The sequence below is a fragment of the Mustela lutreola genome, chromosome 8 (genome assembly GCF_030435805.1).
Source record: "Mustela lutreola isolate mMusLut2 chromosome 8, mMusLut2.pri, whole genome shotgun sequence".
In the NCBI taxonomy this organism is placed as follows: Eukaryota; Metazoa; Chordata; class Mammalia; order Carnivora; family Mustelidae; genus Mustela; species Mustela lutreola.
Genome location: NC_081297.1, coordinates 75,643,221 through 75,715,309, shown reverse-complemented (window position 1 = coordinate 75,715,309; position 72,089 = coordinate 75,643,221). Strand labels below are relative to the sequence as shown.

Sequence of the window (72,089 nt, the reverse complement as noted above, 5' to 3'; positions counted from 1 at the left end):
GGCTTATTACCTTCTGGAATATAGGGACTAAACAGATGCAACAGAATCACTTGTAAGATTTCTTTCCTTTTTCCTTTCCTTTTCTTCCCTTCCCTTCCCTTCTCTTCTCTCCTCTCCTTTTTCTTTCTTTCTTTCATTCTGCCATGGTGTAGGGAAGTGCAGAGGGAGAGGGACAGAGAATCTTAAGCAGGCCCCATGCCCAGCACAGAGCATGATGCACAGTTCCATCTCATGACCCTGAGACCATGACCTCGGCCAAAACCAAGAGTCAGCTACATAACTGACTGAGTCACCCAGGCACCCCTACTTATAAGATTTCTTACGAAAAATTTAGTCTCCATGTTGCCACAAACCCTAGTCATGTATCCAACTGGAGTCTTCCTAAACATTAGTTCTCTTCTTCCTTTCTTTTCTTTTTCCTTTCTCTATAATTAGAAAGCAGCAAATGCCCTCAGCCCTGTCCTCTGCAGCTATGTCCTCAGCCCTGGAACTGGTACTAAGATTTCAAAAGTTTAGTTCTTCAAAACCTGTGAGGATCAGAAATAAACTCATATTATGTGCCTACTATGGGTCCTGTACTCTAAATGCATAAAGTATAAAGAAGTACTTTGCAAATTTTCATATGCTTACAAATCACTTTTGGTGATCTGTGTTGAGGCTGAGATGGGATTTTTCTGTGAGTTCTCAAATGATATTATTGATGCTGGTCCACAAAGTGCAATTTGTGTAGCAGGAGTCTGGTCTATTACAACACATTTCCTGATGGATGTGACATAGTGTTCTAAATTCCCACAATTATTTTTCCTCTGTGAATATCCTGTACAAGATTTAGTCTGTAGCTGATGACATAGTATGTCATGTTTAGAGGTGAATCACTTACATGTTCAAGCACTGAGTAAGGATGGGAGCAGCCATTAATGAGGTATGCACGTTTTGATTGGTGGGAAAAAGGTGATAGGACAGCAAAACCTCTTCCGAGCAGGAGGCTTGGCAAGGAGCACCAAAGGCGAACATCTTCACAGTCATCATGACTATCACTTCATGAACATTGTCACGTGCCCATGTAGTCACTTTACATGCAGTTAATAATGCACACAGTGTTTTACAAAGTAACTACATTGTCTATTTTGCAATGGCCCAAGATGGGCTTTTCCTAAATCATGTATGAATTGTTTCCCTTTTTTGCTTCTATTTGGCACAGAAAACATTTACAATGTTTCATCTATATAAAAAATGGGGGTGCCTGGATGCTCAGTCAGTTAAGCATCTGACTCTTGACTTTGGCTCAGGTCATAATCTTGGGGTCCTGAGATCGAGTCCCACATGGGTCTCTGTGCCCCGAAGGGAGTCTTCTTGAGATTCTCTTTCTCCCTCTGCCCTACCCCTGCTTGCTCGCACTCAATCTCTCTCTCTCTAAAATAAATAAATACAATCTTTAAAAAAACAAAACAGAACAATTTTTGTCTACTGAGGCTAAGCCATAGGCATAGGATACCATTTTGCTTCAAGAATGACTTTCATCCACTGACCTGGGTTGAAGTCTGACACACCGTTTCTCTGATTTTCTGGTTTAGGCCTCCGCAGAGCAGATGTGTTGGTTATTTTTGCCCAAGGTCTAACACGCTCTGATCCCAAGGAAACATATTATACTTCGACCACATTTCCTCTGTATTCAGAGTGGCCTGAGGCTGAGCTTTTTCTTCCAATGTCACTCTGAACTCCTCATTTTCAGTGAAACACATAGGCCACAATGTCTGCTCCAGTCGAACAAAGATCACTATAGAGATGAATATGTTCTAGTTCCTAATATATTTTTTAAAAAGCATATGTACACATGCCAAAAATCTTTGTTAAGAGTTTCCAGAAAGCTTGCTGGAAAATCAAAAGACTACTGGCATGTACAGGACCTGGGGGAAAAGCAATAAGCTAACCTAGTAGCCAGAGTGTCTTCTAGATGTATTTCCTGTCCTTTCAGCTACTCAAAAAAATATTTATGAAGATCTTAAGGCGGTGTAAGACACTGAATCTTTATCTGCATATTCACTTGTATGCATAGATAGATAGATCGTCATAAAGTCTACATTTATAAAAATGCATGAGCTTCTGTGTAGCATGTTTTTTATTGTAAGGCATAATGCCCACTAAAAGTTAATTATCTGAAAATGACAAGATGAAAACCAGTATTTTTAGTTCATAAGGCTCTTTGCCATCTAACTTGGTTGACCGAACAGAATTTATCTTGTGCATGCTAACAATATTGAACTATCTGTTGTTCCTTGTGTGTTCCAAGCATTTTTGCACCTCTGTCCTTTTTTGTCCAACCCATTTTCTTTGCCCGGAATATCTTACTCTACAGTTTTCTTCCCATGAATTCCTATTTACCCTTCAAAGTCCAGTTCAAATATCACTTTGTCTCGGTACCCACTTCTCAGAATTAATCACTTCATATTTGATCATAATGTTATACTTTGTATGAGTTTGTCTTATCATACTTATCATACATTACAATATAGTTATTTGTTCACATGTCTGTAAGCACCTTGGATAGCTATTTCAAAGCCAGATTTGTCTTAAGTTACTAACCTACAGTTTTAACTATTATGCTATTCTAATTCCACAACTTTGTGATTTACTAAAACTCTGCGATCAACCTGAATGTATACTGTGGGTGATATAGCAGAGATAACTCATAAGCACTCTTCTGGGGAGGTAGTTACCCTCCAGTCGGCACCATAGGTTTATACAAATAACAACAGGCAAATGCGCTAAGTGCCATGCAGGCATATATGCAGCCCACAGCTTCATGCCACAGCACCTGACTACACCTCTATTTCTAGCAGAAAATCATGTACTGTGCAAATGCATTCTTCAAATGTTTGTTTAACCACTAGTAAATCTCAATTTTATTCCAGAAACCAAGACAATCTACATTGTTCTACTTCATTACAAAGAGGGAAGAGTAAGCCAAATGTGAATAATCTCATGCCATCCCCATCCATAACAGGCCATTGAGGCAGTAGCGACAGAAGCATGCTAGCAGTCATTGAGATAAAGCTTTAGGGGGAAAAAAGGGTACAACCAGAAATAAACTTGAGTTTTTGGTGTTTATATAAGAACTAGTTTCTGCTTCTTTTGTAGAAATCTCCTTTAACCAATTTATAGATGTTGTTCAGTTATGTTATAAATAAAAAGGAAGGGTTAAAACAAACAAACAAAAGCCAACAAAAACAAACAAACAAAAACCCCAAACCATGAGAGACTGTGGACTCTAGAAAAAAAACGAGGGTTTTGGGGTGGAGGGGGATGAGCCTGGTGGTGGGTATTATGGAGGGCATGTATTGCATGGAGTACTGGGAGTGGTGCATAAATAATGAATTTTGGAACACTGAAATAAAATAAAATAAAATAAAATTTTTTAAAAACCCTCAAAACTTGAATTGAAAACAGAATCATTTTCTCTATTTTTTTTAAGTTGTTTTTATTTTAAAGATTTTATTTATTTATTTGACAGAGAGAGCCATCACAAGTAGGCAGAGAGACAGGCAGAGAGAGAAGGCAGGCCCCCTGCTGAGCAGAGAGCCCCATGTGGGGCTCAATCCCAGGACCCTGAGATCATGACCTTAGCCAAAGGCAGATGCTTAACCATCTGAGCCACCCAGCTGCCCCTATTTTCTCTATTTTTGCCTAGATTTCTGGATTCTGTGTGACTTTGGTTAAACAATGTCCTTTCTCTGGATCTAATTTTTTTTCCTTAAGATTTATTTACTTATTTGAAAGAGAGAGAATGGGGGCAGGGGCAGAGGGAGAGAATCTTCAAGAAGACTCCCTATTGAGCACAGAGCCTGACATAGGGTTTGATACCATGACCCATGAGATCATGACCTGAGCAGAAACCAAGAGTTGGACTCTTAACTGATTGAGCCACCTTGATGTTCCTGGACCTCATTTTTATTTACAAAGTGAGGATATTAGACTAGATTATTTCTACAGCATTTTAGATTTGTTCTAAAAGTAGCTGCTATGTTCATGTGTTAAACAAATGTACTGCTATGTTTGGGATACTGGAGGTTGCTTGCATATAGGGAGATATTCATTCATTCATTCAACAAGTGCTCATTGGGAGACTAAAATGTGCCCAAACTATTCTATATGATCAGAATCCATCAGAGAACAAAACTGACAACGTATGCTTCACTTTGTGTGACTGTGACCTTTACTTTCAAGCCGTGCACAGAAACAAGAATCCATATAGGTTACTTTCAGGGAATCAAAATGTAAATTTTGATTTAAAATAAAGGTAAATAAAATGCCTTCCAAAGTATCATTCTGTCTCAGGAAACTTTCTTCAACCACACTGCTCCTCGATCTTCTGCCAATTCTGTGTGAAGAGTCATGTTGTAATGTGTTCCCTCTTCCAGGGCAAAGCTCCCCTATGTCAGTAGTGCTTGAGCTGGTCTTATTTGTAGTGGCTTCCTTGTTCATTGGTTGGCTCTGTGGTCATCTCTACTGGGGTCACATTCAGTCCTTCTTTTGTCCACAGATAGGATGTTGGTTAAAGGTTTCCCTGGAACTCTGGCAGTTCTTTAAAATGCTCTTCTGTTCCCTCTTATTCTTACCACATGGAGAGATCATTCACATCCGTCACTAGCCATCACTTAGGAAAGGAACATTTTATAGAAAAGAAACAATTCATGCCCTCTCCAGGGACCTTCTTTTACTTGACTTGCAGGGATCTGTCATCAAAAATCAATAACTCACTTCAAATTTAGTGGTAGACAATATTATGGTGGAAAGAAAGGCTGTGAGGTGGCCAAGAGCTTGTTGCAGAAGTTGTACAGGGTTTTCAATCTTCGAGCCTCAGATTGTAGGCAAAAAATATTATGTAACTCAGAGTGTTGTTATGAAGACTGTATCAGATAATGTGCAAATGCAGCTATTACCAAGTATTACATAGCTGATATATCCATCAACAATTGCAAGGAAGGACACCATAACATGCAAGTGAATGGCCAGTTACAAGTTATATACAATGTTCAAATATGAGAAATTTTTCAATGATGAAGATAAAACCTAAGAAAGGTGAATTAATCAAGTTGCTAACTTTTTGAAATTTCTAAGTTCCAACACAACAACTGCTAGTTCTTTCACTAATATCCTATCTTAAGTTCTATAATGAAATCAACTGTTTCTCCAGATGGAAAATTCTAATTTTCCAGATGTCAGGAGGCCGTGTCTCATTTTACTGACTGGCTCACCAATGAGCCAAAAAAGCCATCTTGCTGAAGGAAGTGCCAAGAACTGGGCTTAAGTCACAGATTTAGCACTTTATCATCTGCATGACTTTTAGTATGTTGACATATCTAGACACAACTTTTCTCAGCAGTAAAATGGTCATCTCTAGCTGTTTTACCAGTCTGGCAGGTTTTATGTAAACATAAAAAATTCACCAGCTTTGTAAATCTGGGAATTTTATCAACATCAGTGATTTTGTTATTCCCCTATTACAAATAGAGTTATTTGAATACATTTAAATAAAGTTAAAATAGTTTTTGATTGTATATATTTATAATGAATAAATCCAGATATCCTTTCTATTTTTAAAAACTATACTTCAGAGAGAAATTAAAACTTGAATGTGAAAAAACAGGAAATAGCACCATCATGAGACTAACAGGGTGATTACACCATTTACTGAACTAAGTGTATGTGGTGGGAAAAAGATACCGCTCTCTCCCCATTAAAACATGGATCAGCAAATTTGATGTACAGAATATTATGGGGGGGGGGAATTAAATGGTATTTTATATTATTTTGTCAACCATTTTATATATATAATAAGTCATTTTCTGTGATATTTATATGAACATTAAAATTATCCAGCACCTATGGGAAAAGTATGTGTATTCTTTTTATATATTTTATGATGCACAGTGTGATGTTTTTATACACATATATAATATGTGAAATGATCAACACAATCAAGCTAATTGATACATCCATAACCTCATAGGGTATGATTGTATGTGGTGAGAATATTTAAGATCAATTCTTATTTTTTAAAGATGTATTTATTTATTTAAATGCATGGTGAGAGGGACAGAGGGAGAGAGAGAATCTCAGGCAGACTTCCCGCTGAGTACAGAGCCTGGCAGGGTTTGATCCCAAGACCCTGAGATCATGACCTGAGACGAAATCAAGAGTCAGACACTTATCCATCTGAGCCACCCAGGAGCCCCTTAGATCAATTCTTTAGCAGATTTCAAGTATAAAATACATTATTGTTAACTGTAGTTGCCATTCTATACATATTAGATCTCCTGAATTTATTCATCCTGTGTAACTGAACCTTTGATTCATGTGACCACCATCTTCTCATTTTTCCCACCCCTTATCCTGTAGCACCAACATTCTACACTCTACTTTCATGAATTCATTTTTTTTTTTTTTAGATTCCACATATAGGTGAGATCATGCATATTTGTTTTTCTGTGTCTGCTTCATTTCATTTAGCATAATGTCCTTCAGGTTCATTCATGTTCACAAATGTCAGGAATTTTTCTTCATAAAGTCTGCAAAATAGTTTTTGTATATATACACACACACAATGTTTTCTTTATCCACTCTTCTGTCAGTGGACACATAGGTTGTATCCATATCTTGGCTATTGCGAATAATGCTGCAATGAGTAGAGATATCTCCTTAAGATACTAATTATGTTTCCTGTCGATAAATAATACCTGGAAGTGGGATTCCTGGATGATATTTCCATTTTTAACTTTTTGAGAACATTCAATACTGTTTTCCATAGCAATTGCAAAATTTCACATTTCTCCCAATACAAGGGTGCCTTTTTCTCCACATCCTTACTAACATTTATCTTTTCTCTTTTTTAATAATAACCAATCTAACAAGTGTGAGGTGATAATCTCATTGTGGTTTTGATATGCTTTTCCCAGATGATTAGTGATATCAAGCACCTTTCATACACCTGTTGGCTGTTTGTACAACATCTTTGCAACATCCTAAGTTTTCCAGCTTCTTTTCTAGACCAAAATGTGTCTACTTAATTTTGTTCTGTTTTCTGATAAAAATTTAAGTGGATGTGAAGTCAGATTGTGAAAGCTAAGTGCTTTCAAAGATATATCCAATCTATAATTAATTAGCTACTAACCACCACTGGAAATATGATAGGGAGAAGAATGCGTTTATCAGAAATTCTCCATGAGAGTCTCCTGTTACTGAATGAGATTCCCCCTTATTGCCACTAAAGCTGGAAGGAAGGGGTTGGGCTGAGGGATATGAAAATGGACCTTAAACAACCTTATAAGGATGCTATTATCTGCAGGCATTGTTTGAATAAGCTTGTTGTTTTTGTTTCCTTATGCTGCTGGAACAAATTACTAGAAACTCAACTGCTTAACAACAACAACAACAAAATGCATTATCCTACAGTTTTGAATGTCAGAAGTCTGAAATGGGCTTCAGTGGACTAAAATCAAGGTGTTAGTCGAAATCCATTCTTCTCGGAGACTTCAGGAAGAATCTACTTCCTTGACCTTTCTGGTTTCTAGTGCCCATCTGCATTCTTTTGCTTGGGGTTTCTTTCTCACATCACTCTGACCTCTGCTTCCAGTGTCATATTCCCTTCTCTAACTCTGACCTTCTGCCTCCACCTAAAAGGACCCTTGTGATTGCATCCAGGGTGCCATATAATCTAGCATAAGCTTCTTGTCTTAAAATCCCTAATGTAATCACGTTTGCAAGTTACCCTTTTCATTAGAAGGTAGCATACTCACAGGTTTCAGGGGTTAGGAAGTGGATAAATCATTTATCAATTATTGGATTTCATATAAATTGCCTAAGTTGCAAGCTTCATAGATACATAAAACCAGTTGGATAATGACTGACATATAATTTGTTACTCTAGTGCTCCTAAACTTTGAGGGATTAATGATACCTTCTCAAAGAAAAAGAATGGTCTTTTCAGTATTGATAAATTGTTTAAAGTACATTGTTGTTTAAATAGGTGAATCACAAAATTAGCAAACCCTTTTGGTTTACAGATCTTATACAAATACACAAAGTAGGGGGGCCTGGGTGCTGATGGTTACGTGTCCAGCTCTTGGTTTCTCTCCTTTCATGATCTCGTGGGTCCTGCCTCTGATTCTGTGGTCAGCAGGGTGTCTGCTTAGGGCTTCTCTCCCTCTACCCCTTTCCCTGTGTGTGTGTGTGTGTGCGCGCGCGCGCGCCACACACACATGTGCTCACTCTCTCTCTCTAAAATAAATAAATCTTTCTTCACAAAGTAAATTTACAAATTAAATAATGAATTTCAAAAGTTCGTGTTTCAATTTGCTGATACTAATTTAATTTGGGAGGTAATGCTCTTTTAATGGACATAAATCACTACTTAAAGCCTGAATTGCATACTTGCTACTAGGCATTGGATCTTTTCAGTAAGGCATTCTTATTTACCAGTTTGTGATGCCTGAAAACTCCCACTATCTTTCAATATTTAAACTCTTTGGAAACCTTCATTAATAGGATGGGAGGCCATGATATCATTTGGACTTCACATAGTTAAGCCTGATTATGAACAAACAAACAAATAAAACAAACAAACCAACAACAACAAAAAAAAACCCAGCCCTGAACTGCTTAGTTCAAATGGCACTGTTCAACTCCGAGAACACCTGGAACTACACAGTCCAGCACGGTCTTTGCTAGGCACATGTGAATATTTAGATTTTAGTTTAAATTATTTTAAGTGAAGTAAAACTTAAAGTCTCGGTTCATTCATCACACTAGTCCCATTTCAATACTTAATAGCCGCACATGCTAGTAGCTACAATGTTGAACAGCATAAAACTAAACATTTTCATTGCCATAGACAGTCCTGGACAGCACTTATTTAGAATAGACTTACATTTATGTATTTATCCTTTTAAATTTAAATTAAAAATTTAAAATTCTTATGAGGAATTCTATACCTTTAGTAGATATCCATTGAAAGACACTATGCTAGATGACAGACCATAAGTAAAGGAATCATTCCTATCTTAACTGCTTTACCCTTAATCTTCGTGCTCAACAAATACTTGTTGAAAGATAGAATTCTTTATTTTAAAAGAAAGCTGGGTATATATGTTATGTCTCAAAACTATAAGTTTCCTTTTTTAAAAATTTATTTATTTGACAGAGAGGAAAAGAGTAAGCAGGCAGAGTGACAGGCAAAGGGAGAAGCAGAGGGAGAGGCAGAAGCAGGCTGCCCAATGTGGGGCTCCATCCTAGGACCTTGGGATCATGACTTGAGCCAAAGGCAGATGCCTAACTGACCAACCTTTAACTGACTGAGCCTCCCAGATGCCCCAAAACTAAGAAGCTTTATGATGGAGTAGACACCTTGGAAATAGGATTTTGGGTATGTATACCTTTTCTTTAATTTTTAAAAAATATTTTATTTATTTATTTGACACAGAGAGAGAGAGATCAAAGGAGGCAAAGAGTTGGGCGGGGTGGGGCGCAGGGGGCAGAAGCAGGTTCCTCACTGAGCAGAGAGCCTGATGAGGTGCTTGATCCCAGGACCCTGAGATCATGATCCGAGCCAAAGGCAGAGGCTTAACCCACTGAGCCACCCACGTTCTCCATGTATACCATTTCTTTATTAAGCATTATAGTTTCAGTAAATACTTCTCACATAGCTTCTTATTCTCCCATCATGTTCATTATAAATAATGATAAACTTGAAGTTAGAAGGTCTACCCTCTTGCATAATTAAGTTAACTTCTTCAAACCTTCTTATTTATGACATTACACCCCACATTATGGCTAAAAGAGACTACAGAAGAAATCACTGTGTAAATTTGAAAGCAAATCAAATTAGAATTATTGGTATGCTGTGTATAACCAAGTTTTAGGTTAAGATTACTTTTTTTATTCTTACTGAGTGGGCACTGTCACAATAAAAAAAACTTTATAGAATTTAGTACTGTATCAAGTCTTCCAAGCATGTTTGTTTTTAATGTTGATGTCTTTACATTTCTTCTGGCTTCACTGAATAAATTTGTTTCTGCAAGTTATATACAAATTGATATTTTAAAAGTTGAATCCTTCTTTAATTAAGCTAGGTTATTTGATTATAAAGGAACTCTCTTTTTTGTTATTGTATCTGTTTTCACGCAATTTCAATTATTACATAATTGAAAAATTATCCATATTGTTTTGTTGTAAATTTGTAGCTTAAAAAAAAAAACTTGGGGCGCCTGGGTGGCTCAGTGGGTTAAAGCCTCTGCCTTCGGCTCAGGTCATGATCCCAGGGTTCTGGGATCGAGCCCTGCATCGGGATCTCTGCTTCTCAGGGAGCCTGCTTCCTCCTCTTTCTCTGCCTGCCTCTCTGTCTGCTTGTGATCTCTGTCTGTCAAATGAATAAAATCTTAAAAAAAAAAAAAAAAAAAAAAAAAACCACAAACTTTTATTCCCAAGACTATATTGACAAGAATCTAAACATTGCATCTGTATCCTAGTGTATACAACATTCACATGTTGACATTTAAGAATCTTCCTGTAATAGAAACATCTCTTCTAGATTATTGATGTCCTTCTGGAAAAGTGAGATAAACTTATCAATGATGAAACAGATGCATGCATCCTACTTTATGAAAAGTAAGATATTTTGTTACTTGGCTGCTTGATTTATAAATATTGCAGGTTTTATCAGAAGTTCCATAAATGTGTTTGGTGAAATATAATGGACTACTTATATTTCTCTCAAGAATAATCTGGTATAATATATTTGTGTTTCTCTGAATTTGAAGGGAACAGTCTAAAACTGTATGTTATCAAAATGCAAATGTAACTTCATATTGCCAGGAACCTACTCTCTCCAGCAGGAAATATAGAGCACAATAATTTAATTCATGCTGGAAAATGATGTTTTCCATTAGCACAGATTTACTTTCAAAAACAGATAAAATGTTGACTTAGAGGTAATCTCAGTCCTCATCTTTTAAAAGATTCCATTTTCCTTAGAGTGCAAGTTCTTATAAAAAAGTATATAAGAAATAGCTATACTTCTCTTAACCACATGAATTTTGGCCCAAGTTTGATCTGATTTATCTTCAAAGATCAGTAAAGTGAGCATGTCTGTGGACAATAAAGCGTGGAAAATACAAATACTTTTGGGGCGCCTGGGTGATTCAGTTGGTTAAGTGTCTGGCTCTTGATTTTGGCTCAGGTCATGATCTCAGGGTTAAGAACTACAGCCCCATGTTGAGCTTAAGTTTCTCTGTTTCGCTTCCTTTGCCCTTCCCTGCTTGCACTTTCTCTTTCTTTCTAAAACAAAACAAAACAAAAACAAAAACAAAAAACAAACCAAATACTTTTGAGGACCAATAACTCTTAAAGAGCTGTTATCCTGTCATTTATCCTTCAGCTTAGAATAATGTCGAGATCCTCTCATGAAGTGAAATATTAACACACATGATGGGGTTCAAATAGTCTTTGTTTAAAGTGTGTGTATTTCTCTATAGTTTCCTCCTGAAAGGAAAATTTGAATGAACTTCTTCAAAACTTTCATGTTTCGATATATCTTTACCTTTTCACATGTTGCTCTCTCCCAATAGCTCTTCCTCTCCCTTTTGATATCTGATTAAATTTTATTGTTCCTTATTATAAGCCTGAGCATCTTCGGGAAGGTTTCTCTAATCCTAGGAATAAATGAATCTGATTTATGAGTATTTTTACAGGTGCATTGGTTTTCTCAGAAATTTGTCAGACAAATATTTTTATCTGCTATAGTTAATTTATTAATCACCTGCTTTATTGAATGACTATGTATCAAAGTCTCTCAGATTCACATGAAGCTTTTTTTCCCCCCTTAACCAAATTCTACAAATGAACTTTAATAAATAAATGGTTAAAGCTCAAATTCTGTTTTATACTCGCAGTACTTCATTGATTTATTAAGCAAATACTGCTTATTAAATTCTAAAATTTTTAAATTAGCAGTGTAAAACTTAAGAAACATAAAAAAGACCAACATACAGTTATAAGTTCTCCTTGGAGTAACAATAACTGGTCCAGTTTGGCAGAGTCAAAGCTGACAGAGTCTTCTGGGATTGGAACAACTACGGTATTGTAGGAAAACCTTGTAAGACTCAAATAAAAGATGTTGTGCTATATTTTACTATTTTTACAAAATGTCAGGTGTGAAATAAATGACATATCACCTCCCTGCAATGCCAAGAAAGGAAAAAATGGTAGTAGTCCTAAGGAGGTGGATTTTACATCAACTTTTACTCTTCTGGATAAAAGTGATTCATCATGTACATGTAATGCTTAAAGTTGCTCAAAGAGGGGTACCTGGGTGGCTCAGTAGGTTAAGCATTGACCTTTGGCTCAGATCATGCTCCTGTGATTCTGGGCCCCACACTGGGCACATTGCTCAACAAGGAGTCTGCTTCTCCCTCTGCCCCTCCCCCTGCTCATGCTCTCTCTCATTCTCTCTCTCAAATAAATAAATAAAATCTTTTAAAAAAAATAAAGTTTCTCAAACAGAAAGGTAGTGACTTGGACTAAGCTATTAGTGTTCTCATTTTCATACCATGCTTTCAGATTTATCCTGACACATTAATAATATCAATATCTTCCAAAGCAGAGATTTAATTATACTTTCCAAGCAAGGCAATACATTTGGGAGCATGCTTAAAACTGTCATAAATATTTAAAGCTAAAATGAATTCTTCAAAATAAATGAAGAAAGTAAAATTGTGTTGCTGTGGCCTTGATTTAGTAACATGGAATTTTTTAATCACTCATTTGCTCATCAAAGAAATATAATCATGATGAGGTATGCCTGGGTTCTAGTTATTTCCTTATTTTAATGAGTCAGGATGCATTTTTCATGAAATGTTATTTAAAATGACATTATGATCAACAGATATTTATTAAATATTTACTGGAAGCACATCAAGCACAAGACTCATCACTCACTCAAGCTTCACCAAACTCTTTTCTAGGCTAAATTAGTACCAGATCCTTGAGCAAATGGTATTGCACAGAGTTGGACAAATAGCTTTATGATGATTCCAGGACCCAATCTATTCCCATGTCCTCAAGTAATACCCAAAGACCTTGTTTGTTTGTTTGTTTATGACTGGGTGCAATGTACTTTACTGATGGTACAGGACAAGGTAGGGCTTCTTGGGTCTGGGGTGGAGACTGTGCAGGCATCAGAAGACTCAGTGTGTTGGGGGATGAATAAGAGCAAGAACTCCTCAGCAGCTGAGGGCTTGTCTCTTCCTTTCTTGTTCTTGCTGGGGCTGGTGGTCCTGGGGCTTTCGGAAGACATGTGGACCATAAGGTCCACCACCCTGTTGCTGTAGCCAAATTTATTGTCATATCAGGAAATAAGTTTTACAAAGTGGTCATTGACAGCAATATCAGTCCCTACATCAAAGGTAGAAGAGACGGTGTCACTGTAAAAGTTGCAGGAGATAATCTAGTTCTCAATGTAGCCCTGGATGTCCTTCAGGTAAACTTACAATGTTTGCTTCATTGCATTCTTTTTTTTTATATATATAATTTTATTATTTTTTATAAACATATATTTTTATCCCCAGGGGTACAGGTCTGTGAATCACCAGGTTTACACACTTCACAGCACTCACCAAAGCACATACCCTCCCCAATGTCCATAATCCCACCCCCTTCTCCCAAACCCCCTCCCCCCAGCAACCCTCAGTTTGTTTTGTGAGATTAAGAGTCACTTATGGTTTGTCTCCCTCCCAATCCCATTTTCTTTCATTTATTCTTCTCGTACCCACTTAAGCCCCCATGTTGCATCACCACTTCCTCATATCAGGGAGATCATATGATAGTTGTCTTTCTCCGCTTGACTTATTTTGCTAAGCATGATACGCTCTAGTTCCATCCATGTTGTCGCAAATGGCAAGATTTCATTTCTTTTGATGGCTGCATGGTATTCCATTGTGTATATATACCACATCTTCTTGATCCATTCATCTGTTGATGGACATCTAGGTTCTTTCCATAGTTTGGCTATTGTGGACATTGCTGCTATAAACATTCGGGTACACGTGCCCCTTTGGATCACTACCTTTGTATCTTTAGGGTAAATACCCAATAGTGCAATTGCTGGGTCATAGGGCAGTTCTATTTTCAACATTTTGAGGAACCTCCATGCTGTTTTCCAGAGAGGTTGCACCAGCTTGCATTCCCACCAACAGTGTAGGAGGGTTCTCCTTTCTCCGCATCCTCGCCAGCATCTGTCATTTCCTGACTTGTTGATTTTAGCCATTCTGACTGGTGTGAGGTGATATCGCATTGTGGTTTTGATTTGTATTTCCCTGATGCCGAGTGATATGGAGCACTTTTTCATGTGTCTGTTGGCCATCTGGATGTCTTCTTTGCAGAAATGTCTGTTCATGTCCTCTGCCCATTTCTTGATTGGATTATTTGTTCTTTGGGTGTTGAGTTTGCTAAGTTCTTTATAGATTCTGGACACTAGTCCTTTATCTGATATGTCGTTTGCAAATATCTTCTCCTATTCTGTCAGTTGTCTTTTGATTTTGTTAACTGTTTCCTTTGCTGTGCAAAAGCTTTTGATCTTGATGAAATCCCAATAGTTCATTTTTGCCCTTGCTTCCCTGCCTTTGGCGATGTTCCTAGGAAGAAGTTGCTGTGGCTGAGGTCGAAGAGGTTGCTGCCTGTGTTCTCCTCAAGGATTTTGATGGATTCCTTTTGCACATTGAGGTCCTTCATCCATTTTGAGTCTATTTTTGTGTGTGGTGTAAGGAAATGGTCCAATTTCATTTTTCTGCATGTGGCTGTCCAATTTTCCCAGCACCATTTATTGAAGAGGCTGTCTTTTTTCCATTGGACATTCTTTCCTGCTTTGTCGAAGATTAGTTGACCATAGAGTTGAGGGTCTATTTCCAAAAAATAGAAATGGAAGGAAAACTTCCAAACTCATTTTATGAGGCCAGCATCACCTTGATCCCAAAACCAGACAAGGATCCCACCAAAGAAGAGAGCTATAGACCAATATCCTTGATGAACACAGATGCGAAAATACTCAACAAAATACTAGCCAATAGGATTCAACAGTACATTAAAAAGATTATTCACCATGACCAAGTGGGATTTATTCCAGGGCTGCAAGGTTGGTTCAAAATCTGCAAATCAGTCAATGTGATACAACACATCAATAAAAGAAAGAACAAGAACCATATGATACTCTCAATAGATGCTGAAAAAGCATTTGACAAAGTACAGCATCCCTTCCTGATCAAAACTCTTCAAAGTGTAGGGATAGAGGGCACATACCTCAATATCATCAAAGCCATCTATGAAAAACCCACCGCAAATATCATTCTCAATGGAGAAAAACTGAAAGCTTTTCCACTAAGGTCAGGAACACGGCAGGGATGTCCATTATCACCACTGCTATTCAACATAGTACTAGAGGTCCTAGCCTCAGCAATCAGACAACAAAAGGAAATTAAAGGCATCCAAATCGGCAAAGAAGAAGTCAAATTATCACTCTTCGCAGATGATATGATACTATATGTGGAAAACCCAAAAGACTCCACTCCAAAACTGCTAGAACTTATACAGGAATTCAGTAAAGTGTCAGGATATAAAATCAATGCACAGAAATCAGTTGCATTTCTCTACACCAACAGCAAGACAGAAGAAAGAGAAATTAAGGAGTCAATCCCATTTACAATTGCACCCCAAACCATAAGATACCTAGGAATAAACCTAACCAAAGAGACACAGAATCTATACTCAGAAAACTATAAAGTACTCATGAAAGAAATTGAGGAAGACACAAAGAAATGGAAAAAATGTTCCATGCTCCTGGATTGGAAGAATAAATATTGTGAAAATGTCTATGCTACCTAAAGCAATCTACACATTTAATGCAATTCCTATCAAAGTACCATCCATCTTTTTCAAAGAAATGGAACAAATAATTCTAAAATTTATATGGAACCAGAAAAGACCTCGAATAGCCAAAGGGATATTAAAAAAGAAAGCCAACGTTGGTGGCATCACAATTCCGGACTTCGAGCTCTATTACAAAGCTGTCATCATCAAGACAGCATGGTACTGGCACAAAAACAGACACATAGATCAATGGAACAGAATAGAGAGCTTCATTGCATTCTTGATGTCATCATATTTGGCAGCATTCTCCAGACTGCAGAGCAAATCCACAACTGACATTTTGGGGATGGGGACATAGAAAGCAATGTCAGTGAGCTTCTATTTAGCTCAGGGATGACTGTGCCCACAATCTTCACAGTGCCAGTAGAAACAGGGATGTTTTGAGCAGTTTCCTGGCCATGAAGCCACAGCTTCTCAGAGGGACCATTAGGGGCCACCCAGTGATGGCATGGATTGTGGTTGAATCCTTATGCCATGTCAAAGTTGTCATGGATGACTTTGGCCAAAAAGGCCAAGCACTTGGTAGTGCAGAGGAAATTTCTGACAATCTTGAGATAGTTGTCATATTTCTCATGGTTCATGCCCATTCCAAATGTGGGGTATCAGCAGAAGGGGCAGAAATGATGACCATTTTTCTTCCATAAGGGAGACCTGTCTTCTCCAAGTTGGTAAAGACACCAGTGGACTCAACAGCATATTCACCACCAGGATCACCCCATTTGATGTTGGCAGGATATTGCTCCTAGAAGATGGAGATGAGCTTTCCGTTAATGACAAGCTTCCATGCATCAGCCTGCACCGAGCCATTGAACTTGCCATGGGTGGAATCATACTGGACCATGAAGTTGCAATCAGTTTAAGGGGTCACTAATAGAGGCAATATCCACTCTGCCAGGGTCAAAAGCAGCTCTAATGACCAAGAGGCTGATGTAGTCAAATCAGTTAGTACCAGTCTTCCCCATCATGTCTTAGGAATGTGTCCTGCACAAGAAGGTATGGATGCCTGCATAATGGGGAGGAACAAAGAACCCCAGTCACTGTACCTACTTTTATCCTTCCCAAACAAATGTGGGTGATATTATATCCCATGACATCTCCTAATTCTTTAATTTATTTCATCCATTTATTCATTCATTCATTCAATAATTCATTCAAGTATTTTTTAAATACTTGAAAAACAGTAATACAATTATTTTGCTATATATTAAATATCTTCCTATGATCTCAATCACTTCTGTTCGATCTCTCCCCGAATCCTGCCTGAAGGTCACTATGACGGTTTTTGGCATCTTGAAGGCTTTATCCCAGAGAAGCATTAGAGATTTGAGAAAGAGAAGCCTGTGGCAAGAACTGATTTGATGTCTTAGGCTCCTATTTACGAGGCTTCTCTGCAGGGTTATATGCTGTCTAACTGGGCCACGTTGGAATCTCTCTCCCCAGTATGTCCTCAGGAGGGGGAATTAGGGAAACAAATCCCTTCTTGCCCTGAACCGGTAATGTTGACTCAACACCACCATCTCGTGGCCGACGCGTATGAAAGCACCCATTATGGAGGACTACTGTGTGTTTGACACTGTATAAGACATAGAACATGTTACTTGTTATCAAGTGTTCACATAAGTCATTTTTCACTGGTAAATAATTTTGGCAAGATGATAAGTGCATTATATTAGGTAGCTTTACAGCATTAACAACCTCAGGCAACATTTATTTCTCATTCACATTGCACATAGATAGCTGGAGGTTGGCTACTATGACTCTACTTTTTGTGCATTCCCATTTCAGAACTCAGGCTTAAGAAACAGTCCCTATATTGGTCCTGATATTCTCATGGCAGAGGGAATAAAACAAGAAGCTAAATGGCAGTGGCTTTGAATATTTCTGCTTAAAGTGATACACAGTTGATTCTCATTCCTGGTATGTTCTACAAAGTCATCACAAACACTAAATTAGCAAATACTGACCTGCAAGTCTCTGGCCATAGTATTTTTGTCAAAGAAAATCCATCCCATTTGAGTCATATAAGTGTGTTTGCTAAAATCCTTGTAATATAAGCCAGTGTCATCATCATTGAAAACCTGCTCTTCCCTATAACCTTCTCCTGTATAACAGTTAGCAGGTATTTAAAAAAAAAAAAAAAAAATTCATGCACATCTTTCCGAACTGCAGAAATTGCCTCACTTGCAAGGTCATTTTTCATGCTATTTCCCTTTTGAAATATACCATTCAGACAGCACCAGCTGCTAAGTGTTCAATATTTTCCTGACCCTAGTTAAAGTGCCTTTCAACAAGGAATTCTCAGTAAGGAAGTATTCCTACAGACCAACAAGCCAGGAGGGGTCCCCAAAATCTCTTTCTTAGAAGCAATAGCCCTCTCCTTCTCAATGAGAAATACCCAGAAATTCGATGATCTAGATAAGTTCTTCTCTAATGCAGAAGTATAGTTGAAGATTTAATGAATTGATGACTTATTGGTGGCCTTATTAAACTATTTCCCAAAAGATTCACTGTCCCAAGGTAGCACATTTATAGAGCTGGGGCTGGGATGGAAGAAAGAGCATGTGTTTATGTTAACTCAGGTTGTAAATAGTAGCTAGTCTTAGTTGAAATAATACTGTTGGCGTTCACAGGACATATAGGCTTTTGAATGCTGCCTTGATTATTTATTGCTTATATCACCATTACAAAATGGTTTTGAGATTTTAATCTTAATAAATAAGTTGGAAACTATTAGGTTTACTGGGGGCCTTGGCAAGCTATAATCAGGAAGTCAAATCCTGCCTGTTACTTGTTTATGTAAATAAATTTTTATTGGAATACAGCCATGCTTTTGTGTTTATGTACTGTCTATGGCTGTTTTCACACTACAGCAGCAGAGTTAAGTAGTTGCAGCAGAGACCATATCGCCATAACACTGAAAACAGTTACTATCTGGATCTTTACAGAAAATGTCTGTCAACCTTGGCCTTAAACCTACAGTAGATGTGTCAGATAAAAGACATTAATAGTGAAATCATGACAAAACATGTTGAAAAAAGAATATCCTTCCACAGAAATGTTATTTCCAGGGCTTCTTGCCTAGATCAGTGGCACTGAATGTGAGTTGATTACAAACTTGTGCAAGCAGTTAGTGCATAACCATTTATGATACCTTCTACATAAAGGAAAGCATATAATATTTTAGGAAAGCTATTCTATTTATATCAGAATAATAATATGTATGTGAATTGGTTAAGTTGAATCAAAATATTTCACCAATTATTAATATGTTAATAATAATTAACATATTGATTATCATTGATTTAACTATTTGATTTTGGCTAATTAGCACACAAAGACACTCTCTGGGAGGTGTATTGGTGGCTATGAAGGATTAGGCATAGAACTATTCCCATAAAAGGGTGAATTTTATTGTGTATAAGTTATATCTCAATAAAACCAATATATTTATTTTTTCAGGTTATTTTAAAAAGATCCTATATCTGCATATTTTAAGTTGCAGCCATTAATGTGAGTTTTATAGAAGAACTCTTCGACTGACAGCATCATTGCTATTTAAGTGATAGTAGGACCCATGGCATTCGAGGTCCAGAAGGAACACTTCAGTTTCTCTCCACTTAAAAACAACATTCTGGGGGCACCTGGGTGGCTCAGTGGATTAAGCCTCTACCTTTGGCTCAGGTCATGATCTCAGGGTCCTGGGATTGAGTCCTGCGTCGGGCTTTCTGCTCAGCGAGGAGCTTCCTTCCCCCTCATTCTCTACCTGCCTCTCTGCCTACTTGTGATCTTTCTCTCTCAGTCAAATAAATTAATAAAATATTTAAAAACAAAACAAAACAAAAACAACATTCTGCCGAAGAGCAGAACTGTACTGTAAGAATATCACCACATCTGCTCCAGAACAAGACAAACATGACGTGCTGGCCACGAGATGTACCAAACGGCAGAGAAAGAGCTCTTCGCGCCTACAAACAGATTTTATGGCTGCTCCTGCCTCTTTTTGGAGCTGGCACACTTCTACTTCCTGAGGAATTTGGTCAGGTTTTGCTTTTGTTACAATAAAACATCTGACCAAGAGACTGCAGAGGTGGAAAAACTTAACTGTCACCAGCCTCTCTCTACAGCCACAGTGTACCCACGTTCGGGAGAGAAAACACAAAATTTGCCATTTACCCAGAAGCCACCTTTGTTTAGGCTAGCTTGATAAATAATCTTTCACTCACAGAGCACTGAATTCTCAAAAAGAAAAGAAAGGGCAAATTTCAGATTGAGAGTTGAAGAGTGTATTAAATGATGGTGGTAAAATGGAAACATTGTGCTTAGATATTTACTACATTGTATTTCTTAAGTTACCAAGTTAAAAATAAGTCCCATTATACACCTGGACAGACCACAAAGGTTTTTTAAAATCTTTTTAATTGTGGGTTTTTTTTTTAAAGTTAAATTTGTACTTACCACAAGGTGTCTCTCAAATTACATATGTAAAATGAACCTCAATATAAACAAATAATGCCAATGAACTGTTAATACGGAAAATAACAAGCTTTAAAAACTATAAACAGCCAAACTGGGTGGCTGTCCTGTTAGGCAGATTTTAAGTGCTGACCTTTAGATAAACACAGCTAAAATGCTACTGGAATCAGTCTGGGAAAGGTAGAAGATGGTTCTGATTCTACTGAAGCTATCAGCACCTTCTAGTGGAAATAAGTTTTTTGAAAAACCACTTCTTTAATACATGGATATATTTCAACCATTTTTGCATAGATATGTCATTGGTCATCAAAACCTGGCAGTTACAGAAACTAGAGCTTTGAGACAGGAATAAACAATGTCTTATTTCATTTTATTGTATTAAATAATTGTAATTCTTTTCATATGATTTGTTGGCTCATTTGGAAAAGCAATACAAAACAAAACAAAACAAAACAAAACAAACAAACAAAAAACAAGACTAAAAGGAAACTGAAAAGAAGGCAGACCAGGGACCAGGAACTTTCCTACATCTCTCCTTTGTGCAGTGAAAATAAGGCTTAAGTGAAGGTTTCTGCCTTTACATTTCATTAATGAAAATTCAGGTTATTTCTGTTCTCACTACACTAATACCATACAAATAATTATAGAACAATATTTTCAATGTATGCCAAACTTTCTTTCAATTGGTGCAGGGCACCAAATGATCAGTGTTAAGAGTGCTCCCATGTCTTCTAGCTCTGCCTCTAAAACCAAAAGGGAAACCCACAAACTGAAACCCTTTTATAATTTTTTTTAATTTCCTTTTTAAAAAAATGCTCCAAGATCTCCCCTTTATTTTTCTCATTTTTTTAAGATTTTATTTTTAGGGGTGTGTGGGTGGTTCAATAGTTAAGTAGATGCCTTTTGCTCCAGTCATGATCCTGGAATCCCAGGATAGAGTCCAGCATCCAGTCCAGCATCAGGCTTCCGGCTCAGCAGGGAGTCTGCTTCTCCCTCTGACCCTTCCCCCCATGCCCTCTCTTTCATTCTTTTCTCTTCCTCTCAAATAAATAAAACCTTTAAAATTTTTTTTTTTTTATTTTTAAGCTATCTCCATACCCAATGTGGGGCTCGAACATAACTCTGAGATCAAGAGTCACATGCTCCACCAACAGAGCCAGCCTGGTGCCCCAGAAACCCTCTTCAATATTTCACATTAACTTGGATGCGTTTATTCTCAGTAATAACATCTGTATTATAAATCTCAGCCCAAACTCTGAAATTTTTAAATTAGTAAGGTCCTATGACTGTGTTTATTAAAAATGTAAAATTTTAAATTGTTATTGTCTTCCTTTAAACTTTCTCACTTTGGTTGATTTAGTGGTACTGTGATTTCATCACTATAATAGCTTAATCCATTTAATAATCAATTTATGGTTTCTTTAACGTTTGTATAGTTTAAGGGCAAAAGTCTTTGTGAAATTTTTTTTCCCTGGAATGTTTCTCATTTAACTGGCAGCAATAGCTACAGGACTATTCAGCTACTCATTGTTCCAAAAAGAACAGTTCCTCTTTACATAGAGATTTTTAAAAAAGAAAAGTTATATTGTATTTGAGCATGACTTTATGTAATAGAAAAATATTCAATTGTAACCATTTAAATTCTCTTCTCCATCTGCTGAGGAAGAAGAAATCTCTATGTTGTTTGGGGATCAACTTCGTGTTTTTCAGTAGGGTAAAACCTGGAGATGAAGAATTGGATAAGCTAAATTCCTCTCCTTGAGGAAAAAAGATGAAAAAAATACAAAGAAAAGGTCCTAGAGAGGTGACAAAGCAGCACAAGTGACCAGAAGAGCAAAGGTGATGTAGAGGACTACAGTGTCAAACTTAGACATACATCAGGTTGACCTGAAAAATTTAAGAAAATAATAATTGGTTTTTAAAAGAAAGTTTAAGGCACAGATTCCTTGGCTAGACCCCCACAGTTTCTCTTTCAATAAGTCTCCAGCATTGCTTAATAACTTGCATTTCTTACAGGTTCCTGGGTGATCCACACTTCCAGAACCACTATTATGCAGGATATGTAGGAAGTTTTGCTTTGGTTTGTACAGTATAACTTTCCATCTGACCAACAATCTCTGCTTGTCTGGAACTGAAAGATTTCTTAGAACTTGCAACGCTACAGCTGGAAAGTCTTCAACACACCAAGATTGGTCACCCTACCTCATACCGTCGAGATATGTTCAGTAGAGAGTTACAGTACTGGCTAATAACCATTTGCAACAACATGGATGGAACTGGAGGGTATTATGCCAAGTGAAATAAGTCAGAGAAAGACAATTAACATACGGTGTCATCACTTATGTGTAGAATTTAAGAAATGAAACAAAGGATCGTAGGGGAATGGAGGGAAAAATAAAATAAGACAAAATCAGAGAGGGAGACAAACCCTAAGAGACTCTTAATGACAGGAAACAAACTGAGGGCTGCTGGAGAGCAAGTGGGTTGGGGGATGGGGTAACTGGGTGATGGGCATTAAGGAGGGCACATTGTGTAAAAAGCATGGGATGTTTATAGCAACTGATGAAGAACTAAACTCTACCTCTGAAACTAATGATACACTATATGTTAATTAATTCAATTTAAATAAAATAAGATAATAAAAAAGAAAGCTCAAGTTGCTTTTTGAATGTCATCATCTATAATCTTGGCCCAAGGTCCAGTATCCTGCTATAGCTAGAACCGTCACCTGGAACTGAGTAAGCTGTCTCATGAATAATAATGACTATCAAGTGGTCAGTGTTTCCATTCAGCAGCAAGTGAAAAGCATTCAGTAAAAAGAAGAAAGGTATTTGGACTATCACTTCAAAGTAAGACAGTCCTTAAACAAATTTCTCAATTATTAGAATTACAATCTTTAGGGAAACTCACTATTTGGGAATGAGCATTCCACAGAGTTCATACATGCAGTTCTAAGTGAGTTCATCAAATTAAGAATGTCAGAATTGATCAGGATGGGCTAAGTTTTATGACAGTAATAAATGCAAAATCTGAATGGCTAAAATCAACAAATGTTTATTTCTTGTGCACACTATCTATCCTTAGAACTCCAACAGAAAATTGCCCATTTTTTGCCTTTTTAAAAAAAGATTTTAATTATTTATTTGAGAGAGAGAGAGAAAGATTGCACCATCATAGGGGAAGGGCAGAGGGAGAGGAAGAGGTACAAATAGACTCCCCTGTAAGCAGGGAGCCCAACTCAGGACTAGATCCCAGGACCCTGGGATTTTGACCTAAGCTGAAGGCAGAGCTTAACTGACTGAGCCAACCAGGTGCCCTTTGCCTAACTTTGCAACTATGCTCAAGGCAAAATTATAAGATATAAATTATTTTAAGCATGCTTCAAAAACTCTCTCCCACCTCCTGCCCCTAAATCCTAATACAAGAAATATGTGAAATCTACACAACCTGTAACAGCTCACCAATTTAGGCCCACCAATTTTAATTTAATTTGCAGTGTTACAGGATTTTTGTCCCCTTAGTGCCCAGGTTCTTGGTCATGCCTCTTCAAAGAATGAAGAGGTAGGCCAGTGGAAAAGTGGTGGGCAGCAATGTAAAGTTTAGTGATCGAAAGTACAAAGCTCCAGGAGAGGAAGGGGGTACTGAGAGAGTTGCCTTCAGGGTTTCTATGTTTAGGTTTTTTTTTTTTTTTCTTTTTTTAAAGATTTTATTTATTTATTTTTCAGAGGGAGAGCGAGCACAGGCAGACAGAGTGGAAGGCAGAGTCAGAGGGAGAAGCAGACTCCCCGTGGAGCAAGGAGCCCGATGTGGGACTCGATCCCAGGTCGCTGGGATCATGACCTGAGCGGAAGGCAGCTGCTTAACCAACTGAGCCACCCAGGCGTCCCATGTTTAGGGGTTTTTAATGAGTTCTTTTGCTGAACTATCTTAAGCAATCAGTGTGTGCTGGTTGTGCCAATCAGAGCTTTGGTCACATATCTGTCTACCTATTAGGTTAATGTCTCTGTGCTGATGGTCTTTTTTTTCTTTCTTTTCCTTTCTTTTTTTATTTTCTGACATCAGGAGGCTTATATGTCTTAACTGCTCCTTGCCTGTGATATCGACAAATGCTTTGTGGTTGTCTTTTTTTTTTTTTTTTTAAGATTTTATTTATTTATTTGACAGAGAGAGAGAGAGAGATCACAAGTAGAGAGGAGAGGTAGGCAGAGAGAGAAGGGAAAGCAGGCTCCCTGCTCAGGCGAGAGCCCCATGTGGGGCTCCATCCCAGGGCCCTGAGATCATGACCTGAGGCAAAGGCAGAGGCTTAACCCACCCAGCCACCCAGGCGCCCTAATTGTCTTATTTTAGCATGTTTTGCAGAAGTCATTTCTGCAAAGGCTGCAAAGCAAAATGTTCGTGCAGTCTTGTCCAAACTGCAAAACAGGATGTCAGTGCTGTTTTATTTTAGCTGTCCTGACTCCGTATTTTCTTATTGGGAATCATGGCCTTGACTACCTATCCAACTAACTCCTAACAGTGGAACCTCACATATAAGCTGCCTCACATACAAACTGCCAACGCTTGTTATTTAGTAATAAAAATAAAATACTGCACTAGAGATATTAACAGGAACAATCAAACTTGCGGGCACAGGAAAGGCTTATCTAAAACACCTCCAAATCCTAAAATAATTGCTTTCCTCAACTCCTAATAGAGGACTGCAATCTGGTTATCAGCGTACACTATGATTGGCCGATTTAACTAAATCCCCTTCGAGAGAACCCACATTCTGAAAGAGTACTTTTTTAACCCCCCCAAATCCTCTAATTGATTAAGTTCATTCCACAGCGAAGGGTCTCTGGGACCTCGAATTTTTAATCTGAAAGCCTTAATTTTAGCTTCCATAATCAACCCTCCCCTCCCACCCTCCACAGGTGATGAAATCACAGGTTTCAATTCAGATCACATGATAGAAAAATGGGGGGGGGGGCGTGCAAATTTTCAGGGTTTGGGGATTGCAAACGTAGGGGAGCGACGCCATCTCCTGGTAAGAGATGGGAATGAGCAAGAAAAAAGCCAAATGCAATTTAGGGGCTAAATCGCGGCAGCTTTCGTTTCAAAGCGTCAAGCCGCGAATCTGCGGGGCCCGTGCACTCCGAGATCCGCCCCTTCTGGTGGCTCTGACCACTCCAGGGAGTCCTGCGCAGCGTGATTGACAGGCCAACGGCCCGGTCCGTTACCCAAACTCGCCACTCCGGAAACAGTGACCGGATCTCTCCGGAAGCTCAGGGTCCGCGCTCTCCCAGCATCCTTTGCTTTCCGGCTGTGCTCAGTCCTGTCCGGCCAGTCCCGCCTTGCGCGCCCATTTCGAGCCCGAGTTTCCCAGCTCGAGTTCCCACGCTCGGGAACCCGGAACAGATTTTCCAGGACTCGGTTCTTGGGCCGTGGCTATGGGGGCAGGAATGGCGCAGCTCGAGGGTTACTACTTTTCGGCTGCCCTGAGCTGCACCTTTTTAGTGTCCTGTCTCCTCTTTTCCGCCTTCAGCCGGGCGCTGCGAGAGCCCTACATGGACGAGATCTTCCACCTACCGCAGGCGCAGCGCTACTGTGAGGGCCATTTCTCCCTCTCGCAGGTGGGGTCCCCAACCTGTCCCCCCACCCTCGGAGAGGCCGGAGAGGGCCCACCCCCACCCCCACTACTTTCTTCCACCCTTATCCCTTTGGTATCTCCATCTACCCTTCCAGCTTCGGAATATGAAAGGAACTGGGTAATAATCTCTTGTTCCTGTCCCTGAGGTCTGTGAAGAATCTGTTTAATCAATCAGCAGAAGAAGATCTGTGTCCCAGGAAGTGGTGTTTTGGGGGATGAACTGATGTGTCTGCTTTACCGCAGGGTACAACCCAGACGCGACACACGTTTCCCTCTTAGCAGCTCTCCCAATCTCCAGATCAGAGGCAATGGGCTGCCCCTTGGAAATGACAGAAAACGTCACGGTAGTTCACTTGAGGGCTTCGCTCTGTGGTACCATAGGGAGTGGGTACTATGGGATACTGTGGGGGGGTGGGCGGGACCTTCAGCCACCAAGAAGTGTCAAGTTCCGTTCATTCCATCCTGGGTGTTTCTAGAACCTTCTGTTAACTGGGTAAAGTGGCACCCAGCGAAGCGGCATCATGTTGGAATACATGCTTGGCCTCGTAAATTTGAAGAGAAATAAAGTAGTGTATTATCCTTCCTTTTCTGGGAAAGCAATATAGAATAATGGCTAAAAATATAAAGTCTGTGGTTAAAGACCTGATTTTAGATCTTTGTGCTGTAATTTACTAGTTACCTGACCTTGGACATTTTTTAAGTTTCAGGTTACTCGTCTGAGAAAGTTCTTGCAGGATCTACTGTAGGGCATTTTGCAGGATTAAATACAGAGGATTTGGCCCAATTCTTGGCTCAGTACATGTTAGCTATCATTATAGAGCGTGTGGTGTGATCTCTTTGGATGCTTCTTTTTCTCCAAAACCTTAAGAGTTCCAGCCAATGTTTCCTCATTTCAAAACTGGAACACTTGGAAGTCACCAGAACACTCTTCAGGGTGTCTGCAGGGTAGGTCTTGGACATGGAAACTGATTTTAAGTTATTGCTGCTTACTGATGACAGATACCTCCGCACAAAACAGGTACAGAGGCAAAATGTAAGCACAGCTTTTCTTTAGAGGAGACACTTGACCTGCTGAGGTCTTATCTAACCACTGGGTCACAGAACAACTTCTCACAATGTCTGATTGTCGGTAGAGACGGTTTTGAGCTTGACCTCCTTGTGTTGGTCCTGTCAGTGTTTCATCTTGCTCTTGCTTCATTGTTGGCTTTCCTTTTTTAAGTGGGATCCCATGATTACTACGTTACCTGGCTTATACCTGCTGTCAGTTGGAGTGGTCAAACCTGCCAGCTGGATCTTTGGATGGTCAGAACATGTCGTCTGCTCCATTGGAATGCTCAGATTTGTTAATCTTCTGTTCAGTGTCGGCAACTTCTATTTGCTGTATTTGCTTTTCCGCAAGGTCCAACCCAGACACAAGGTATGTTTCCAAAATAATTTATTACAAGTTTAGGTGTAGTCAGGTGCACCATTTTGATAAATTGGTTTTATGAGATTTGGTGAAAAGTATCTTCTACTCATTGTGTTAATATTTTGTTAAGCTAAAAAGCAATCCCTCTACCCCTGTTTTGGAAGAAATCTGTATTTAAATATTTGAATAACTTATTTATTTATAAGACCTGAAGTAAATGTGAATCAGATGAGTTCAGTAAATGTTTATTGTGCTTGTTATGTGTGCTAGGCACTAAGACCACAGAAATAAATAAGGTTTTGTTGTTGTTGTTTTTACCAAACTTGTATCTTCACTAGGAAAAACAGGAATACCTACATTTACCTCAGAAATTTTGAGGTGGATTGCCTGACTTTGAATTCTGTCCATTTACAAGTTGTGTTACTTTCAGCAGGTTACCCCTAGTGATGCCTTGTCTTCATCTGTTAAATGGGAATAATATAGAATCCGCATCACAGGATTGTAAGGTCTACAGGAGCTTAATAAGTGGAAGGTGTTTAGAACAATGCCTGATAGAATAGTAAGGACTCAATAATTATAATAATTATTTTTAGCTTAAATGATACCAATAGTATAAATTGGGAGAGGGAGATAGGTAAAAGATGCTATGAGGACACAGAAGGAGTAGAGGAGTAAAGGAGCACTTACTTTGCAGGCTGACTGGCAGGAAGATGTATGGGTGGCATTGGGTAAGACTTCACAGAAAAGATGCTACCTGAGCTGAATCTTGGTGAACAGACAGGACTGTAGGATGGGGAATGAAATCTGACAGTAGAAAAAGCACAAGCAAAGGTAGAGAGGAGTTGAGCAACAAGATGCAGAGAGGATTGCTTTTTGGAATAACTAGATTATAACATGTAAGGACGTGAGGCTGGACAAGTAAATAGGGGTGAAGTCATGAACGTCTTTATATGTCACAGAAAGGATTTGAATGTTATCTAGTAAGTGGTGAACAGCCTTTATTTTTAACCCAGAAAATGGCATGGTCTGATTGGTGATTTAAAGTAAGTGGAGAATAAAATTTCGGGAGATAAGAATGCTTTCAAAATGGGAAATAGTCTGTGAAAAACACCAAAATTTTTTTTTAATTAAAAAGTTTAAAAGTGTTTAGCTTTCGACTGGGCCCACTATTTTCAGGAAAAACCCTGAAAGTTCATCATGAAACAATAAGATCGTTGGGTATAGTAGTATAAATGATAATGTGTATTTACATTCTCGCTACTGTAGAGTTTAGAAGGGGGTATCTTTAAAAGAAATTGATGATGATGGCTAAGCGAATGCTCACTGGAAGCACTACGAATTAAAGTTCAGGGAAGTGAAACCATTGCCCCATGTCCCATTCATCAGCATGTTCCTTATAGTATTTATTTAGTTCAGTGTCTTCCATACAGTAACTCCTTAACTATTTGCTGAATGACTCAAAGTATTTCAGGACATAGAAGCTTTGCCATACACGTGTATTGTCTTCATGGCTTCCAAACCTATTGCTATAACTAAAAGTTACCAGAAAGCATCCTTACAAATGTATATTTGTGTATATATATATACAAATATATACAAATATATATTTGTTTTTGCAAAACTAGAAATAAGATTAACATTAAATAATTTTACTCAAGATTCAGATAGATTTTTAAAAAATTAATCTCTGTGTTAGCTTAGCAGAAATGGCATATTTATTGTGAAAATAATTTTACATGTGTTTTCTCTTCCCCTTAGGCTGCCTCAAGTGTCCAGAGAATCTTGTCAACATTAACATTAGCAGTATTTCCCACACTCTATTTTTTTAACTTTCTTTATTATACAGAAGCAGGATCCATGTTTTTTACTCTTTTTGCTTATTTGATGTGTCTTTATGGAAATCATAAAACTTCAGCTTTGCTTGGATTTTGTGGCTTCATGTTTCGTCAAACTAATATCATCTGGGCTGTCTTCTGCGCGGGAAACATCATTGCACAAAAATTAACTGAAGCTTGGAAAACTGAGCTACAAAAGAAAAAGGAGGAGAGGCTTCCCCCTATTAAAGGACCATTTTCAGAATTCAGGAAAATTTTTCAGTTTCTTTTGGCTTATTCCATGTCCTTTAAGAACTTGAGTATGCTTTTCCTTTTGACTTGGCCCTACATCCTTCTAATGTTTCTGTTTTGTGTTTTTGTAGTTGTTAATGGTGGGATCGTTATTGGTGATCGAAGTAGTCATGAAGCCTGTCTACATTTTCCTCAACTCTTTTACTTTTTCTCTTTTACTCTCTTTTTTTCGTTTCCTCACCTATTGTCTCCTAGCAAAATTAGGGCTTTTCTTAGCTTAGTTTGGAAACGTAGAATTCAGTTTTTTGTGATTACTTTAGTCTCTCTATTTTTAGTTTGGAAATTCACTTATGCTCATAAATACTTGCTTGCAGATAATAGACATTATACATTCTATGTGTGGAAAAGAGTTTTTCAAAGATACGAGATTGTGAAATACTTGTTAGTTCCAATATATATATTTGCTGGTTGGAGTATAGCTGACTCATTGAAATCAAAGTCAATTTTCTGGAATTTAATGTTTTTCATATGCTTGTTTACTGTTACAGTACCTCAGAAACTGCTAGAATTTCGTTACTTCATTTTACCTTATATTATTTATAGGCTTAACATACCTCTGCCACCTATATCTAGGCTTGTTTGTGAACTGGGTTGCTATGCAGTTGTTAATTTCCTAACTTTTTACATCTTCCTGAACAAGACTTTCCAGTGGCCAAATAGTCAGGACATTCAGAGGTTTATGTGGTAACATCGGAGATATATATTGAATTCTAAAAATAGACTTATTTAGACTATCTCCACAATGAACAACTGAACAGGTAAAAATAATGAACTTTCTTTTGGGGACAATAGTGGTCCACAGATCACATCAGATTTTTTGTGTTTTAAACATCAGATATATGTGTTTTAAACATATATAATAAATCCAAGGAAGTGGTAAAGAACTGAGAAGAGTTTAAGACTTGCTCCATAAGCCTAAATAATGCAAAATGAAATTGTTTACAGTTACTTCATGATATCCCTTTGGTACTGCTGGCCACTCAAAAAGTTTGAAAAAAATTTGTAAGTATTAGTTTAAGAAAACTGAGCTTTATAGTACTGAAACTTATTTATTAATTCTCTTCAGAAAGCAATAGCAGGCAAAGTATTTGAAAAAATTTGCAAATGATCAGGTAATATTCTTGATTGAAAGGTTACTTAACATTTCAGTAAATATAATTTTAATCATAAGGCAAAATAGACTCACAAAGATAATGTTATAAATTAGAAGCTCATCTAGTTTATCTTGTAATTAAGTTGTTGATTTTTGTTAAAAGTCTAGAAATGATCAACCCCTTTCACTAACTCTTTACTTTTGTTTTATTTATTTATTTTTTTAGAGAGAGAGAGAGTGCATGCACATGTGAGTGGCTGGAGGAGGGATGCAGGGAAGGGAAGGCAGAAAGAGAAGGAGAGAGAATCTTAAGCAGACTCCATGCCCAGTGCAGAGCTCGATGTGGGGCTCAGTCTCACAGCCCTGAGACCTGAACTGAAATCAAGAATTGGGTGCTTACCCCACTGAGCATCCCAAGCACCCCACTAATTATTTTTTTAAGTATTTATTTAAGTAATCTCTACACCCAGTGTGGGGCTTGAACTCATGACCCCAAGATCAAGAGTGGCACACTATTGACTGAGACAACCATGCCTCCCTTTCGCTAATTCTTAGTATGAAATGTATGATGGACGAAGGTAAAATGTGTTGATGATAATACCTTTTAAAAGGGATTTTCATTCTAAAATACATTACTGTATAGTTTCTTATGGCTGCCGTAACAAATAACAACAAACTTGGTAGCTTAAAAGTATCTGTCATAGCTCTCGAGGCTGGAAGTCTAAAATTAAGGTGTTGGCAGGGCTGGTTACTTCTGGAGGCTCTGAGGGAGAATCTAGCATGCAGTTCTTGCTGTTCCTTGGTTTACAGATGCAGCACTCCAATCTCTGCCTCTGTCTTCACATGGTCTTTCTCTTATAAAGATAATGTCATTGGTTAGGGTTTACCCTAATCCAGGATGGTCTCATGTTGAGATCTTTAATTAAGTCTACAAAGACCCTTTTACCAAACAAGGGCACATTTACAGGTTCCAAGTAAACATCTTTTTTGTGGGATACTTTTCACCCACTGAAGTTACCAAAGTATATTTTAGGATAAATAAAATTAGTAGGAAATAATTCCTTTGCTGAGATATTTTAAATTATGTCTTTACTGAAAGGTAATTCTGAGATAACGTAATTACAAAAGAAAAGGTAATTGGTATTTGATTCCATTATCCAAAATAGAATTGAAAGGAACTTTAGAAATCATTTGATCTAATCTTATTTTGTAGGTTAGGGAGCTACCTCTTAGATAGGATTTTTTGTGTGAGTCTTTGGATTCTGTGTCTACTATTTCTTGTACATTCATTGTGTTGTCATTCCGTTACAGAAAAGTATTATTCAGACATGTTAATTTTGACATGAAAACAGAACTGTGAATACAATTTATTTTTTAATTTCACTTTACATTTGTAAACTTAAAAATAACTGTGAAAAAATTACTTTGTCTTTAATGTTGGATTGTGCTTTGGGTTTTAAACGGTGGGTAGATGTGGAAAGGATTCTGCATTTGCAAATATAAAATTGTACAGGTGAAAATTACAGATACAGTCTTAAGTAATAAGTACAGGGCAATCTTGTATTCTGTTCAGTACTTAGAAAGTAGATTGACTCTGGTTGTAACAGTGATTGTTGACAGATGTCTTTACTCATTTTATTTTTTGGTAATTAGGTAAGAAAACACAAAGAAATTATTATATTATAATGATCTGAGTTCCAGGATATCAAAATAAATAACTTCCTTATCTGTTATTATTAATGCAAGGCTTTTGTGATTAAGAATATTTCTGAGTTGCATTCTAACAAACATGAGAAGACCATTCCACTCCATAGATTAGGGGAATCACTGTTCCAGTTTATTTGTAAGTGTTAAATTCCTGCTATTTTAAGAGATTGTTTGGAGGAAATCCACACTCAGAGAGAAACAGGTTAACCTTCCTTGTTTTCTATAAAGTATATAAAATACAGTACTTAACATTTTAAAAAAGAATACTGTGAATTAAAAGGTGCTGTGGAGTGTAGCTTTTAGAAATATCCTAAGTTGCATTTGTGTTTTGAATATTTTTCAAGAATTATTGAGTACATATTTTTGACATGAATTTTTAAGAAGTTAAATGTAATTGAATTTCTTGATTAAAAGATGATTATTTTAAGAAAAGTACTGATATGTTGGACAGGCTGTGGAGCCTTGCAATTATTACTGAAATCTTTAAGTAGGATTATTTTAAAGAATGTCATAGAAAGATTTAGTCCATACATTTTTAAGCCTTGTAATAAATCTTTTTGAACTTTTTCTATCTTACATGAAATTCCATAGATAAAAAGTATTTCTGTTCTATGGTGTCAGTAAGCTTGCAGTGTGCTGTGTGTTTCCTCACATATTTATGTTTTCTTTTAGTGGATACCTAGGGATCTTTTTAATGTATCTTATGTTTTAAAATTATTTGGAAATACAATGTTCCTGAGCTTACTAAACATAGAATGTCATTTTGGTAAGATAAATTGTGTTAGCTGTCTGACCTCTTCCTCCTCCTCTTAAAGTTATTTCTGGAACATGCTTAGTCTGTCATGAAGTACATTAATTTAAGTAGCTTTAATATAGTTTATTTCTAATAGATAAATATCTAAATGTAGTATATTTCTAGTTTGAATTTAACGGCCACTATGCTTGACATTTTTATTTTTTTCTTGATAATTGCTGAAGACAGGAGAGGAAAAGAAAAGAGAGCCTCATTATTAGTGGACAGTTATTTTAGTTATTTTAGTATTTAAGTAAAATACTGATAGGAAAAATGAATTCATGTTGATTAGGTTGAGAGCATTTATTATCTTTGAGGCAATTAGAATTTTTTTAAGTGAAACAAGAAAAAAGTATCATGAAAAAGCTTTTTTGAATGGAAATTTAAATATGACTTAGAAACCATGGGCTTGTAGAAAAAGCATTTAACATGAAAGTTAGGATTTCTGTATTTGTGGCTTTAGATTTAATAAACTAAGTGATTTAGTCTTTTGTCCTCATTTCAAATGAGAACAGTATTTGTCATGACTCTGGTTATTCTAGCCTGACATATGTCTAGTCGTATTTCAGAAATAATTCAGCCCCCGCCATATATCCATAAAGTTCATAAATATATAGTAAATGTCAAATAAATGTATACTGAATGAAGTTTTTAGTATAGGATGAAGTGAATGTCTTAGAAAAATCATACTATATAACCATAAGCTAATTTTAGGAAATAAATCACATGCTTCTTAATGAAAGCCATCCTAAACTTTTTTCTGCCTAAATTTTCTGACGTAGTTTTAACTTTTTTTATTTACTGTAGTGTTTAAAACTTACACATGTATTTACTTGTAAATATGTTATAATGTTATTATAATAGGATGTGATTTCAAAATTGTTGCTGTTTATTTAAAATAAGAAAGTAACTTTCAACCATTAAAATATAATAGCAGTAAAACTTTGATGCTTATTAAACTCTTAAGGGAAAAGAGATTTCAACCATTTATGAATAATTTGTGTTATTTTAGTTAAGCTGCATTTTAGTATATTAGGGATAACTGTCACTTTTTATTTAGGGTATTTTTTGATGTATTTAAATGTGGACAATATGACAAACATTTCCAATATAAAACAGTATAGCTGAGAAAATGATAATAAAAATGGATAGATGATATATTTTTTAACACTTACCCATGAATCTAACACTAAATTCTTTAACATTTGGAAATTATTTCTAGGGTAAGAAGTGTTGCCACGGTAAAGAAATCCAATAATATCATATTTTCTTGTTAAAAATTGGGCATTTGATGAATTCAATGTTAATTAAATTTGAGCCCAGTGCTTCACCATCAGACAAAAAGAGATATGGTATTTTTCTGAGGAGATAAATATTAAGCTTTGTATTGATATTTTTTCACACAGACTGGAACTTTACCATGATTCAGTTCAGTTGAACCATTGGGGTTGAGGGGTCATAAAAAATTAGGAAGAGAGGGAAGAAAACTAATGGTAACTAATAATTGCTGTCATTTATTGAGTACCTACAGTGTTCTAGGCATTGTACTAGCTGTTTTGTAAACATTGTCTCATTTGATCCAACTTATATTTATATGAAGCAGATACTCATTTGTCTTTCACTGCTGGAGAAACTAAAGTTAAGGCAGATCAGGCAAGTCCCCAAAGTCAGCGCTGTCACTGAACATAGATTGGCTTGACTCCCAAGCCTGTGAGGGTTTTTTTTTTGTTTTTTTGTTTTTTTGTTTTTAAGATTTTGTTTATTTGATTTGTTTATTTGCTGAGAGACTCAGCAAGAGAGGGAACACAAGCATGGGGAATGGGAGAGGGAGAAGCAAGCCTCCCTCCAAGCAGGGAGCCCAGATGCTGGGCTCAATCCCAGGACCCTGGGATCATGACCTGAGCTGAAGGCAGCCGATTCATGACTGAGCCACCCAGGTGCTCCCCCCGCCCCCCACTGCCACCAAGCCTTTTAACTGAGAATCTGCCTCAGAAAATTTTTCATTAGGAGAAGTAAAATATGGAGAGAGAGGTGATAATCTGTCTTGACTCTGCATTAGCCAGAAAATTCATGACCTATTGTTTTTTGTACCTAGTCATTTTTTTAAATGCTAGCAGCTGTTTAAAGGAGCATGAACAGATAGTTATATGAGAAAGGACTTTTAAAACTATATTTAGGATGTTTAGCTTGGAGAAATATAGATCCTACAATTTGATAAGCTCTTATAATTGAGTAAGTATTTGGAAGAAGGATTGGACTGTTCTTTATTCCCTGAAGTTTATATCAAGGGCCAACAGATTTCAGCTGATTAAATTTAAAAAAAAAAGTACATTCTGTAATTTTTTAGTCTCTCTCTGGGAATAGATCCAGAAAAAAGTAAGTTTCTCCACTCATTGACAAGATTTCTGTTTAGCAGGAATGCTTCAGAAGAGATTCAGATCGTAAGTAGAGTTAAAATGTTTTTTTAAGGTGTCTCACAACCCAGTGATTTGAAATTCATTAAGTTTGTTACAACTAATATTTTTTGCATTAATGAATAAGTCATGGTGAAGTATTTCTGGTGGATTGCATGCTGTATTTAATATATTTTAAATTTCTGAACAAAAACTGTACTTTTAACTCTACTTGTTTAGAAATAAATTTGAGATATACAACTTAGTAGGACATATTTTTAGCTGTAGTGTTTAAGCGTACTGCTAATGTAGTTTAAATTTGTTTTCTATTTTTTAAAATCCCCTTTACATTAGTGAAGAGAATGTGCTTCTATTTGAAAAGGATTTTCCTCAAGATAAATAGGGCAAGCACTATCTATAAAATGTTTTTAAATGCAGTATCCACTAGGTGGTGATATTATACTATATTTCTGAGTGTTCTGGTACTAAAACTTTCTTAATCTGTGTTAACTTTTTTTATAGTTTTAGTTTTGAACTACAAAGTAATTTATAGTCATCCATGTCTATTTATTATAATGTTATTCACAATATTTTCTAAATTATATGAAGCTAAGGTAAATGTAAAAAAACAATCATTTTTGTGTTGTGTAATCCTTTTAGGTGATATAACCTAATATATCTTCTCATATGGCTTTCTTTATTTCATATGGTGTAGATGAGATCTTTTCCCACAGTCAGTGAATGATGATGGTAAAAACTTGGAAACTCCTTTATCATTAAATTAGCCACTATTTTAAGTGCTTTACCCATATTTATGAATCATAACAAACCTGTGGGATCAGTACCATTTTTAATATTTTCACTCTGCACAGGAAGAAACTGCATATAGGAAGATTAAATATTTTGCCCAAGATCACAAAATAACTGGCTGAGCTGGGGTTTACATCTAAAGCAGGCTGACTCCAGAATCCATATTAACTTATCAGTTGATGGAGAAAAGGGTGAAGGGCATCAAGTCTACCTTCCAATAATAGCGTTTTAGAAAGAAAAGCATGAGGAATGTGGTTATACTCCCTATTTTTATAAGTCAGGACAATGAGGCCCACACTAATTTTGAGTATTCCAGAGGCAGATCTTCCATCTGCCATGTTATCCTCCAGTTCTGTTTTGGTGATAGTATCTCAGAGTGAAATGTGTATGTACTTAAGAATTTAAGGGAGGGGAAAAAACAAAACCCTCAGGACTGGAGTCTTAGTCATATTTACATTGAAATAAAGACCTTTGTTTTAATTAGATGATTCCAGCTACCAAATGGAGGAGCATAGTTGTTTGAAAATTATTACTTAGTTTCTCCAAAGAGACTCCCATTTGGAAGCAAATTGTCAAACATGACATACTTTGGAATTTTTTAAAAATTTTGACTGGAAAAGCTTAATCTTTTTTAAAAAACCTATAAGTACATGTTGTAGATGCTTTTAAGTTTTATATTTTGTTAGATAACCATGCCGTAAAATGGAAATGTTTATTTGACTTCTACAATTATATTGTGGTTTTTTGTCATTTAAAACTGATTTTTAAGTAAATCTATTTATAAGAATAAAAGATATACTTGTTTTCTTTTTTAAAAAGTTTGTTCAAATATGGTTTCATTTTGCTTGTAAATAAATTCATGTTTTATAATAATTTATTGCGTCTAACATATTCTCTAAACTGGTTGCTAATGGCTCATTGACTCTGTACTACTAGCTTTTTTTTTTTTTTTTTGCCTACCACCCACCAATCCTTCATTTTATTAGTCTTAAAATAATTGAATAATATTGGTAAGCATCTGTAATGAGTGCCTGTCATTAGCTTAGATAAGTATATAATCTTCCTTTTATTTTCATAGTAGTGGAAGGCAGTTAAACTACTGGACAATCACCTTGGACTTGTAGTTCTGCTCTGTTAGACATCCGGTTTTTACTTTTTACTGGGCTTCATGGAGTTTCCTCCACTTATATTTCAGCCAACAACTTAAACACTGGTTTGGGGGTTCCTCCTCCATGTTCCCCTCCTTTCCAGGATTTCCCTTCTTAATTTTTAGCCACCCAAAACACCATCCTTTCATACCTCAAGACAGTGATGTTGCAGCTTCCTGGGCTCAGAAAAAATCATATAAGCATGGATCTCACCCAGTGGGATCTTCCAATGATCAAATCCTATCCAGTTCCTGTCTGCTTTTGGTTGCTCTTCAGTGCTTTTAAATAGGTGTGGTTGTTTTGTTGTTGTTGTTTTTATTTTTGTTTTTTTCCTTTTTAAGTTTGTCAGTCTGCAGAAGAGTTAATGTGATAAAAGTTCCACTGCCGTTACCTGCCCAGGGACTATCGTCTTGATTATAGTTGTCATGTATTATGCATAGTCTCTCTGTTTATGGGTAAGGAAATTGGGGTGTTACTTTTGCTTTGAAGAACTAAAAAGGAGAGTTCCCACAAATATATGGGGACAGTAAGTTACAGACTCTTAATATGGTCCACTAATATAGTAAATCATAAAATTTGTAATTAAATCCAACAGCTATTTCAAGGTCCCTTATATAAGAATGGTATCAAAAACACAAAAGTGACTAATCTATTCCAGACAAGAGTAGCTCACCTTTTAATTGGGGGCTAACTGATGCAAGGTATAATCACTAAGGCGGAATATAAAGCTTGGGAGTTGACTTGGGGATAGAGATTATATCTGACAAAAATATTTCATGGGAAAAATTACATTTGAGACTATTTGAGGGGGATGGGTAAAGACATTGTAAAACCCAAAAAACAAAAAACATTCCAGACACAGTAAAGAGGCATGGACAGATTGCACAGTAAAAATTATCCCACTTGAGCAGTAGGTGATGACAATAGTGACCAACATTAATGGAGCACTTGCTATGCACTAAGCACCAGTTTAAGTCTTAAATATGGACTAGTTTATTTAAGCATCATAATAACTACGAGGCAAATGCTATTATCCCCATTTTATTGAGGAAATTGAAGTACAAGGGAACGGAAACTCTGTAAACAGGAAGTGTGACTCTAGGACCACCTGCCCTTTTAGACAGGGTGCTATAATAAATATCTCTAAATTTGTGTAATCGGACAGCCTGTGCTTGGAAGGAGTTAAGATTAGTTTTATGAAGAAAACAATGTTCTGCTGTAGGCAATGAGGAGCAAAGAGAACATACATCCTATAAACAGACCCTATTATAAGTGGGGCTGGAGGAACAAAGCTATTATTTGAGAGAGGATAGCCAGAAGATGAAGATGAAGGGGATTGCCCATGTCACCGCCTTAGATCCTGTTACATGTGGTATAAGGACTAGGGAAAAGAGCATTCATTTTTTTTTTTTTTCACATGTTCCATTAGCCCACATATATATATATATCATTAGTTTTTAATGTAGTGTTCATTGGTTGCATACAACAGTGTTCCTCACCATATGTCCCCTCCCTAATATCCATCACCTGGTTACTCCATTCCCCCATCCTCCTCCCTCCTCTAACCTTCAATTTGGTTCCCAGAGTCCAGAGTCTCTCATGGTTTGTCTCCCTCTCTGATTTCTTTCCGTTCAGTTTTCCTTTCCTTCCCCTCTTCCTCTGCTATTCCTTATCTTCCACATATGAGTGAAACCATATGATAATTGTCTTTCTCTGCTTGACTTATTTTACTTAGCATAGTTCCCTCCAGTTCCATCCATATCAATGCAAATGGTGGGTATTTGTCCTTTCTGATGGCTGAGTAATATTCCTTTGTATATATGAACCACATCTTTATCCATTCATCTGTTGAAAGGCATTTCAGCTCCTTCCACAGTTTGGCTATAGTGGATGTTGCTGTTAGGAACATTGGGGGGCATGTGGCCCTCTTAACTACATCTGTATCTTTGGGGTAAACACCTAGTAGTGCAATTGCTGGGTCATAGGGTAGCTCTATTTTTAACATCTTGGGGAGCCTCCATACTGTTTTTTGGAGTGGCTGCACCAGCTTGCATTACCACCAACAGTTTAGGAGTGTTCCCTTTCTCCACATCCTCATCAATAATTGTTTCCTGTCTTGATAATTTTTGCCATTCTAACTGGTGTAAGGTGGTATCTCATTTTGGTTTTGATTTGTATTTCCCTGATGGCTAGTGATGTTGAACATTTTTTCATGTGTCTGTTAACCATTTGTATGTCTTCTTTGGAGAAGTGCCTATTCATGTCTTCTGCTCGATTCTTGTTTTTTGGTGTTGAGTTTGAGAAGTTCTTTATAGATCTTGGATACCAGCCCTTTATCCATAGTGTCATTTGCAAAAATTTTCTCCCATTCCATGAGTTGCCTCTTAGCTTTGCTGACACTTTCCTTTGCTGTGCAGAAGCTTTTTATTTTAATGAAGTTCAAAAAGTTTATTTTTGCTTTTGTTTCCCTTGCTTTTAGAGACACGTCTTGAAGGAGGTCATTATGGGCAACGTCAAAGAGGTTACTATGTTTTCCTCGAGGATTTTGATGGATTCCTGTTTCACCTTTAGGTCTTTCATCTATTTTGAGTTTATCTTTGTGTATGGTGTAAGAGAATGGTCCAGCTTCATTCTTCTGCATGTGGCTGTCCAATTTTCCCAGCACTAAATTATTTATTGGAGAGACTGTATTTTTTCCATTGAATATTCTTTCCTGATTTGTTGAAGATTAGTTGATCATAGAGTTGAGGGTTTATTTCTGGGTTCTCTATTCTGTTTCATTGATCTATGTGTCTGTTTTTGTGCCAATACCATGCTGTCTTGATGATCACAGCTTTGTAATATAGCTTGAAATCAGGCATTGTGATGCCCCAGCTTGGTTTTCTTTTTCAACAGTCCCCTGGCAATTTGGGCTCTTCTCTGGTTCCAAAGAAATTTTAGGGTTGTTTGTACCAGCTCTGTGAAAAATGTTGTTGGTATTTTGATAGGGATTGCATTGGAAGTGTAGATTGCTCTGAGCACCACAGACATTTTCACAATGTTTATTCTCCCAACCCATGACTATGGAATGTTTTTCCATCTCTTTGTGTCTTCCTCAATTTCTTTCATTAGTGTTCTGTAATTTCTAGAGTGTAAATCCTTTATCTCTCTCTTTAGGTTTATTCCTAAATATCTTATGGGTTTGGGTGCTATTGTAAATGGAATCAATTTCTTAATTGGAGAAGGGCATTCTTAATAAGGAACATGAATTTGAGGGGGGCACCCTAAAACGTTTGGCCTGAAATGTTCGAAGCCAGGAAGAGACATGTAGTGTTCTCAGGAGGAACGTTTCATGGGAGGAAGCAGGTACTATATTAGTCTTTCTCAGTAGGTACTGGTCAGTGTGTTTCTTTTATAATCTGTCTGTCTCTAAAAATATGGTGGGAGAACCAAATGTAGATTAAGAAATCTGGCCTGATCTGGAAGGGTAACTTTAAATGATACTGTGTATCTGTTTGGTATTATGACTGTGTGACCAAATACACGGTGAAGTTGCAGAGGTGTAAGGAGGCCCTTGGACTAGGGAGATTCATAAGCAAGGGAGAGCTTTCTGATCTAGGAGAGCAATCTTTAATTAACCAATCTAGAAATCTATGCCTTGATCATTTTGTCCCTTTTTGAAATAATGCAGGGGAAACTAGCACATTATGGCTAATCCCGTATTAACATTTTAGTATTCTATGAGACCATCCATGTGTGTCCCCCTCCAAGCCTCCAGTCATCACCATCCCTCCCACCCCCCTCACTGCCCACCTGCACCTATGTACAAATACTTCTGGATACAATGAGCCTGAGAACTTTAGGAACATTGCTAGGAAAAGAAGGAAGAAAGTGAAGTAGGAAGATGAAGAAAAATTAAGGACCACCAGGAAAGGGTAGTCCAGAGAGGAAACATTTCTTCATACATTGTCGACCCTGAGAATTTCTAAATTAAAATATTTTATTCAGGAGGATCATTTCTTATGGAATGCATATAGAATATGCATATATATGAAAAGGAAGAAGAGTATAATATGATCTGGATTGAAAGGCCATACTATCTCTGCTTACACAATCAAAATTCAGATGTTAATGTTAATTCCTTAGTGGGAATAACTACTGGGCAACTATTAATCTCCTTTTTGCGTATCTTGTTTTCAAAATGCATTATCCCCACTTGCACTGAAGGTGGCAATCTTGGACATCTTTTCCAGTTGTGAGTGTAACAGGAACTATATCATTTTACTTACCCACATAATGTTACAAATACTAATGATTTTTTTCATTACTTTTGAAAGACATTCTTTAAATATGTTTAGCTTTAGACAAATATTGCTTGCTTATGTTTGTCAGGGGGCATTTTGGAAATGTGACCAGTGCAAACTTGAATCAGATGATTACAACTGCATTTCACTTCCCATTATTAAGAATATGTTAAAAATTCTATTTTCTACTTTTTTTTCATTTGAAGTACCAGTCAAACCTGGACCTTGGATCTTATAAACACAGCTTTCATTCCTGTGAAATATATATATCACACATATGTGTGATATATATATGCATATATATATCATATTATATATGATTACATAGTAGTTCCCAAAAGCTTTTGTTGATGAGAAATTCTTGTTTCCTTTATATCTGGCCATTAGACAAGAAGTCAGCCATTCTCTGAGTTGTTCTATATAACTGGTTACTTGATAAAGGAAGAAAGCAAAGTAATTGTATTTGTATTGCTATATGAGTAACATACAAAGTGAATGTTTTATTTATATTTTAAAGATTTTATTTATTTGTCAGAGAGAGCACAAGCAGGGGGAGCAGCAGTCAGAGGGAGAAGCAGACTCCCCACTGAGCAAGGAACCTGATGTGGTACTTGATCCCAGGGCCCCAGGATCATGACCCTGTTTGAAGGCACATGCTTAACCAACTGAGCCACCCAGGCATTCTGGAAGTGAATGTTTTAAATAGTCATTCATTTTAGATGAAACAAATGTGATTTGGAAGTTTCTGCAGGTCTCCAAATGGTTTTCAGTGATATGATATGACTTGATAGACTATTTATGGGTCCTCTGTTTTTTATAATATTTGATATTATAGTGGCTCTTTCTTTAATTTGGTTTGTCCATTGATCTATATGAAAACTTCCATGAACTATTTATCATCCAGTGATATTTTCTCAGTCTCAAGAAATAAATAATTCAGTTTGGAATATCATAAATTCATTAGCATGTGCTCTGTGATACTCCAGATGTACTGTTATTTTTCTTAGTAAATTCCCAGTTAAATGTTTATCATTAAACTGTAAGGGATTAGTATAATTTTGCTTTCTCCCTACTCCAGTTTTCCTCTATTAGCAAATTCTTATCAAATTGAAATAATGGCAGTTTTTGGAAGAAAAGTAGCTCATTATGACAAATAATTGGCAATAGTGTAGGAAGAAAATTCTGATCAAATGTGGCCTTCTTATTTCTTAACGGTTTAATTTGGGCTTAATATTTTAAAAGGATAATTAAATCATAATCAAAATTAGCATTTAAATTATTCTAGTTTATATAACTCTATTTTATTATTAGAATAACTTCCCTCTAACAACTAAGGGAGAAAATGATTGAATAAAATAAAAATAAAAGAACTTTCTATTTACTGTATAGTAAGTTCTAATTGATTGTCTTTCCTCTGAAGTAGTAAGGCACCTGTAAAATATAGACACCCAGGCTAGCATCAGAAGACCTGGATCCAAATCCTGATTCTGCCTTCAACATGTGTGATCCAAGTAGGTGAGCCCGCCAAGATCAAATGAGAAAAGGAAATACACATGAAAGTGATTGGATAGCTGTAAACACACACCAGTAAAGAATATGTCTTAGTTACTGAATGTGACTCCAAATAGTTCAATTAACTTTGATAGTATTTCTTGTATAGTGTTAAATAGTGTTAGATAATTGAATCATTACTTAACCATCTGCAGGAGTGTTGTGGAATGGTTTCTTCCATTAAAGTGGAATGTGTTTCTTTAACTCAAAAAGACATGGATTTTGGTAACTATTTTGTAACTTAGATACTTGCTACTATTATAGTTAAGGAGTTTGTTTTCTAAAAAACAGCACTTTGATGTTCTAAAAATGTTACATATGTTACATTTTTTAGAGTCACATTAGTTGAGCTTTTTAATGAAGTAAGGAAGAGCTAAAGGGAGTCATTGAGAGTGGAAAAAGAAACATAAATTAGGAGAGGCTATTGTCTCCCTGTCTATATCATTTGTGACTGTAAGTCCCAGTGCTTATAAAACTGGAGTGTATAGCAAACCTCATGGAGAATTTTGACAACAGCTTAACATCACTGGACATAAAACCAGAGTTCAAAATATCCACCTTCTCTAAGGTCCTCTATCTCCTTCCCTATACCAAAACCCACAGTGGTTCAAATTGAATCTGTCTTCTTTCACTCTCACTCACAATGTACAAAATTGGTAGGCTTTCACTCTGAACCATACTAGAACTCACTCAATATGATCCATAAATAAACCCCTTCAACTTAGATACCAATTACTGGTTCAGTGAATTATGGCCTCCATAACAGGGTTGGTTACATTAAGAACACATGTTGTGCCAACTTTATTCGGAAGCTATCCTTTTAGAGCTGCTCTCCTAAGAGCATCCATGGAGTCATCCAATATAGGAATAGACCACTCTTTATAACAAACAGAAACATTTTATTGTAATAAACTTAGATGTGTATGTGTGATTGTATTTTCCAAGTTTTTTCTTAGAGCCCCATAGCAATATAATTACTGGATCAATCAATAGTCATTTGCTAAGTATCTGAAAGTCCTCATTGCTGTATAAGTATGTATAATTTAATATCAGTGAGAAAACAAGATATAAGAAGATATATTCAGGAAACCTTCCATGATATTGTTTCCTTCATAACTGAGTATTTTCACTTTTTCTCATAGACATTATCATACCATGGAAATTGACAGCTTCCTTGTCTTTATTCCTTCCTAGACTAGTATGAGCTTCATGTAGTCAAGAACTGTGTCTGTTGTATTCACAAATGTCAGGCACTTATACAGCAAATATGCAATAAATTGTTTTTGACTGACTGCTTGAATAAATATGAATAACTAGATGCCTAAGGATGCCAAACTAGAACAACTTTATATTCTTTAAATATAGAACTCGAGTCAGATTTAAATCGAGCAACATTCTATGCAATTTTCATTTCCTGATTCTTTATCTGACATTCAACTACCTTGATGCTTAGAGGTCAATGTATTTTTAAGTAGAACGCCTTACTAGTTTAAAATAAAAATGACATATAAGATCCTATAATAGGAATTCAATTTGTAGCAATGTTTATACTATTAACACCTAGAATATTTTATATAATTATTGAAATATTTATTTTGACATCTACATCTACATATGTACTATTTAGAAACATAGTTACCACTTATTGGGAGATAAGTAATGTTCTAAACAAATATTTACTTAGAAACGTGTGTGTTGTGTTTGTCAGAACTATAAAAAGAAAATCCTGTATTTTTGATTATTAGAATTATAGTATTAGGTTGGCAGTTCACAATGATATAAAACATTTGGCCATATCACCAGTAAATGTCTGGCCAACACTATTTAAAATTAAAATACTCTTGCTTCTAAATGTATGGTAGAAAATCAAGGCACAATTTATAGAAAGGGCATTGAGGCTAAAGATAAAAAGCATTGCTCTTTGCAACATCAGCAGCTGTATTTGCAGCCCATGTTTCTTTTGTCATTACCCCATTTTAAAATAATATCCTTTGTCACTCAGTTTCATTGATAAATTCTTCAGGTAGCCAATTTCACAGCTCTCTCTGAAGATGTTTTGGAACTCTGAGTCACTGAGGTTTAGTTTGAATATTACATATTTTCTGCAACATTGATACTTTTCAAATAGTGAACTGTCATACCTCAATTTTTCTCTTTCCTAAATCATGTCAAATAATGGCAATGATGCAGCATTAATTTTGTTCTAATTTGTATGCATAATGATCTATTGCTTAAATGTGAATGTAATATTTTTGATGTTATATTTACCAGTGTTGTGAGAGAAAAGGTTTTTGTTTGTTTTTTTGTGTGTGTTTACATAAATAAATAGGCTGTTATTGGATGGTATTCATCTTCCCATAATGGTATTCCAACAAAAAACTGAACAAAGCAAATCGTTCACTCGTCTTTGGGTATATACAATTTTTCATTTATGTCACAGGCCTTGCCAATTTAAATAGACAATTCTTATAATTAATGAGAATGTTCTTGTGCTTTGAAGGTGACTTAAATCACAATAATTTAACCCATGCATGATTTGATGTAATGTTATAATCTTTATTAAGTAATTCTGTAAAATTTTACATTCTTATCAATACCTTTTTTAAAACTCTTATAGATCAACACATAAAAGGGATATCCAAGAGAGTCAAAATAGTTAAAACAACAGCTATTTATATAGTTCATGATTCTGATTAAGTTAGCAATGTGGACTGGACTCAACTGGGTGATTTCCTGTGGGTCTCATCTAGACTCACAAGTCTTCATTTTGACAAGGAAGGTAGCTAACTGTTCACTGGAGTTGTCAGGGAGACTGGGCCCTATGTCTCTAGCAGGCTAGCTCGTGCTCCTTCACATAGTATTGGGGTTCCCAAGAGCAGCAAGAGAGAGCAAGTTATGATGCACAAGCAATTTTCAAGTCTCTGCTTATTTTATGTTTGCTACTGTTTCATTAGACAAAGTGAATTACAGAGCCAAGACAGAGTCACTATGGAAGGGTATTGCCAAAGGGCGTGGATAAGGAGAAGGGAAGAATTTGCAATCACTTTGGATGGATTTTGGGGAAACTGACTCCTATACTCCTATGTGGCTGTACTTTTAAAAGTATTAATTCATTTGTAATTACAACTGATATTAAAACAAGTTGTGGATAGAATAAACAGCAAATGTTTTTACTCTCTTATGTTGCCAAATCTGGCAATTTAACTCACTTCCGTGACCTTAAATACTTTATTTTTAAATACATAAACTTACTTATTCTAAACATTTTACTATAAGTTCATATGTTTTGGTTCATGAGTTGTGAAATCATTAGACATTTTTAGACATTTGGCTCAGATGATGCTATATAACATTGAATTATGTGGTTCTCAATCTTTCAAGTACAAAAAATATATAATATAATCTATTAGTCCTCAAAGAGTATATTGCAACTGTTACTAGAACCCCGAATTTTTCTTTTAGAATATTTTAAACGATTCATTACACTGACCTTAGTAAATAGGTGATGTTATATATATCTAAGTAACTATCTAAAATAGTCCTCTTGTGGGTCTACCTTTATTGAAATGATTAATCTATGTTCTAAATATTTTGGAGTCCACCTTCCTTGGAATTATTTCCAAAATTCTGAAGCCATGTACTTGGAAAACAAAAACAGAAAATGTTTCTATTTCATAGAGCCATAGACTACCCATTTGTTTTTCTTTTGCTTTTTTCCCCTCCCCTTCTCCTACTTTCCTGAGTGCATTCAATGCCGTCTTTCTGTCCCTGAAGCCATTGTCAAAGGATCCTCAAGAAATAGCCTGGTGGAAATGGACTCTGGAGCTAGACTGATGTCTGGCAAGCCTTAGGTGAGTATGCGATCTTTCTGCTCACTTCATCCATTTCATTACCTAGCCCCATGCTCCAGTGAGAGGTATCAGCAGTAAGTAACAAAACAACTCTGACTTAAGCAAAAGCAAAGTAAAACAAGAAGGAATTTATTAGAAGATGAAAGAAAGAACCTCAAAAATCTAAGCCCTTCTTAGAACCTCAGGGTTAGAACTGGGCTTCGGAATTTCTTTTCCCCCATCTTGGTCTCCTCTCTATTTCTCTTTGTCTGTTAACTTACTCTCTCCAATGCAGCCAGATTTCTCCACTCAGGCAGGAAGAATGATCAGCAGGACTCGTGTTTGTATCATATCAGCTTGGCGATCACAGAGGAAGGAAGGATTTGGACTGAGGTTTCTTCCATCCATTACCTTTGATTACTCTGGCTCCAGAGCTGGAGAAGCTTATTATCATCATTAAGTACAAATTATTGAATTTTACTGCATGCCAGCCACTGTTCTGTGAACTCTCCATGATTAACTAATTTAATTCTTGCAGGAACTATTGGAGACAATCATATGAAGTAGGTATAATTCTGTATTATGTGCATTTTACAGATGAAAGAAGTGAAGAACAAAAAGATTAAATAACTTCCAAACTCACACAGCTAGTAAGTGGCAGAGCCATGGTTCAATATGAGGAAGGCTGCTTCAGGGGAGATGCTCAAGTCAGTCTGCCATGGTCTGTATGTTTGGGGCAGGTAGTGGTTGGATGTTTCCCAGATTTCTACTAGACCACTCCTGCAGTTCTATATAACCAACAATGGTTCCTCTTTGAAAAGACTGAATGTGAAATACATTTATAGGTTTCTTCCTCTGAAACATGCAATTTAGGACTCAGAAAATAATTAACCCCAAGTTTATCTGGACAGCTGGGGAAAAAAAGGACTAAATGTAATTTTGACTAGAGAGTAAATGATCATGTAAAGCAAAACCTGTCAGAAACTCTTACACTGGATTCATTTCACCTTCATAACCAAAATTAGCCCTATTTGAGCTTTATGTTATTTCATGTTCCTTGCGTGGGCATTATCAGTTTTATAAAGGGTATTGATTTTACTCTGATTCTACGAAGAAACAGCGCAAGTACTTGGTACTACTGGGTATAAATAAAACATTCATAAGTAATGAAATGACTTACAGTAATTTATAAATTAAAGTTCCACATTGTAGGGTAAATTCTTTGAATTATAGAGCAACAGGACTTTGTACCTTTTGAAATATGGTATTGTGGACAAAGCTAAATTTCCATAAACAAGGAAGTTAATTCTCTTGTCAACTCCTTTTTCTTTTCTTTTCTTTTCTTTTTTTTTAAGATTTTATTTATTTATTTGACAGATGGAAATCACAAGAAGGCAGAGAGGCACGGGGCGGTGGTGGGGGAAGCAAGCTCCCTGCCGAGCAGAGAGCCCAATGCAGGACTTGATCCCAGGACCCTGGGATCATGACCTGAGCTGAAGGCAGAGGCTTTAACCCACTGAGCCACCCAGGCGCCCTTTACCTTTGTTTTTTTGGTTTTGGTTTTGTTTTTGATTTTTGGTCAGCTGATATGTAGCTTCCCTATTTTATTTGAGCCACAGAGAACCTCCCAAGCTCCTCATTATATAAACTCTTGTTATCAATGAAGAGTCTAGAAAGATGTCTTGTGGGTTAACAACACTGTCTCACTCACTTTTGGGGCCGTTGCACCAAGTCCAGGAGCAATGCTTTTTTTTTCCCCCCTTAAATCACTGTTCTTAGTTAAAGAGAAAATAAAATCCCTTTATAAACTAGTCACTGCTCTTAAGACACCATAAACAGTGATAAAGAAGCAAACTCTGATCATCCTGAGGTGAATTTTTGGCTAAAGATGTTACTTGTCTATAACCTCAAGGGACATTATTATTCAACTTTGTATAGAGATGGTGTTGGGAAGGCCAGATGGGTTCACCTTAAGAAGAGAACAATTTTTTGTGAACTAAAACAGTCACATAGACATGCCTGTGCAAATCAAAATTAATACAGGATACCAAAGGATGTATTAGTAAGCATGTGTCTAGAGGTTCTAATAGTACAGAAATTTCTCCTATTTTCCCCCAAATTTATTGATCATGTGTTATATGCTTTGAGCCATGTCAAATATTGGCCCTCCCTCAGGAAGAGGGGGAAAACTAATTTTTTTTTTTTTTTATTTACATCTCTGGGCTAGAAATTGTCATTCATTCATTTCAATACATTTATTTTCAGAGCAGGGAACTGAGCAGTGAACTAGGGAAACAAAGTCCCTGCTATCAAGGAAATTAGGTCTAATAGAAAAGGCAGAACACAATCAGTGAATCAGATAATTTGAGATAATACTAAGTGGTACGAAGAACATTTTAAAAGTGTGATATGACAGAGAGGGTTAGAGAAGGGGACACTTGAAACAGATAAGGGCATTTTGGAGAAGAAAATATTTGTGTTGAATCCTGAATGTGAAGAAGGGAATAGCTAGAGGAAGAGTATTCCAGTAACAGCAAGGCAAAGACTCTGAGATTTATATGCACATTATCTCCTTCAATCCTCACTAGGTTTCTGTGAGCAGTGTAGTATTAGCCCAATTTTATAGACAGCAAGAAACACAGAATTAACTCATGTAAGATCCCTCACTCAGTAAGCATGATGCCATGATATGAGCTCAGGATTATCTTGCTCTTTCTGCTAGCCATGCTGCTTCACTGGGATTCAGCACTGACTACACACATGTGACAGAAGGAATTCCAAAGTGGGGGGGGGGGGGGGTTTCCTGTTCTAAACATAGGGCTAAAAATGTCCTAGGTGTTCCTGACTTTTCCTTTCTACTAAGAAATATACAAGGACTTACCTTGTCCATTTATTGATTCATGCATTCAATAGATATTTTTGAGTGTCTACAGTATGACTATAGCATGTATTAAGAGAGTCTGGAATACATTTGTGATGAATAGTGTGAAGTATTTCCTTCAAGAATTTGAAAGTGGTTTTTTTTCCCCCCTCATATATCATTTGGGAATTTTAGCAGTATAATTTGTTCTGCCAAAAGTTACGTGGAAGAAAATAAATCATTAGAATCTGAAAGTCTTCTCATTAGTTGGCCGGAATTTGTTTCTGGCATTTAATATCTAACTTAGTATTTATAAACAAATGAAGCCAACCACTTTTGGTATGGTTGGGATCTTTTCATTGGTTTGTATAACAAAATAGCATTTTATAAAGTTGTGATTTATATATGATTTATAAGACATCTAATTATTTCATTACTGAGACTGTCTCTGAATTCTGAGAAATGCCAAAGGATTCAAAATCTTCAATTCAGCCTGTCTAGGTCTACCATTGTCAATTAATTCTTTTTCTGCTGTGATTTCTGGCTTTTTCTGGCTAATGGCTAGGTGGGACAATGGTTCAGCAAAAACAACAAAAGCATGTATTCCTATCCATTTCCCTTAAATATAAAGATGCTCTTGTAAAAGGAAATTTATTTAAGCCAATGCCTGTACTTAGTGTTTAATCATAACTGTTCTTATATCTAAAGTTTAAACAGTAATCTGTGTGTACTAAGTACTTAATATTGCTCAATGGAAAGAAATTCTCCCACATATTACTGTTTAATTTTTTAATGGTCTTTACTATCATTATATTTTATTTTAATTTATTATTATATGGTTTCACTAAGAAGTAAAGGAGCTAGATCATGAAGGCCTTATGGTATTATTGTGTGGACTTGGTTTTTTACTCAAAGGGGATGAAAATCTATTAGAGAATTTTGAGCATGAATGCTCTCATCTGACCTATGTTTTTAATAGAACAAGTCTGGCTACTATTTTGAGTATAGGCAGAAGGGTGGATGAGTAGATGCAAGATTGTGAGATAGCAGGCGTAGCTATAACCTCTGGGTGAGATTATCTGATTATATGTGTTGGGGTGAAAGAATGTGCCAGGCATCAAACTGGAATGAACTTGTTTTATTTCATTGCTGTATCCCCAGGGTCTGGGATCATTGCTGGCATATATAGCAGGAGCTATGATTCTTGTTAACTGAATGGATAGATGGATAGATGGAAAAACAGACACTCACTTTTACAATTTCTATCCTCTCCCCATCTGTTTATTACTTAGCTTTAAGTTCTAAGCTACTTTTCTTATCCTCTCATTTTAAAAATTTAAGTAAAAGAGAAAATAGCAAAGTGACCAACTTTCTTCTTAAATGTACCTGAATTCAACAAAAACTTCAGAAGTGCTTTTATGTGATGAATTATTTGGGATATTAAGGGTATCAAATGCCAACAGAATGTTCCAAGACAGTGAGATGAGATTATTGCTTAGGGTCAGGGCTATGCCACAGCACAAAAATTTACTTTAAAATTAAAATTGCTACATAGGATTTAATTTCCTCCTCAGAAGGGGAATAACCACTTCAATGAGTTAGACTTCGCTTTTTCTGCTTACTGTAAATGGGATCATGTGACCTGAACACTACAGAGTGCCTAAATGGCTGACTATCTTAGAAAAGTTTGGCGGAACAAGGAGCACCCAAGTGTATTTAGTTTGCAACATTTTCTGTGGAGAAGTGGAGAAATAAGACACACACACTTACACATACACTCATTTGGATACAAAGAAATACTGAATAGATACAGAAGAAACTAATGTCTGGTTGTCTGTAGGTGGCAAGAGATAAACTGGATAGACAGGAATAAACTTTTTAATTGATCTTTCAATAACATTTTGATAATTTATCATCAAAATTATTGCCTCCTCAGCAAGCAAATTAAAATCATCTTTTATTTTTATTTATGTTTGTTTAATTCTAGGATAATGAACATACAGTTTTGTGTTAGTTTTGAGTGTCCTATATAGTTCAACAATTTCTATACGTTATTCAGTGTTCATCGTAATAAGTGCACTCCTGATCCTCATCCGCATCCCTTCATCCAGCTCCCCTCTGGTAACCATCAGTTTGTTCTCCATAGTTAAGAGTCTAGTTTTTTGTTTGCCTTTTTTCGTTTGTTTTGTTTCTTACATCCCTCTTTAGTGTGAAATCATATGGTATTTTTCTTTCTCTGACTCATTTATTTCACTTTGCATTATACCCTGTAAGCTCATCCATGCTCTTGCAGATGGCAAGATTTCATCCTTTTTTACAGCTGAGTATTATCCCATTCATCTTCATCTTTGTTTCCATTCATCTATGGACAGACACTTGGGTTGCTTCCATATTTTGGCTATTGTAAATAATGCTGCAATAAACATAAAGATGCATATATCTTTTCAAATTAGTGTTTGTGTATTCTTTGGCTGTATAACCAGTAGTGGAATTACTGGATCTTGTGGTAATTCTATTTTTGATTTTTGAGGACCTTCCACACTGTTTTTTGTAGTGGCTGTACCAGTTTGCATTCCCACCAACAGTGCATGATGGTTCTTTTTTTCTACATCCTGGCCAACACTTGTTTTTTGTGTCTTTAATTTAAGCTGTTCTGACAGGTGTGAGGTGATATTGTGGTTTTGATTTGCATTTCTCTGATGATTAGTGATGTTGAGCATCTTTTTTCATGTCTGTTGTCCCTCTATATGCCTGCATTGGACAAATGTCTGTTTATGTCTTCTGCCCACTTTTAGTTGGATTTTTTTTTTTTTTTTTTTTTTTTTTTTTTTTTTTTTTGGTGTTAAGCTGTATAAGTTCTGAACATATTTTGGATGTTAGCCCCTTTTTGGATATTATCATTTGCAAATACCTTTTCGCATTCAGTAGGCTGTCTTTTTGTTTTGTTGATCGTTTCCTTCCCTGTGCAGAAGCTTTTTATTTTTATATAATCTCAATAGTTATTTTTACTTTGTCTCCCTTGCCTCATGAGCTATGCCTTTAAAACTGTTGTGATAGCTGCTATAAAAAAATTACTGCCTATGCCATCTTCTAGGATTTTTATAGTCCTTAATCCATCTTGAGTTTATTTTTGTGTATGGTATATGAACGTGGCCCAGTTTCATTCTTTTGCCTCTACCTGTCCAGTTTTCCCAACACCATTTATTGAAGACACTATCTTTTTATGATTACATATTCTTTCTTCATCAAAGATTAATTGACTAAATAGTCATGGGTTATTTCTGAGCTTTCTATTCTGTTCTATTGATCTATGTGTCTATTTTTGTGCCAGCACCATACTGTTTTCATTACTACAGCTTTGTAGTATATCTTGAAATTTGGGATTATGATACCTCCAGTTTTCTTCTTCCTTTTCAAAACTGCTTTGTCTAATTCAGTGTCTTTTATGATTCCATCCAAATGTTAGATTGTTTGTTCTAGTTCTGTGAAAAATGCTATTGGTATTTTGATAGGGATTGCATTAAATCTGTAGATTGCTTTGGGTACTATTGACATTTTAACAATATTTGTTTTTCCAGTTTGTGCATGGAATTTCTTTCATTGGTGTTTTACAGTTTTCAGAGTACAGGTCTTTCACCTCCTCAGTTAAGTTTATTCCAGGTACTTTTTATTTTTTGTGCAATTGCAAATGGGATTGTTTTCTTAATTTTTCTTTCTGCTGCTTCATTATTGATGCATAGAAATGGGACAGGTTTCTATATGTGTGATTTTGTATCCTGTGACTTTACTGAATTCATTTATCTGTTCTAGTAGGGTTTTTTTGGTGGAGTCTTTAAGGTTTCCTACATACAATATCGTGTCATCTGCAAATAGTGAAAGTTTTACTACTTCTTGCCAATTTGGATACCTTTTATTTCTTTTTCTTGTCTGATTGCTGTGACTAGAACTTCCATTACTATGTTGAATAAAAGGATGAGGGTGAGCATCTTTGTCTTATTCCTGATCTAGGGCAAAAGCTCTCAGTTTTTCACTACTAAGTATGATATTAGCTGTGGGTTTTTTAATATACAGCCTTTTCTTCTGTTGAGGTATGTGCCCTCTAAACTAGTTTGTTGAGAGTTTTTATCATTTTTATCATTAACGAATGTTGTACTATGTCAAATGTTTTTTCAGCATCTATTAAAATAATCATAGAGCATTTATCTTTCATCAGGGTGATATATTATGTTAATTGATTTGCCAATATTGAACCATCCCTGCATCCAGTTTATTTCTGCTTTAATCCTTATTTCCTTCCTTCTACGGGTTTGGGGTCTAGTTTCTTTGTTCTTTTCTTCTAGCTCCTTTAGGTGTAGGTTAGGTTGTTTATTTGAGATTTTTCTTCTTCTTGAGGTAGGCCATAATGGTAATTAGGGTACCATAATGGTTCTTCCCTCTTAGGACCACTTCTGCTGCATCCCATAGATTTCGGCCCATTGTATTTTCATTTTCATTTGTCCCCATTTTATTTTTTTTTAATTTCCTTTTGTTTCTTGGTTTTCTCATTCATTGTTTGGTAGCATGTTATTTAACCTTCATGTATTTGTGTTCTGTCCAGATTTTTTCTCTTGATTTCTGATTTCATAGCATTGTAGTCAGAAAAGATTCATGGTAAGACTAATCTTTTTGCATTTGTTGAGACTTGCTTTGTGGCTGAACATGTGATCTATTCTGGAGAATGTTCCATGTGCACTTGAAAAGAATGTTTACTTTGCTGTTTTAGGATGGAATGTTCTAAATATATCTGTTACATACATCTGGCCCAATCTGTCCTTCAAAGGCACCATTTCCTTGTTGATTTGCTTTTTATATGATCTGTCCATTGATGCAAGTGGGGTGTAAAGTCTCCTACTATTATTGTATTACTATTGATTCTTTCCTTTAGGTTTATTATTAGCTGTTTTATGTATTTGGGTGTTCTTATTTTGGATGCATAAATATTTATAATTGTTATATCTTACTGTTGGATTGTTCCCTTTATCATTATGTACTGTCTTTCTTTGTCTCTTATTACAGTCTAAGTACTGATACTCCAACTTTCTTTTCACTTCCGTTTGTGTAATATATCCTTTCACTTTCAATCTGCATGTGTCTTTAAGTCTAAAATGAGTCCCTTATAGACAGCATAGAGATGGGTCTTGTTCATCCATTCTATCACACTACATCTTTCGATTAGAGCATTTAGCCCATTTACATTCAAATTAATTATTGATAGGTATGTACTTACTGCCATTTTGTTTTATGGTTGCTTTTGTAGTTCTTCTTTGTTCCTTTCTCTGTTCTTTCATGATTTCCTTCTTTTCTTTAGTGATATACTTAGATTACCTTTAAATTTTTTTTTTGCATATCTATTACCAGTTTTTTTATTTGTGATTATCATTAAGCTTATATATAACATCTTGTGCATGTAACAGTCTATATTGCACTGTTGATGGCAACTTAAGTTTGAATTCATTCTAAAAAGACTTATACTGCTCCTCACCTGTGTTTTAAGTATAAAGTGTTTTACTTTACATCCTTTTCTGGGTTATTTACACTTACGTGGGTGTTATATAACTGTATCCACGCAGCAAAGTGAGTGTAGGGTCCTCCTAGTCCAACATCTTCCCTCAGAAGTCCTTAAAAAACATCCTTTAATAAGCCATGGGGAAGAAAAGAAGAGCTTAGGGAAACAAAGTAAAACAGGAAATTGCCTCAAAAGTGTTTATTTTGTCACTTTCCTTACCTTCCCAAACTGTGTCATGAGCTCAGCATTCTCACATAATGAAGGCTGTGTGTGTGAACGCTGGTAAATGACAACAGATTGGGTCATGCTCATCATTTTTCCTTCTAGAATGTAGTCCTAATCCATGGCGCTGCTAATGCAAAGGCATCTAATGCTACTAATATCAGAGCCAGTTGAAGATACCCAATCTGCGAAGATGCCTGGAAGCTCTTTAGTCTTTCAGAAGCTAAAGGAAGTAAAACTCTGCTAAGAAGATTGTCTGCTTTCGAGAAAGGGTTACAAGAATCAAGGTTTGTTACATGCCTGTCCTCACCCTATGTGCAATGCTGAGGAAGGCTTCTGGGCATCCAGCCATGGCTGGCACCATCCCTCTAGCAGCGTTGAGTGCAAATCTCCTCGTGCCTGCAAGGTTCAGCCTAGAGCAGGGTGTGCACGTGCTCCAGCTGCACACAGACTCTCCACGCTTGTCAGGAACAGCTGTGAAATCTGCCCTGGGTCTCCTCTTCAGGTAAGAAATTTCATCAATCAGAATATCACCTGGCCGTTGTATAGAGTTTTGTATTTATAAAAATGTTTTTACCTATGTTATTTCATTCTATGGATTCATAGAAGCTGAAAGAGGAAGAAATCTCAGATGTTGTGACCTCCATGGAGCAAAAGAAGAAATTGAATCCAAGAAAAGTGATCACTTTGCCTAAAATCAAATAGCTATTTAGCCGTGGACCTGAAACCAATATCCAGTTGTGCTGACTCTCAACCCTGTGACTTTTCCATTACTATCACGTGGCAATCTCACTTGTTTTCCTGGATCACCTCCAACTTTTTCTTCTTCTTGACCTATTGTACTTTTCATCCTTTTATGCATGAAAGGTGACCTACTTATATCAAAATTTAATAATATCTTATTTTTGTTGGTTCTTTCAAAAATCATCTGAAAACTTTTTTTTTTTTTTTTTTTTTTTTTTTTTTTTTTTTTGCCAGCAAGCTGATACACTTTCATCTTTAGGTTTCCTATTTCACATACTGAAAAATTAAGCATAAGTATAAATGGTAATTAGAGCGGTCTTCCTTGTAATGCAATGATTTATATGTGAATTGTTTCCTATCAGTTTTACAACAAGCTGGAATCTTCTAAGCAAATACTCCCTTATGTATATTCTCTCCCAGTGGAGAGGCACTAATGAAGTCTCTGTCAAAAATCTGGGAAGAAATTGTTTCTTAAACTTAACGGCTGATGCCAGACACTAACTAATAAGGTTTTCTATTCTGTGATGGAAAAGGAAAAGAAATAAAATAAAATAAAATAAAATAAAATAAAATAAAATAAAATAAAATAAAATCAAATCATTTCTATCTAAATATAATTTTGGCAGAAGGGAAAGAATTATACCTGAGTCAAGTTTCAATCCAGTGATGTTTGCATAAACTGAGATACTATATCTTCAGAATTCAGTCCTTGGCTGATGCTTAACACTCAGAGACATGCTAATAGTTAAAACAGCATTATACAGAGTTGTAATGATATCCCTTTGCAAAATTGTGCATTCTCAAATGACACTGATTCTATACTTAACTGCTTTCCCCACTCAACATGTTTGGCTCCACAACTACCAAAAGGCTACTTTGGTACTAAAGCACAAAGTCATGTGCTCTGGCTACTGGCTAGGAGATTGCTGAAGATTCTTACTTAGGAACCTTCAGAGGCATCCTCTTGATTAATCAAAGACATACTATTCTCTTAGTCTCTCTTCTTGACCATAATACTACTACATGCTACCAATATCATCGCAATTCTCTGCAGGATTTCCTTTTCCTAATTCACTTATAAATTTACCCACAATACCTATTTTATTTCTTCCTAAAAATGGGGAGAAATTTACTGTTCCAACCACCAGCTATTTTAGGAATATTCAGTGAAACATTTTTTTCTAGTTAAAAATTTGTGTAACTTAACTGACAAAGGCAATGCTTTTTTAAAAAGTAAAAATAAAATTGTAAGTAAATCTAAAAAGATCTCATTTGTCCTTAATAATGCTGACTACAAAATAATGATGATCAATAAATTATTTTATTAAGATTTAAATAATTATAGGTACTAGCTCATAATTATGTTACTTGGCTCAAGGAAACATCTTTCTAAACAAGATACAAAATATTTCAAAGGTTCTTCTCATCTGCAAGACTCCTCTTTTTGGTGACAGAAAGCTAAAAATTTCCTACAAATTCAAGATACAAGGAGATTTTAAGGGTCTAGTCCCTCTAAATTTTAACATAGATATTTGGACTGGCAAAGTGTGTTAAATCCAAGAAAATGCTTTCATGCTAAAGGTTAAATTATAGAGAGAAAAATTCAGCCTCCAAACTTTTTCACTGCTTAACAAGATTGAAAAGAACTCGGTGCTGCTACTGAACTAGCCACACAGGCAAACTTTTCAAAAAGAGTTATTATGTATAGACCATACACCTTTCATAAAATTTAATGCAAAATGGCTCAGATGCATACATTTAAAATTCTAAATTTTTTAGAAGAAAAAAACCTAGGTGCAAATCTGCTCGACCTTGGGTTTGTCAATGAGTTTTTAGATATAATATCAAAAACAAAAAAAGAAAAAAAAAGGTAAGTTGAACTTTACTAAAATAACTTCTGCTAAAGACACAATTAAAAGGATGGAAATAAAAAGCATTGACTGGAAGAGAATATCTGCAAATTACATAAAGGACTTGTATCTAAAACATACAGATAACTCTTAAAGGTCAACAAGAAAACAAAAACCCAATTTAAAAATGGGCAAATAGGAACAGACATGTCATCAAACATGACATATAGATGGCAAATAGCCGTATAAGTAGATATTCAACACCATCTTTCAGTAGGCAAGTACAAATTAAAACAACAATGAGATCTCTTTACATACTAATTAAAATATCTGGAATACCAAAATCTGACAGTACTGATTGATGACAAGGGTGTGTAGCAACACAAAAACCTCATTCATTGCTGGTAAGAATACAAAACAGTAGAACCACTTTGGAAGACTGGCAATTCCTTAACAAAGTTAAACATAACCTTGCCATACAATTTAGCAATTGCACTACTATTTACCCAATTAGTTTTAAAACTTATGACCTTGCAAAACCTGCACATAAATATTTATAACAGATTTATTTATAATCGCCCCAAACAGGAAACAACTAAGATGCTCTTCCATAGCTGAATGGAAAAACAAAATGGAAATATATCTACATAAAGTAATATTACTCAGCAATGAAAAAGGAATGCTCTATCAAGCCACGAAAAGACATGAATGCAACATAAATACTTATTGGCAAGTGAAAAAAGTCAGTCTTAAAAGTCTCCATGTTGTATGATTCCAGTTAGGTGACAATCTGGAAGTGGCAAAATTATAGACATGAAAAATAGATCACTGGTTGCCATGCATTCAGAAGGAGGAACCTTAAATAAATGAAGCACAAGTGTTTTATAGGGTGGTTAAATTCTCTCAGGTATGACATTATTGGTGGAAAGGGACCCTATGCATTTGTCAAAGCTCACAGACTTTTACAGCACAAAAAGTGAACCTTGATGTATGCAAATTTTAAAAAGTCCTTTAGGAGGTCAGGAATCTCAGGGTGGAATACAGAATGTAACAGAAGACTCTAACTATGAAACAACCTCCCTGAAGGGAGTGGAGGGAAAACGTTCTGAATTTGGAAATAACTATTGTCTGTAAGACTCAGCAAAATATTAGCATTGCATTCTACTTGATAAAGCTTCCCACAGGGAAGTATGCATTAGCAATTCTGAAACCGTTATGCCAGGATACTGGAATTGAGATAGTAAGTAAATGGTGGGTGATGGGAACAAGTTTTCTTACTGTTTTTGTGGAGGGCTTAAATAAGCAAACAGTGGAGGCTAGGATGAGCCATGTCCTAATGAATTATAGGGATCATACTGGAGATATCAGTATGAACTCATGTTTAATTTAATATAAGCACAGATGGCTACGTATAGAGTATAATCTATAGTATACACACAAACACTTCCTTGCTCTGTCAGCTGAGAAAACCTAGAAGCAATAAGACTCTAGGAGCAATAAGCAGTACTTGGTTTCTAATACCATCTACCAATGAAAGGAACCAAGAGTTACAGGAGCCAGCTGGAAGAGCTCTCAATGGCTAAAACTGAAACAATTGAATCACAAAATAAAGTAATATTATATTATAATCCCAAATGTAAATAAATGTCCATGAGTCTGTCCTGATAAAAATGACTGAATATATATAAGTGGAGGGAAATAAATCTCCTGTCTAGAGAATTCTAAATAATTTATGTAGATACTTGACCCTCAAAGAAGTAGACTATAACTTCACACTCCTTGTCTTTTAAAACCCCCATTCCTTAAGTATGGGATGACACTAGTGGATCCTTTCTAAAGAATATAGTCCAGAAAGGGGAAAAAAGAGCATATTTACAGTAGAGAAACCTGACAAATACTAGCTCAAGCCCATGATCAATGGGAATATCAATATTGATGAGTCATGTTGATAGTATGTACCTCAGCTATGCTGTGATAAAAATGACACTTACCCTCTTTGGACTTCCTCCGCAAAATCCATAACCTTATTCTGATCATGAGAAAAATATCAGACATGTACCAATTTAGAGGCATTCTACAAAATATCTCACCAATGCTCCTCTAAATTGTTAAGATCATCAAAAACAAGAAATATCTGCCAAAGAGTTACAGCCAAGAAACATGCAAACTAAATGTAATGTGGTAGCCTGGATGGGATCCTGGACCAAAAAAAAGGGTATTAGCTGAAAAAAAAAAAAAAATCTGAATGAGGGGTGGACTTTACTTAAGAATAAACATATCAATGTTGATTCATTAATTGTGACAAAATTACCATACTAACATATAGTAATAGGGAAAATGGGTATGGAGTATTGGGAATTTTCCATCTTATTTTCTCAATTCTTCTATTAACCTTAAACTGTTTAAAATTTTTTTTTGTTTGTTTTCAACTTTTTTTGTGTGTGTGTGTGCTCTTAAATTATATTATATAAACATATATTTTTATCCCCAGGGGTACAGGTCTGTGAATCACCAGGTTTACACACTTCACAGCTCTCACCAAAGCACATACCCTCCGCAATGTCCATAATCCCACCCCCTTCTCCCAAACCCCCTCCCCCCAGCTTACTTAAGTATGTTACAAATTTATCAAATTAACACTTACTAAGTGGTGCACAGGATGCCAGATGGTAAGACATGGTTCAACAACAGACCTCAAAAGGAAACAAAATGGAAAAGTTTGTTATTCACAAAGCCTGGAAGAACTACTGGCATGTTTCCAGGGGCCACAAAGGAAGGTCTAGGCAGAGTGCCAACAGGAAGTCAGGACCTGGGGCATGCCGTTAATAGGATCTATGGTGGAGTGCTTTGGAGTGCCAGGCTAAAGCCAGATTGGTTAATTCAAACTAAAAAAGAGTGGAGTTTTGGTAAACCAAAAGGGGAAGATACTGGGAGGCAGGAGAGAATGTTGATCACAAGTTCTGTTGGGGAAGTTATATTTATATTTGCTTACGACTCTGTGCATTGCTCCAGAGCATTGGGCTAAATTATTCCATAATATTTAGTCTTAGCATCCATTTCCTATGGCCAAGTGACCTGGATGGGTCTTGAATTGACACCACCCCTCCCTTGAGCTCATACCCTAGATAGCAACCTATAGAGTCACAAGTGTTAAGATGCTGGTATGACAGCCCCAACCATCCTCACCCTCATGGGAAACATTCTTCCTTACCTCCCAGGCCTTCCCTTTGTGTGCCCCTTAGATAAGACCCCCTCATGGCTTACCAAATTCCTGCTCTTTTTGGTTTCAATTTATCAATTCTGCCTTAATCTGGGAACTTCAAAGCACTCCACCCCCTCGTGCTAATAAAGGCAGTGCACCTGATCCTGGCCCTCTCTTTCTGTTTGCACTCTGCCTTGACCTCCCCCCTGTGGCCACTGGAGGTGTACTGGGTACTTCCTCCAGAACCTGTGAGTAATGATCTGTATTTCAGGTACTTTCTCCAGGACGTGGGAGTAGTAATCTGTATTGCAGATACATACTCCCAGACTTGTGAGTAATAATCTGTATTTCAATTCCTCTTTTGGTCTGTTGTTGAACTGTAATGCTTGGGGGTTCTATTTAATAGATGTTAGTTTAACAAAGTCATAATAGCTGCTCCTAGGGCACACAGTTGCATGAAGGAGCTAGTGCCAGTTTAAAGTCACTGAAAGCTGCCTGGCCAAGTACAATGGATGCTAAGGCAGCAACAGCATGGGGTAGCGTGGCTAAACTCTTGGCACATGTACCCAAAACAACCCCACATGGCCATTAATAAGATTAAAATTGATGTGTTTGACTATCAAAAGTAATTTAGTGAAAAAATTAGTGAACGATATATACCATACTAAACAGTTCAAAAAGGGGCAATTACAAATTTCAGCTTTGAAAAATAATTACATATAAACAGGAAATATATATATATATATTTTAAATTTTTATTTATTTGACAGACAGAGATCACAAATAGGTAGAGAGGCAGGCAGAGAGAGTGAGAGAGAGGAGGAAGCAGGCTCCCTGCCGAGCAGAGAGCCCGATGTGGGACTCGATTCCAGGACCCTGAGATCATGACCTGAGCTGAAGGCAGAGGCTTAACCCACTGAGCCACCCAGGTGCCCCATAAACAGGAAATATTGATATTAACAGAAGTTCTGACATAAAAGTATTGAAAGGAGAGAGACATAAGGAATGTGTGTGTTGTGTGAGGCAAAACTCTACAGATCATGTATCTGGGCTGAAAAATCAAGGAAATGAAGTTACATTCATTAGAGCAAGAGATATGACCCCCAGAAGAAAGAGCTGGTGTGGTTAAGAGCACTTGCTTCTGAGCATCAAGGCTCAGTGCTGAGGCTGTTGCCGCGTGTAAGAAGAGTAAGACTTGCAGGAACCTTTGAATTTTAAGACTACATTTTTCTAAGAAATATATTAAGAATATATAACAAAAAGTAGTGAGTTTAATAGAAAATGTTTGATCAAATTTGAAGAACCTCAAATTCTACATCGAACAAGTTAAAAACTTTGAACATAGCACCATTGTAGGTCTTCATTTTCTCACTTTGAGACTCATGAGGGATTTTCCACTCTTAGATTCTGAAGTAGTAGAAGAATATATACCAATTATTTTATCTTTTATTTTTATTTTATTTTTAAAAGACTTTATTTATTTGAGAGAGCGAGCATGAGCACAGGGCCGGGGGTGGGGGGAAGGGGCAGAGGGAGAGGGACAAGCAGATTCCCCCAATGAGACTTGATCCCAGGACCCTGAGATCATGACCTGAGCCGAAGTCAGACATTTAACTGACTGAGCCACCCAGGTACTCCTACCAATTTTTTTTTTTTAAGATTTTATTTACTTATTTATTTATTTGACAGAGAGAGATCACAAGTAGGCAGGGAGGCAGGCAGAGAGAGAGAGAGGGGGGAAAGCAGGCTCCCTGCCAAGCAGAGAGCCTGATGTGGGGCTCAATTCCAGGACCCTGAGATCATGACCTGAGCTGAAGGCAGAGGTTTAACCCACTGAGCCACACAGGCACCTCCTCTTACCAATTATTTTAAAGGAATAATGTGTTTTTAAGATTTTTGAAAAACACAGACATTTACTAGAATGCTTGAAGATTAAATGGAAAAAAAATAGGATGTTGAAAATGTAGCATTCAACATGTGTGAAACTTTGCAATGTAATTCAAACAACAAATAACTGTTTGGATACCAGGCTAATAAATACTTCAGTTTGTTATAATAATGAACAATATATAGTGTGGTTTTACTAAGAAAAAGTACTGTCAAATACATTTTGACAAATGTATTCAATCAATTGGAAAGTAAATGGCTAAAGGAGGACATGAGATATAAAGCATTAATATATTGAAAAATGTTATTTTTAAAAATTAGAATTGAATTTGTCTTGAAAATACAGTTACCATCAAGTGACTTGAAGTCAGCTGGAAAATTCTTATATCCAAAAATGATAAATGTATCCAACTTTGAAAGGTGGCTTCTTGAAAAAGTGTTTACCAACCTCTCTCTTGAAACTGTACTTTCTTCCAGTCCCAATTCAGACATCCAGGCTGTATCTAACTCGTCTTGGTCACTGCCTTCCTCCTAATTTTGGAATGTGATCTCTCCTTCTTTTAAGAGTCCCTTGATGAGGGGTGCCTGGGTGGTTCAGATGGTTAAGCCTCTGCCTTCAGTTCAGGTCATGATCCCAGGGTCCTGGGATGGAGCCCCATGCCAGGTTCCCTGCTCAATGCAGAGCCTGTTTCTACCATTGCCTTGGTTTGTACTCTCTGGCTCTTTCTCTCTGTCAAATTAAAAAAAAAAAAAAAAAAAAAAAAAAAAAGAGCCCTTTAACAATTATTGAATGCTTTCTCATTGGGTTTGCATTATCTCTACAATGGTTTTTGTGTTTTTTTTTTTTTTCTTCTTATCCTACCCTTTTTTCTTCTAACCATCAGTGAGATAATAGAAGGTTTGTGTCACTTCTCTTTCCACTACTTAATTCACTTAGTTACAGAGTTTGCACCCAATGGGTGATCAATAAACACTCCAGAATTTTGTGGAATCAGAAACTGTAAAAATGGTTGCTCTGAGCTTTTAAATTAATTTCCTGCAGTAACTTATATCTGCTATTTTATGTTTATCAATCATGAGATTATCTTGGATCAAGTGATCAAATTTTACTAGGCAATTTGCCTTATATGAAAGGTGTTCAGCTCTGCATTCTTCCAGAAAATGAAACTGCAGAGAAATTTATAGTGACTCATCATGCTATAAAAAATGATAACAACTAAACAATGATATATATAATGTTATTAACCACAATCATATCAAAACATTTGCAGTAAAGGTAGCTTTAAAATGCCAAAGCTGAAGCTGCCTCTTTTTTTCTACATTACTCTGAATTTGAGGCCACTGTTAGCTAATTACATTATTCTGCTGTTGTTTTGTCTTACAGTGTTGAATCGATGATGTCTTTGATCATATTGACTTAGTATTTTCGACAAATTTTCTGTATCTGTGAAATCTGTGCTATTTCAACTGAACCAAAATGTAACTGGATTAACTAGAAGAGGACGAAGGAAAAGGATAAGCTGATGTTTTCATGTAGCTTGTTCTTTTGAGATTAAAATGAAAGACTAAAGTGAATGGGCAGGTTGGGGTGGACTGATTAGAGAAAGAAATCAAAGAAAAAGATGTTCTTGCCTGCCCACATACTTTGAATGTTTACTCTGTCACATCCTGTGATATCACAAATATCTGGAGAGGTCAATGCTGTGGGTAACTTGCCCAAGGCCACACAGTGTGCAAGCAGCAAAGCTGTGATTCAACTAAGCAAAATTTATAAAAGGACCAACTTCCTTTCTGAGGAGAACAAGGCAACAGGACATAACCTGTAGAGATTATCTTCCAAGTCTCCCAGTCAGTTAGTGCATACAGTCCACTGTCCACTGAGTCCTCTACCAAATTAGAAAATTTGGGGTTTCTGGATGGCTCAGTTGGTTAAGTATCTGACTCTTGATTTTGGCTCAGGTCATGATCTCAGGGTCCTGAGATCTAGCCACACATGCGGTTTCGCACCCAGTGGGAAGTCTGCTTCTCTCTCCCTCTACCTCTGCTCCTCCCCTCTCTTGTGCAAGCTCTCTCTCTCTCTCAAGTAAATAAATAAATCTTTTAAAAAAGTAGAAAGTTTTAAAAAGAGAAAAACGGAAAGGAAAAACATAAGCTAAATGTAAAACAAACAAGCAAAAAAACCTCTGTGTTTCTCTCTATGTACACAAGAATTATAGAGCCACTAAGGAACTCTCAAATTGGAATTTGAAGACAAAATTTTTCACTTTGCCAGTTTCTACCCACCTATTTTCATGAGCTTGAGAAAGGTATTTTGTCTTTATGAGTTTATGTTTTCTAATTTGTAAAATGGAGATGATATCTATCCTACATGTTTTACCTAATTATTTTCAGCATGAATGATGTTACAAATACATGCTGTTTTTGTTACCTAGGAAAAGCAGTTCATGTATGCATTATTATAATTATATATTTTGAGGCTGCATAAGATGGTATTTTTAGGTAATAAAAGTGAGAATTGAATGCATCTAAATTTCATAGAAGTAGTGAAAAGACTGGGAGTCATACTTCTGAATGTTAACAATTGCTACAGCAATCAAACAATGAACGAGTTTGGAGCATTATCATCATTGTAACTAAATGACACCAGAACCATCTGATGCCCAGCCTGTCCTGGAGTCACATTCAAAGAAATATCAATCCAGCGTCAAAAAATAATTGAAAGCAATTTTACATTTTTATTGCTTTTCCTTAAAAAAAAAAAAATCATAGTGGTTGCATCATAGCATACAAATAAACTTTAGAACTTCTCTCTGTTGCCCCTTATCTCCAGTATTACATAGGCATTTTAATCAAAGGATTAAGATTCTTTTCTTCTTTACTTCAAGTTTCTAAAAATAGTCTCACTCCCAGTGCACAAATATCTTCATCTTCTTCAGCTCTTCCTAGTTTCCTCTTTTCCATACCAATTTTTATCTCATTACTTGGTGAGTAGTTGTGGACGTCTTTCCAGGCGGATGCAAATACCCTCTATAGGCTCTTCACTATTCTCTTTCTCTATCTACTTTAATGTATATGATTTAAACCTAGTAGCCAACACAGGATACTTCCTACTGAGTGCAGAGCAGCCAGAGGCTGTGGATACTAATAGATTAGTCTTTCTCCTCAATACAATACTATGACCAAAGCACTGCCTAGCTATTGTGGGAGAAAAAAACAAAACCAACAAACTAAATACAAGGACAATAATCAATTGTAAGACTTGGCCCCATTCCTAAGGAATATTCCAACTGGAAAATCACTAGGGAGATACTGTCCATTAGAGCAGTCAAGTGCCCTGTGTTTTCTCCATTACTTATTTATGCATTCTACTACAATTTCATTTCACCAGAGGATGTATAGGCTTAAAAAATGTGCTAAATATGGTTGTTGCACAGTTTTTGATGTGAAAAACTGAGACAGAAAAAGAGTGGATGGATGTGGATTGATTTATCCATGTATAAACACTGAAGAGGAGTAACTCGCGTCAGAATGAGAAGAAAGATGGAGTTGTCAGAGGAGGAATAAGTAAATATAAATGCAACAGTATTTGGCAATTAGACATCATGGACAAGTGGGGAAGAATAAATCCAACTAGAACCATTGAAAAAAATGGGAGGGTGGTAGGAGGGAGCAAATCTTGGAGACAAAGAGGATGATAGATTTGCTTTGTTAGACCAAGGACATCATGTTTGGGCTCCAGAAAGATGGGAAGACCCGTAGGGGATATTTCGACACCACTCACTTAGCTGACAGCAGAAAGAGAATAGACAAAGAAAAAACCAAGATGCATTAAGTTAAGACGTATAATGTTCTATAGATTTTTTAAGGATGAGATTTTGAACAGTTCTCATACTGATGCGTTTTCTAACAATGTTTATTGGCACAAAGGATGGATGCCTTCATTTCTCTAAACCCCCAATTCTTCATACAAGTTACTTTCTGCATCTTAAATTATTCTAGAGTAAATACTGAAGCATTTTCAATAAACACTTTTAGGTTCTTTTTTTAAAAGAAATGGTTATTTTATTTAGATCTTTTTAAATACTTGAACTTCTCCTGTGCTGATGGAACCCTAGCCACAATAGCTGACACTATCTGATACAGAATTTTAAAAAATACATCCCTATGGCTGCTGTGTGGAGAACAAATGTGTGGCTATCAGATGATGTGCTAGAAATGTATTGCAGCAGTACAGGTAAAGATGACAGCACTTTAGTCTGAGATGGTGTCAGTCAGATGGAGAGAAATAGATGTGTTAGAGGGTGAACTGTGTCCCAACAAAACTCACAAGTTGAGGAAAGAGGAGAGAGAGAATGAAACTAACCATGCTGACCCCTTGGTCTTGGACTTTCAGCCTCCAGATTTGTAAGCAAATTAACTTCTCTTGTTTAAGTCATCTGCTCAGTGGTACTCGCCTAGGGTTGCCCTTGCAAACAAAGAATAGATTCAAGATATAAGTTGAAGATAGAATTGCTAGGATTTGAGAATGGGGTGAACATTGAAGAGAGTAGGTTTAAGGGATATATGTTTAGAACAAATTTCCAAGTTTGAGCAATTGCCTAAATGGTGTTACGATTATTATACTTATTATTATTATTATTATACTTCTAAACTCAGGTATACAGGCCAACCCTGAGAGATATTGTGGCTTTGGTTCCAGACCTCCTCAATAAAGCAAATATCATAATAAAGCAAGTCGAATGTAGTTTTTGGCTTCCCAATGCACATAAAAGTTATGTGTGCATTATACTACAGTCTATTAAGTCTGCAATAGCATTATGTCTAAAAAATACACATACCTTAATTTTAAAAATACCTTATTGCTAAAAAATGCTAGCTATTATCTAAGCTTTCAGTGAGTCATAATCACGGATTGTAGATCACGACAGCAAACATAATAATAATGAAAAAGTTTGAAATATTGTGAGAATTAATAAAATGGGATACAGAGACAATAGAGAGTGAGCAGATGCTGTTGGATAAATGACACCCATAGGTTTGCTGGATGCAACATTGTTGCAAACCTTCAATTTGTGAAAAATGCGGTATCTACAAAGCTCAATAAAGTGAAGTGGAATACAAAGAGGTGTGCCAGTAACTTCTCAAACTCCCTCAGCTAGAAAGCGATAGTCCTGAGACTATCTGACTCCAAAGCTACAATTTTAACGTCTATGTTTCTATAGTCACAAATTTAAAATATTGTTTTTAGAGCTATACAAATTTAAAGCAAAAATGAGCCACAGACATCATTTAATATTGCTCTTTCATTCTATAGTTGGAAAACTAGGGCCAGCAAGAAGTGATAGACCTCTCTATTTTAAAAGAATAATTTCAGCTTATCTTTATGTAATAAGAGGAACAGCAACAAGCACTGTACCTACTATTTACAGGAACAGAACAAATTTTCTCGGCTGATTAGAGGGACCCCTTTGAACACTGAAAATCAAAATCATTAGCATTTCAAATAATAGATTTAGCTAAACTTCTCTTCACTGGTGATTTTGTTTAACAAAGCACTACAAAGCATGAAACTGTACATGATTGGCATTAGCTGAATTTAAGTCTTGACTTAACATTTTCATTGTAGAACATTAGTGGTTCCCACACATCTGGTCTCTTCTTCCTTACATAATCTCACCCCCTCTCTCTCCCTTTCTCCCTTTTCCTTATCTGTATACCCATAGAAGATACATACATATTCACAGTCAAACATCTCAAATAGTACATATTGGAAAGGACTGTCAATATCAAAGCTCTGTGGTAACTCAGTCAACTAAGGTGAAGCTCAGAGAAAATCATAAATCCTGTGAAAAAAGAGGCTATATTGAGAGGAGCAGAGAATAACTAGGGGCGCCTGGGTGGCTCCATGGTTAAGCCTCTGCCTTTAGCTCAGGTCATGGCCTCTGGTGCCTGGGATGGAGCCCTGCATCAGGCTCTCTGCTCAGCAGGGAGCCTGCTTCCCCCAACCCCTGCCTGCCTTTCTGCTCGCTTGTGATCTCTGTCTGTCAAATAAATAAATAAAACCTTAAAAAAAAAAAGAAGAACTACTCCCCAACATCAATAACATCATCACTCCCTCTTCTACCACAGTCTTAGAACTCCAGTCTTCCAGCACTGCTATAAGGCACCATAACAAGATGTGGGACAGAGAATGTAGAGTTTTTCTTATACTGTTTCCAGTGGAAATCCCATTGGGTTGTTAATTTGGAAATCAGAATTCTAGTAATGAACACCATTACTCAGTCATCTGGCTTAGTCAGCCCATAAGTATCTCTAATCCTCAATTCTTTTGTCTATAAAATGAGAGGAATTATTTCAAAAGGATACAGTTCAGTATTAAAGAAAGCCCAGTCTTTAGAATTAAATAGATGGACTCAGACCCCAGCTCTGCTAGTGTCACCTATTTGAGCTTTTCTGAACCTGTTTCATTCCTTATAAAATGAGCCTTGCCTTGTATAAATAAGGTTATCTGGAAGGATTAAGTGGGATAACACATGTGAAGCACGGCTGTTAGTAGAGACTCAATAAATATTCATTCCATCAGTCTTCCCAAGCTCCATGACCTTAAAGCTGTTTTGAATGAACAATCAGGAAATGTCCCAGAAGGTGAAAGAAAAGATGAAGGCAGTACTACCTGTTTTGTTTGAGGTGGATGATGATAATGATCATAAAACTTCATACTTGATTAACAATGTTTTTCGAATACTGGACTTCTGTTTGGCATCTGGATACAGAGGCACTTACCATATACTTTGTGCTCTCAAGGAGCAACTCACAGTCTCCATAAAACACTTCAGTAAGGTTGGGGATGAAGCTCAGTCCAAGATATTACAGGCACATCCTGGAAACGTTGCTTCCAAGCTTGATGTCTGAAAACTTAGGGAATCTAATAGCAATCATCTCAATTTGCAAAGGATGTTTTTGGGATGTTGGAACAATTCTTGGGATGTTTTGATGCTTAGCTCTATTTTTGGAACACTGATTTAGACAATTTCATCATTCGTAATTGTCAAATATTTTATTTTCATCTTTTATGAGATCTTCTTGAAGACCTCATATTACAAATAATATACAAATCATCTTAACAAATTTACAAATCACCTTAACAAATATAAGACTCCATTACACATAGGGAAAAAAAATGGCTTTAATTACCTCTGTACTACACTATAAGGAGCTCTTGTGCTGATTAAAGAAAAGGGAAAAAGTGCTGGAAGGCTTTGACCTCTATGTGATATTAAGGGTGATATTGTTAGAGGTGCAAGGCTGAGAGCCATTTAAGCTGTCAGATGCATGCACGGTTCCTTCTCTAGAGGTCCTTCCATTTTTAAATCTCTCTGCATTCTGCAGGGGTTCATCTCTGATATAGTTTTTGCTTATTCCTTGATCCTCCTCATTCTGGAAAGGGTGGGACTGAAAAGAAATAAATTTTTTTTTCCTGGCCTTTGCTAAAAGGTAGAGGAATTGCATTGCATCCTTAGAAAAAATATCTAGGTTGGTTAGATACATTGATACCATGGGATTCTTGGGACTGCTAACCTGGAAACCTGAAAGTTATAAAATGTTTTTTGGTAAACAAATTAATGAAACATTTGAGCGGATGCATTCATGTAGAAAAACCCTGTCATAAAATATTCTGGGGATATTTTTATTTAAAGTGACATAAAATTCCTAAGGAGATGAGACTCTCATGACAGAAAAATCTGTGAATGTGTATAACAGAAATTTGCTAAAGTTTTCTTGTCATAATACTTTCCAATCCAATTATTAAAAGAAAAATCTGTCATCCTTTTATAGTGTAGGAGAGAAAGTGTGTGTGTATGTATGCACACGTGAGCATGTCTATGGAGAGAGAGAGACTTGACCAAGAAGAAATTCATCAGTTCTTGGTTATTGAGTGTCAACCACAGGGACTCCACAGTAGAGAGAAAATCAATGGGAGATGCCTGCCATCAGGGTGGTTAATTCCCAGGGAATTCATTTTTGATGTGAAGTGATAAGAGATGCAACCTAAGCCCTTGGTATCCAGTATCTGTAGCTTTGTCAGAAGCTCCAGAGTACCCATCTCAGCTGAGACTAAAGAGAGCCTACAGAATTATAAGGGTCAAAGGCAGCGCTGAGCCTGGGGGAGTGGCAAACTGCTTCTTTTAAGATACAACATACGTTAGTTAACAAGGGATATAATTGTCTCTTCAAACTATGATTCCCTCTACTTTGATGTCAGTTATAGTCGCTGTAGAAATGAATGGAAAATAGGTCCCAGTTTTCAAGGGTATGCTGAAGGATATTAATAGATCTCATTATAAAAGTCATAATCATAAAAGTTTGGGAAACCCTATATTTAAAAAAAAAAAAAAGGCAAGCAGGTTTACGTAATGCAGGGATTTCGAAAATTATTCACATACGCCACCAGACTGTAAGGTGGCAGGGAAGAGAATACAGTGCCTCTCATTTTTAGTTGACTGTTAGAATCAGGAGCCAAAGAAGGGAAAATATAGTGTAATATCAAGCAACTAGCCCTCCA

The 72,089-nt window shown here is 36.4% G+C and overlaps 1 protein-coding gene and 1 pseudogene across 2 annotated transcripts; one reads left to right on the top strand and one right to left on the bottom strand.

Annotated features, from left to right (window-relative positions):
• Positions 1-16,158: 16,158 nt before the first annotated feature.
• Positions 16,159-22,652, bottom strand: LOC131839784 (glyceraldehyde-3-phosphate dehydrogenase-like; annotated as a pseudogene).
• Positions 22,653-25,714: 3,062 nt separating this feature from the next.
• On the top strand, positions 25,715-37,277 carry LOC131838884 (dol-P-Glc:Glc(2)Man(9)GlcNAc(2)-PP-Dol alpha-1,2-glucosyltransferase). Of its 2 annotated transcripts, none has more exons than XM_059185660.1 (3): positions 25,715-26,057; positions 27,294-27,491; positions 29,241-37,277. In XM_059185660.1, exons 1-3 carry the CDS (start codon positions 25,875-25,877, stop codon positions 30,294-30,296), a joined length of 1,437 nt encoding a protein of 478 aa, XP_059041643.1. In that variant the 5' UTR covers positions 25,715-25,874; the 3' UTR covers positions 30,297-37,277. The 2 variants fall into 2 exon arrangements, with proteins under 2 accessions (XP_059041643.1, XP_059041644.1); XM_059185661.1 differs by lacking the exon at positions 25,715-26,057 and adding an exon at positions 26,509-27,019.
• Positions 37,278-72,089: the final 34,812 nt, after the last annotated feature.

Coding starts and splice junctions, on each gene's coding strand:
- LOC131838884 (XM_059185660.1), top strand. CDS start 25,875: ATGGGGGCAGGAATGGCGCAGCTCGAGGGTTACTACTTTTCGGCTGCC. Junction 26,058..27,293: donor GCCATTTCTCCCTCTCGCAG/GTGGGGTCCCCA, acceptor TCCTTTTTTAAG/TGGGATCCCATGATTACTAC. Junction 27,492..29,240: donor AGGTCCAACCCAGACACAAG/GTATGTTTCCAA, acceptor TCTTCCCCTTAG/GCTGCCTCAAGTGTCCAGAG.